A 72089-nucleotide genomic window follows, 5' to 3' on the forward strand; every position below is an offset into this window, starting at 1 on the left:
TTATTCAACAGTTTAGTGATCGAACTTAGCAAAAGGGCAAATAAGAGGATTTGCAAGTAAATTCATTACAATAGGAATCATTTTTCTATCTACTGCATTGCACGCATTAACACTGTTTAGTTTTTGAACTGATTCATATTCATCCTCTGAAATCTGATCTAATTTGGTCTTGCACACTTTGGCGATGTGGCCCACTCTTCCACATGCAAAGCATTTGGAATTATTAAATTTGCAGTCTTTTCTAAGGTGCTGCCCCCCCACATCCGTAACAATTGGACCCTTTCTTTTTTTCCGTCTGCATCGGTTTTTCGCCACTCGGGCTTTTCGAATTTGTATTTCTTTTTGTTTTAACTGGTGCGTATCCCAGTTTATACGTTGGCTCGCTTGTTTGTATCACCTCTGTGCACTTTAGGTCTGTTGTGGAGTTTTGTGTTAATTCGATTGTATGCGCAATTTCGTATGCTTCAGCAAAATTTTTTGGTTTCTTTGCAATAACTTCATTACAAATAACTCGTGATTCTACGCCATACAACAATTGCTCTAGTAGCATTCTATCTAAGAATTCTCCATACTCACAGTGTACAGCCGCTTCTCTTAACCGAAGTGCGAACTTGCAAATCGGCTCTCCCTTTTCTTGTTTGTTTTGCCGGAACTTGATACTTTCTGCATACTTATTCCTACAGCCACAAAATGGCGAATCAAGATATTTTTATTTCGCTGTAGTTGAGCGAGTCTGGTGTTTTTGGGCTAACAAGAATTTTTAGCGCTGTATTAAGCTCTGCCCCCATGTGTACACGTACGAACTTATGCTGTTCCGCTTCTGGAACCTTGCACAACTGTAATGCCCAATCTACACGTGTGAAATAATCCTGTACTGAGGATTTATCTTCTGATGTGTATTCCGTAATACTAAACGGTGGCGGTTTGGGTGACACCGAACGATTTACGTTTGTAATTGCCGCAGCATTCTGTGCAGCCTCCTCCACAGCTCCTCGGATTGCTCCTGCTAGCGCATCCAACACTGTTTTTAAATCCTCCGGTGTAAGGCTCATTTTTAAAATACACTTCTGACACCACTTTTATATATGAGTGTTTTTTTAAATAATGAAATAAGTTAATTGTTATATTTTAAAGTTAATGCGTCAAAGTATATCAATTGAAAGATAAAAAAGTAATAAAGAAGATAAAGAATGTTCTGGCAACACAGTTGCCAGATGTATATATAAATAACTTATTGTCGTGGCGCTGCCATCTCGTTTCATACATAACAGTTTGGTTAGCATTTCGTTTCTCTAATGGGGAATATTCTCCTCATTATGTAGATGGTGTTCTGGGGACATAAGACAACCCGTGGCGGTTCTGAGGGCGGTATTTTGGCAGGCCTTTAGCTTCTTACAGGGAGTAGTTTTTAGGCTTGGCGACCATGTCGGGGACGCGTAGCATGCAATCGGCTGGCCAATTGCTTTGTAAGTGGTAATGAGCATTTCTTTATCTTTACCCCAGGTACTCCCAGTAAGAGATTTGAGGATTTTATTGCGGCTCTAGATTTTCGGTACAATCGCGGCTGCATGCTCACCAAAATGTAGATTTTGGGGTATAAGACAGTCGGTAGCGTAGTGCCATTTACGTGGATGTTCAAAATGGTCGACATTTGGGACGTCCATGTTGTAAATAAGGTAGCCGATGATTTGGTAGGTGATAACGCCTAGTTTCGAGAGGTAAAGAGCTGGAAATCAGGGAGATAGCCGTTTATTTTCTTTGCAAAGCTCATCGATCTGGACCTGGGCCTGTGACACTAAATATTATTGAATTGCTAGTTGACGCCGTTGATGGTAGATATTAGTGGTATGCACAATACCGGCGTGAAAAAGAATATCAGCCATGATCATTCATTTCACTGGCCAACCAAAGCTACCACTAGGTGTTAATCCTGAGGCAGCCTAAGTTTGCTCTCAAGCCTTTTTCGTTTGCAGGAGTCATCTCCGTAACCATTATGAGGAAATACTGCACCTAAGAACTCAGCCGTATGAAGCCAAAAAACACAAGCAGGTCCTCAGTGAACTCCATAAACAGGCGTCGGACTTTTATGCCGGGAATTGCCCGGTGAATCCAGTACTCAAAGGACAGTACCCAAAACTTGCGGAAGAGGAACGCAGACTCCCCAGGGAAACACGAGACACATTAGCTCAACTGGATACTGTAACAGGTTAAACTCTTACCTATCCAGAATCAACCCCGACATACAAAATGTATGCCCCGCTTGCAATGTGTCCCGACATGACACCAATCATCTCTTTAATTGTAATGTAGAAACAACGCTTCTAACACCCCTCTCATTATGGTCCACCCCTGTTGAAACAGCAAGTTTCCTTGGACTCCCGTTAGAGGACATTGATGACAATTTGTGATCGGTCCCACCTATTGGATAGGTGTTGATGCACTGCTACAACAACAATGGAAATGGAGGCGGTCTCGCATTTATCACCCACCACTCAGTAATCTATTGATCCCGACGTCGGCCGTAGGGACAGTCTCCTGGAACGTCAAGGCATATCTGTCCGGTCAGGTGATGCAAACCTAGAAATCATCAACATCTACATCCCTCCTGCTCACTGGGAAAATCGCATTATCCTAGGCGATTTCAATGCCCACCACGATTTGTGCCATTCTGATCTACTGGCGGACAGCAGTGGGGAGGTCATCATTCATGCTAAACCATCTAAAGCAGTAGGCCCTGACGGCATAGCCATGCCAATGCTTAAAAAACTTGGCAAAGAGGGATTTGATTATCTAGCGCATGCCTTCAACCTGTCCCTGTCAACCTTCGTCATCCCCCAAAATGCAAAATGCCCAGGGTGTTTCCGCTACTAAAGTCTGGGAAGCTAGCTAACGTGGGATAATCTTATCGTCCGATATCTCTACTATCGCCAGCAGCTAAGAAACTTGAAGCCATTTTGCTTCCCTATTTCACTGTAAATTTGCGGCTTGCCAATCATCAATATGGCTTTCGAAAACTTCATAGCAAAACCACCGCGCTAAACGCCATCAACACGCAGATAAATTGCGGATTGAATCAAAAACTACACCACAGAACAGTACTCGTTGCGCTAGACTATCAAAGGTTTTTGATACTGTCAATCACGGCACGTTACTGCATGACTTGGACCAAAATTTTCTACCTGGTCGGCAAACATCGGTGCAAATCAGGAACATAACATCTAACCCAGAAGAATTAACCAAGTGGTACTACAGGGTGGTATCCTATCCCCGCTTTTGTTTAACTTCTACAAATCGAAGCTACCTTCGCCACCAGAAGCAGTCACTATTGTATCCTACGCCCATGAATGCACAACAACGGCCATAGGTTGTTGTATAACTGACTGTTGGGGTAAGGCGGAGGTGGCACTTGGTATGCTGGCAAGCCCCTGCTAGCTCGTCAGGACGGGTGAGTTTTTGCTCACTCGCCTTACCTACAGTTATACAAACAAAAAGAGGGGTTCATGCCTGAAATCTATGAAAAGAAAAGGAAAGCTGGAAGAAAAGGACTGTCCGTGTCAGGTGGAGTCATCCCTCCCCTTCTGCGTAAAACCTTGACGCAGCCTTGGGCGTTGCACTGACTCCGAAACTTTAGCAACGCCCCCTTAGCCTGACATTTGTCTGTTGTCCGTTATCGTTCCATGTTCCTATCCGGTTCTGTCTGTCCTAGTCGCCCCCACATTCACGCCCCCTCTAAAATGTACCAGTGCAACACCCACACCAATCAGTTGCTTAACTAGCCGGACATGGCTTTAATCTCTCACTCCATAGAAAAAAACCAAAAAGATGAATAAACAAGATGAAGAGAGTTTCGTTATAAAACTTCACAAGCTTAGTTTATTTTAGACAATAATATTATATAAAAAAAATGAAAAAGAAAAAAAAAACGTGATAAAGGGGGAATAAAAAAATCAAGGTATAATCTAACTTAAACACCTAAACTTAAATATACGAATTCAAAAAGGTAATATACGTTCAGGTGGTATAACTTCAACAAATCTTAACGCTCTAAAATTTGATAAAATCTCTTAATAACTAAACTAATAGGAACCCAAATAAAGCAATGATATCAAAAATTCAACAAAAGAAATTCAATGAAATCAAAAATAACTAAAGTGAACTTGGAAATTTTGATGCAAAAAAAAAAAAAAAATAGAACAAAATATGAGCAGCCATAAATTAATGTAACCGAACTTCAATGACGGAAGTTTATTACATATAAGTTCCAAGGGATGGGGAATAAAAAAAGGAAAGAAAAATAAAACGAAAAATAATAAAAATGTGCAAAGATAAAAAAGGGCTAAAGCGCAATGCAATATAAGATCAATTTATAAACTAAAATCCAAAAGTAAAATTTACTCGATTAAAAATAATAAAAAAAGCAAAAAAAATTTATGATAAATGATAAAACTGTGTTATATCGGACGACCCTCGTGCGCCGATAGCTTCTCTACCGCACTCAGCTTCCAATACTTTCAATGTTTATATACGTAGGCAAGTAATTTTTGTTTTGGTAAATATACCTTATCATCTAGTACTCACCGATCTTTCCAGACAGAGGCGCCTGCGTCGCGGAGAGAGGGTTGCTGAAAACAAAAAAACCTAACGCGCATACATATACATATTGTTACGGTCTGCTGCTACGGTCTACGGCTACGATCCACTTGGGAGCGTGTTCGCGCGAACACACCTAGTGATGTGGCGAAAGTTGCGTTAAAAAGTATCGAAAAACAAGGAAAAAGACAGACGGGCGATCACTAGCGAAAATCGCCATGAGTTTCCGGAAGATAAAAAGTGGAAGGGTGGAAAAATTTGGTGATCACAAAACATCCTCGCCGGCTGTGAACATACGCAGGTAATTGTCCAGAAACTAGGAAAGAGTCGATAGCGCAAAGCACCGAAACCGTTCTTTCCGACAAATCTCGTTTCTACGCGTCTATTTTGGGTGGTAATAAACCCTGCAGCGGTTGTGTTGTGTGGACACAAGGTCCAGTTGAAGTAGGTCGGCGTTCGCAGTCACACTTAGTGAGATAAACCTCTTCCTCTACGTTTACGAAGAACACTACCACCTGCGGGAAAGCGTCCGACACCACCTCCGCCTCCAGGGCCAGCAGTACGCTGCCGCGTAATACAATCAACGTCAAAGAGCCAAGTCATCCGGCTCGTACAGGGTAGCGCGAAGCTTTATCGCCACCCGGTTCACTCGGTTACCTCGACCCAAAGCGCCCACCACCACCAACGGCGCCTACTATTATCACGGGCATCACCATCAGTAGTTCCACCCCCAACCCTTCCATTAGCGCCAACCACGAGCGCAACAACCACCAGACGTACCGCCACCACCAGCTGCAACGCACACAGCGGGGCCGCGAACATAGGCCTGCGGCCACTAATGTTAACACCTACAACAGGCGGCACCACCGACAACAATACTAGCCGCATCTTTATCAGCTACGTCCATACCGGCTATAACAATAGTAGCGCAACCCTATCAGCTACGACCATAACGGCTACAACAATACTAGCCGCATCTTTATCAGCTACGTCCATACCGGCTATAACAATACTAGCGCAACCCTATCAGCTACGACCATAACGGCTACAACAATACTAGCCGCATCTTTATCAGCTACGACCATAACGGCTACAACAATACTAGCCACATCTTTATCAGCTACGACCATACGGGCTACAATATACCAGCTACAATGACAACCACAGGGCAGCGAACATAGGCCTGCGGCCAGGCCAATTGCACCCGAATACCAATTACAACGAATATCAGCGGTTAAAGCGGTGAGTTCGTTCCAATACTGAACTAAATATACGTATGTGTAGCCTCAACCTTGTTATTTAGCAAGCTGCATCCACTTGTAGTAAAGTTAACTTATTATACCATGCAAAAAAAAAAAAAGTAGACGTAACGTAAAGTGAAGTAAGGAGGTTTAATTAACTTAGAAGCATAAAAAAAAAAGAAAAAAACAAAACATATCTTAATGGTCATAGGTAGGCAATTTGTACTGCCCGTGAAACAAAAAAAAAGTTTCAGGTATTAAAAGTTGCTTTGCGTTACAGTAAAATTTTACTATTACTTTTTAATTAATACAATTGTTGCGGATATGTTTTTGGAATGAGCAAAAGGTATTGATATTGTTTCTGTAAGGAATAAAGTTTTATTGGTAATTCAAGTTCAATTGCATTATCAGTTAAAACGCATTAAATTTATATTAAGGGATGCAATTAACGTGTAATGCAAATTAACTTACATTATCAACAAAAAAAAATATATACTATTTCTATAATCTTTATCAGTAAACTGTTAAATTTAGTGATAATGTAAGTTACAGTACATGCAAATTTTTATTGCTTACTGCCATCTTACTAACTGCAGCATGCCCGTGTAAATTGTGAATAATTAATAAGGCATCTACTTTATTGTTTTTTTTCATTATCAACCTCAACTCAAGAAGTGAATGCATTGTCGAGTTGAACTTACAAATCATAAAATTTGCAGTGGAACTTAAATTGCTTCATTCTACATGAATATATGTCAAAAATAAATTTATACATATTAAAGTAATATTATTATATACATACATGAAACCTTTCAAATCTGAATTATTTTCTTTGTTCTTTCATTTTATTATTTTAATTTTATTTTTTTTGACTGAGTTGAACTAAACACAAAACAATACCAGCACTGACTGGTACATGCAAAACAGTTAAAACGATGTCGTTAGTTTTACTATAAATTTAAAAGTTCACGTTTTACCTGAACGTGTAAAACGATTTCGTTAATTTTACCATAAATTTAAAAGTTCACGTTCTACCTGAACAGGTAAATGATTTCGTTAATTTTTCTATGAATTTAAAAGTTCACGTTTTACTTGAACATGTAAATGATTTCGTTAATTTTTCTGTGAATTTAAAAGTTCACGTTTTACTTGAACCTGTGAAACAGTTTCTTCGAGGAGTATTTAGTCTTAGTTGCGTTTATAACAATTTTCTTAGTACATAGTACATATTAGTGTCATTATACTATGTGTTATACCGAATTGATGTTTTGTTAAACTCAAAATAAGTCTACTACAACAACATATTAATTTTGTAAGGGGGCCCCAATTATCGGAAGTTGTATCCAAACTGTACAGCCCTAAGATAGGTTTGTGAATGAAAAGAGAAAGGGCATTTAACCAAATTTCTACTTTGTATGTAATCTATCTACTATTCATAAGCACATTTATTTACAATTTTTTTTTGCACCAAGCGCTTATACCCCTTGTCAAAAAAAAAAGTGACATAAATATAGGTATAGCTTTAAATATTTCTTTCATAGCATACATACTTTAGTAATAATGATATCTGAATAAACTTGTAATTAGAATGGGAATGCTGGCGTCTACATTCTTTTAGAAGGCACTTAGGTAAAACAGGTAAGGGGCCACTGATAAATAGGTGCGTCGGTGGCCATGGATTTTGAGGGTGGGCAAAGCACCGGGCGTCGCAACACCACCCGCGGCGCCCCCTATATATATTCAGCCCTTTTCCCTTTCCTTTACTTTTCAGCTTTTTTTTTTGTTCTTTTGAATTTCAGCTTTAGTAACCGGCCGTGTCCGGTTCGGTAATTTTTTTTGCGTTTGATTTTTTTTTGAAGTTTAAATTTTTTGAATGTTAACGGTCTGTCCGTGACATCCGGTTCGGCCGGATGTTGTTTTATTTTGAATTATAAGCGTTTTGAGTCGTCTCTGCGCTTTTTGACAGTTGAGTTTTGATAGGCATGATAGGAACTTTTTTCTGTTTATGGCGCAGGAACAGTAAGGTTGGCAAGGACCCGCCCCAGCCGACAATGACTAGCCACTGTGCACCACCACATCATGCCGACCGCCTTCCTTACTGCTTCCATCGTAAATGCGTTTCCATAACAATATCTAAATGCTGGAAGTTGTTCCAATGCCCACTAGAAGATGGGAGAGCTAACCAAAACTAAATTGGAAGTTATTCGGACGCGCGGGTGCCGTCCGAATCAAAGGAAAATAATGTGCCCTAAATTATAAGAAAAAAATGACTGTCTTGCGGCAAAAAAAAAAAAAAATAAACAAATCAATGGGGCCAATAAAATGAAAACTAATAATTTAAGTTCAACAAAAATGAAATGGAAATAAAAACAAGGAAAACGCGAAATAAGACGAAGATAAAAGTGTTTAACCTTTTGCTGGTGAGGAAAACGAAGAGTGATGCAACGGAAAGGGGGGAGGTGATCAAGGGAAAAGATGAAAGGCAAAGGGAGGTGGAAAGATGAATACAAAAGGCTAGACAAGAATACAGCTAAAATAAAATTTAATGTTTAAAACGAAACAACCCGAATTTAGGAAACACAAAAAATTTCTATTAAGAAGAAAAGGGAATCGGGTGCGAAATAAAGAGGGACAAAAAAACTTACTTTGAGGTAAGATAACAAGAAGTGTTTACAAAAAAATTGTCTTTCCCAATTTTCATAAAAACAAATCTATGGAATAAAAAAATTAGTTAAATGAAGCTGAAGAAAACATACAAATAACTATGGCAAAAAAAATTCGAACAAAAAGCAAAAGCACGAAAATCGAGTTTGGGAAAATTATAGAAAGAAAAAGGAGCTAAGCGCAAAAAAAGCAAAAAAAAAAAAAAAATGGGAAGATTCCAACGAAAGGCAAGAGAGGGCATAGATCACCAAAATCGCGATGTAGATAATAAAACAAAGGAGCAAGAAAAAAATAATTGGAAAAATATGAGGAATTGAAAATAACAAAGGAAAAGGAGAAACTAATTTAATGAAAAGGGCGATGACTTAGTCTAAAATTAATGTTAGGGCAGATCGAAATTTAAAACGATTAAGAAAATAACTAACTTATAAACTAAGAAAATTAAAGAGTACTATCGAAGCAAGGAAAAACAAATGGCTAAAATTATTTAATTCAAATGAAAGGTAAAGATTGTAAGCAGCAGCGATGACTCCTTTCTTCTATCTCTTCTCGTTCTTCTCGGCTAGTTCTGGTGACTATTTACGTATGATGATATGTGATGGTTGCTGTGGCAGGAGCGTTCAGAGGTACTCTGGCTGACTTTGTACGTGGAGCCTAGCACCGAAGATTATGCTCCCCCTTTACTCCTCGTTGGTTTGCTACCCCAAAATATCTGAGTATATGCATTGTGCAAATTTATGTAGTGGCGTTTTTAAGGCCTTTGCGGTATGTCTGGTGGTTTCCTAGAAAGCAGCAGTTCTGGGTACTGTACTCGGGTTCCAACGGGGACCGGTATTCCTTACGGACCGTTACTGCGGTTCACCAAAAATATATATGCTTATGCACATTATATGAAAGCTGTTTTTTAAAACTTTTCAACGCTTTCTACATAAACGGGTAAAGATGTCCGCACTCACTTGGCTCAACTTTTGATTTTAATCATTGCCTCGCTTCGTCTCACTTAAAGACGAAGGACACTCATACATCCATCAGATTAGGCGGGACATGACAGATACACGCTTTCACGACACTAATTTCACCCACACTAACACACATAAGAGTAACTCCGTTGCTGTTAACGCACAGGGCTATCTCCTTACCTGTTCAATATTTCGTTAAGCTAACGCTTATTTATTTTATGGGCAGTACTCAGAATTATTTTGTCTGATGTCTACTAAAATCTATATCACAGTTTACTATCTAAAGGACTAGAATAGCATGCAGGTTAAACTTAAAGCTATATCACAGGTAAGTATCTAAGCCTAAATCACAGGTGAGAACCTATATCTATATCACAGTTTTGCAGGTTAATAAAAAGGGTGTCAATAAATAAATACGTAAATAAATTAGTCAATAGATAGGCAAATAAATGAATAAATAATTACAAAAAAAATAATTAAATGATTAATAAATAATAATATAATACAAAAAATATATAAATACAAATATAATTACAGGGGTAAAACTAGAGGGTATAAATAATTGTCAACATGTTTATGCACCGTCAAGACTTTACAACATAAAACATGCAACACTTCTACACAAACCACATGCAACACAGATTTAAGCAACAAAAATGTCTTTAGCGTGGTATACGCCGATTCTCTTGCCACTGGTATCACCGAGTTCGTACATTGAATTTCCAATAGCTTTCAGGACTACACGCTTAACTTGCTTTGGGGCAAGTTTAGCGTTGTAGTTTTCAATCTTCGAACTCTGCTTGAAATTTCGGCGGTATACCACTTGTCCGGTTTGGAATTTCACATATTTGCTACGGGTATTATAAAACTTTTTACCTCGCTCATGTGCTAGTTTCAGCTCCTTCATTATAGAGTCCCTAATGCTTTGTAGCCTATCTGCTCTAGCATTTATCTCTAAATACACGTCTTTAACTGCCCCCAATTTGCGGCATGTTTCATATGCTGCCGCATGTTGCATCATGGGCATGCCAAACGTGGCATAGTATGGGGAGCAGTTAATGGAAGAGTGTATCGCACTGCGAAGGGCAAAAGCAGCATTGCTGGTACACCTATCCCAGTTCTTTTGATTATCCTTGATGAAGGACCGCACTATTTGGAGCACAGAGCGGTTAACCCTCTCCGCTGCATTCCCTTGAGGGGAATAAAAAGCAGTTCTTATATGTTTAACTCCATACTTATCTAAAAGTTTAGCAAACATGTCGGAGACAAATTGTTTCCCATTATCGGAATGAACGTATTCCGGGACCCCAAAAATGTGAAATACTTCTTTTTACAAAAATTTACAAACATCTACAGACGTGGCTTTACGCATTGGTTTTAAAAAGACGAACACACAAACACATAGACATTACCATCACTAGTACGTGGGTATGGACCCATAAAGTCAATAAACAAACGTTGGAAAGGTCTTTCGGTTACGTGTTGCTTTCCCATGGGCGGTTTATGAAAAATGTTTTGAGTTTTATTTCCCTTGCATACTTCACTCTCTTTTAGGAAGGTTTGTACATCGGTTACTATACCAGGCCAATAGTACTTTAGCGTATTCGGGCTAAGGTTTTGTGGATGCCCCGGGTCCGGCCGAAGGTGAGCTGTGGGAGGATTCCACCAACCCTGCGCGCAACTCCGACGGTACCCAGAGTTTCCAGGCTTGGTCCTGCTGAAGATCGTCTCCCCGGTAAAACTGACTCCTTTTTATATAATTAACCGTCCGACAGGCATAGTTCTGGAAGTTTGTTCTGGTTTTCTGTCACGGTTTTTCTAAGTTCGTCATACTCTTCAGTTCTAAAGTAGTCCGAGTCCAAATCAACGTCCATTAGTCTGTCTGATAGCTGCATTTCCTCCATGTGCGCTCGCGATAGCGTATCGGGAACAACATTGAGTGCTCCTTTTCTGTGCTCGATTTGAAAGTCGTACGCCTGAAGTTTTAAACTCCACCGCGCGAGTCTTCCTGACAGGTCCTTTTGGTTCATCAACCAATTAAGACTTCCGTGGTCGGTTATGATGGTGAAGGGTAAACCTTCGACGTATGGCCTAAATCTTTTCACACTTATCACCGCAGCGTAGCACTCAAGCTCGGTGATAATATAATTACGCTGCGCTTTGTTTAGTTTGGCGGAGATGTATGCTATGGGTCGTTCGTTGTTCTCGTCGTCTAACTGAAATAGTACCCCGCCCACTTCGTCTGTCGAAGCATCGCACTGGATGTAAAAGCGTCTGTCGAAGTCAGGGTGTACCAGTACGGGAGCGGAAATCAAGCTCTCTTTTAGTCGCTCAAAGGACTTTCTTGCTTCTTCTGTCATCGTAAACCTTTTGATTTTTTCTTTTGTGAGACAGTCGTGCAGCGGCGCTGCAATGGTTGCGTAGTCTTGGATAACACGGCGGTACCAGCCTGACATCCCTAGGAACCGTCGGAGCTGTTTTGGCGTTTTTGGTTCGGGGAAATCCCTCACCGCCGCAACCTTGTTTGCATCGGTTCGGATGCATCCATCGCCCACTACATAACCTAGGTACCTAACTTCCCTGAAACAAAACTTGCTTTTCTCGACATTTATGGTAAGGTTGGCTTCACGTAAACACTTAGCGACCTTTTCCAACAAACGTAAATGAGACGAAAAATCTACAGAACAAACTAACAAATTGTCTAAATTCACAAAAACACAATCACGTAAAGAAGCGGGTATAACCTTGTCCATTAGTCTACACATTCTTTGTGCTGTATTACACAGTCCAAACGGCATGACTGTGTACTGCTAAAGGGGCCGCCCTGGTACTGTAAATGCAGTCTTCTCTCCAATGGTATTTGCCAAAAGGCATCTTTTAGGTCGATGGCCGAAATGAACCTGGTATTTTGGAGTCGGCTGAGAATCCCATCAATGTTCGGAAGGGGATAAGCGTCCTTTATAGTTCGCTCATTCACCTTCCTCGAATCGACACAGAGACGCTTCTTTTCACCCTTTATCACCAGCGATACGGGAGAGCTCCAACTGCTATTACTCTCCTCAATCACCCCTAGACCCAGCATGCGGTATAGCTCTGCAAAAACAAGTTTTTGTATGGCTGGTGATATCGGATAGTGACTCTGTTTCACGGGGAGATTCTCATCCGAGACCTCGATCACGTGTTCCTCCAAGTTGGTTTTTCCCAACCCCAATACAGCAAAGGATGGGAACTGCGCCTTGACCCTCTCTAAGGCAATACTTTGCTCTTTCGTGAGGACATGTTGCACGGCATCAAACGACAACTCGCCCTCAGCGGGTACCAATTCCGCAACGGCAGTGCGGGTTGAACGCACCATCTTTCCTCGACTAACAACATCCAGGTCGAAAGCCTGCCAAAAGTCCACCCCTAAATAAACTTCCTGTTGGAGGCCTGGCACGATTAGGAATTCCAAATTATTAACTTCTCCTCCCATAAGACAGACAGAGTGATAGCACCTACTACCGGGGTTTCACCGCCGTTTGCTGTACGAATATTTTGATTAACTTAATGATGCTATTCTCTCTGCCTTCTATCAAATTTCCAACATTTTTTCCTAAACAATTCGCGTTAGCCCCCGAATCTAACAAAGCTAGGACATCCTTGCCTCCAATCTTAGTTTTCGCAAAGAAGCGATTATCTGCCTTGAGGGTTACGATAGTTGACACAATCTTATGGTGGATTCTTTTCATCATTTTCCGCTTTTCGCGCATCTTCTTAATTTTATCGAAACTCCTCTTCTTTATAGAAATTTATTCAAAAAAAAAATACGATGCCTAGCTTCCTCATAATCTATTTTCCTTTGGTGTAGACTTTTTGGTTCGGCTTTCTTCCCTCCTGCTGTATTTTCACTATCCTTCACCCCGCTTTCCCTCTTTAGAATTTTGACGCTGGGTTGGTCTCCGGGTAGTCTGTCTCCTGGCGAGAGCTCCCGGCAATCTCCGCCAGTTGGGAGTTTCCCTTCTTAAACACACAAAAAGACGTATCCTTACCATACGCAAAACAGATCATATTATGGAACGGGGACTTACAATGGTTTTCTTTCTTTAGCTCGTACGGATTCTTTACAAAAAGTCGACAGGCATACCACACGCATAACACAACATTAAATGGTAAGGGAACGCACAAAAAGCATTGGCGGTGGGATTAGGGCTGAACGTTGCCTTCGGCTGTGCCGAATTTCCTTGGATTGTTGTAGTCGTTGGTTGCTGGAATGGCGTTCTACGCTGGAAATTATTGTCCGTGATCGCGTCTACGGGAGTCTGCTTTACTTCCTCATCCACATGTGCCGCTTCGGGATATACTAACTCACTAACGGCTTTGGCCCTACTTTTATTTTCTTTTATGAGCCGTTCCGCTCGCCTACACTCAGCCTTTAACCCAGCCAGCGTGTCGATTTTCGACGCAAACGTTAAATTTGCCAAGTAGGGCTTCAGGTTCCCCCTAATTATCCCTACCAGCTCCTTCTCTGGGATACTTTACCGGAGCCGGAACGTCAAATTATGGACCTCACCGTAGAAGTCGTCGAACCCTTCCAGTGGCTGTTGTTTGCGTTCCATTATCTCGCGGATTATCTCATAATCGGACTCTGCTGTCTTGAAGTGGGCTAGCAGCTCCGCCCTTAGCTCGGAGTACCCAAACTCTGGTTCATCCGAGTGGTCCTCTAAGACCTGCCAGTACCACTTCAAGGCAGAGCCCGTTACGAGACAGTGGAAGTCGGTGAAGAGCTGGAAGTGTGAAATATTATGTTGCTGTCGCAACTTCTCAATTCTAAACAGAAAGCTCTCCACCGTTATTCCTTTACTCGTACCGTCAAACTTCACGTGCCACTTGTCCAGGTCCAACTTCTTCCATTTCGGAGGGTCCTGGGTGTTGCTCGATGAACCTGAACCCCCCAACGTAGCATTTGAATCGACACGCTGGTTGGCTGCTTCTTCCCTACCTCTCTGGAGTCGATGACTGACCAGGCCGGCTACCTATCCCTTGCGCCGAGGTTTCCATCATTGCAAACCTCAGTCACCAAGTCTCTGCCTTGTCGCGGATATTGCGGACCTCGTCCATATACTGCATCATCACCTCATTTTGTTGCGCTATCATTGCCATCATATGGCTCAGCTGGTTTATGTTGATGGCCGTTGAAGTTGGTCTGCCTTGCCGCTGTTCCGCCACATCAGTACACTGGTCCTTTGATGGCTCCTTGCGTCTAGGGATAGCCCCGGGTCCTGATCCGCCAATTACTCCATCAGCTGCTCCCTCCTGCTCCGTGTCGGACATATTGAAAAGTTCGTCGATTTTCCTTGAAAAACTACCTTCCCCCCAGAAAATGAAAACGTTTCGGTTACTCTAAAACTAGACGGACTGACTGATTGGACTATCTGTTCCCCCGATGTCCTAAAAACCTGCGAAGCGTACCTGTTAATTAGGTCCGTTGGTAAGCACTCGGAATGAGGTATGCCCGTATCGATTTGGGTAAAAATGGATCCGATGACCTCGTTCCGCAACGCCCTGGTGATACTTCGAGTCACTATTCGATCCGTGTTCAACCCCAGTCCACCAACAACTTCTTCCTGTGCGTCCCCCTCTTCCATACAAGGAACTTTCGGGTAGATGAAAGGGTTTCGACCAACAATCCCAATCAAAAAGAAAAACAATTCCAAGGCACAAAGGGCTATTCCAAAATTCGGGCTTAAAAATAAAAAGATGTCAACTGTGTAACACTAGAACAACTTAACCTGCTAAATATAGGGGAATTCCAACAAAACCTTTCAAAAATTCAAAATATGGTTACTTTGTAACAAAAGAGAGCTCTAAAAAAGTATGTAAAACGAATTTCAACAAAATGCTTACCTGTCGTACTGAATTTAACTCAACAGTTTAAGCCCGAAGTCAAATTTAAAACAGGGCAAAAAAATCTAAAGATCGAATTATAAAATTATTACCGAACCGTCAAAAAAATGTAAGAGGAAAATTCTACTTAAAGTAAAATATTAAAGTAAGATTTAATAAGTTTAAAAATAGAATTAACAAAAAAATAAAGGCAATCCAACCAGGGTTAAGCTTAACTTCGACCGGGTAACCACCGACTTCAAAAATTTTCAGACTGTAGTTTTAAGCCAGCAAAAAAATAAGATTTGCAAAGGTATTACAAATCAAATAAAAACTTCAAAGATTAAGCTTAACAAGACAAAATTGATATAATAATATAAAATACAAAAAAATTAAAAAGGAAATGCACGTGTGGTAAAAATAAACGTGTAGTATATAAAAATATTAAAAATGGTAATCCTTTTATATGTATGTATGATTTTTATTTAAAAAAATTAAACTTAATTGTTTTTGTTTTGCTTTGTTGTTGCTTAAATGTTTGGTTATAGAAGTAATTATATATGTTATTGGTGTGTGTTGGTGTTGCACCTCGGCGAGGTTCTAGTGAATGTGAGTGAGTGGTCCGTTTGTCTAGTCTAGGTCCTAGTCAACTAAGTCTCCCAAATACGTCCGTTTATTCAGTGTGGCACTACAAGCCTACAAGCTCGGGCCTCAAGCTTGGTTGCCACACTGCTTCAAATCGCCTTCGTGTAGGCTGACTGCAATCCTCACGTGCACGCAGTGCTGGACTACGTACACGGTAGCTTAAAAAGTCACCTACACGCTACAACATCTACTTGTCAATATACTAGCCTTACCACCGAATACCACTTATGCAGCCGTTGCAGCTTACAAAAGGAACTTCTACGGCAAGACGAGTATCCCCCCTTGTGTTTGCTGAAATTGAAAGAAAGGTAAAAGTTATAAATGTAAACATCAGATATCGTTAAGAAACGAGTTATGGGAAAAAGGGTATAGGAAAGAAAGGAAAAGTTATGAAAAAAAAAGGAAAACATTTTCTTGGAAAAATAAAAAAAAAAAAATTTGAGGAATGCAAAAATAAAACAAAATAAAGATGGAACTGAAATTAAGAAAAACTTGAAATTGAAAATTGGGCTATTACGTTGGGCGCCATTGTTGTATAACTAACTGTAGGTAAGGCGAGTGAGCAAAAACTCACCCCTCCCGACGAGCTAGCAGGGGCTTGCCAGCATGCCAAATGCCACCTCCGCCTCACCCCAACAGTCAGTTATACAACAAGGTCCAGTCCCACACATCGACGAGCTTTATAATAAAATAACGAATATAAAAATATATAAAATAACAGCTATTTCCCTGGTATATACAGTTTTTTCGCCTCTTTAATTAGATGTCTGTTGGGATGGTCAGGTTTCTGGGTATTCAACAGAAACTGTTTGGTTAGCATTTCGTTTCTCTAATGGGGAATATTCTCGCCTCATTATGTATATGGTGATCTGGGGACATAAGACAACCCGTGGCGGTTCTGAGGGCGGTATTTTGGCAGGCCTGTAGCTTTTTACAGTGAGTAGTTTTTAGGCTTGGCGACCATGTCGGGGACGCGTAGCATGCAATCGGCTGGCCAATTGCTTTGTAAGTGGTAATGAGCGTTTCTTTATATTTACCCCAGGTACTGCCAGTAAGAGATTTGAAGATTTTATTGCGGCTCTGGATTTTCGGTACAATTGCGGCTGCATGCTCACCAAAATGTAGATCCTGCTTGAACGCCACACACAAGATTTTGGGGTGTAAGACAGTCGGTAGCGTAGTGCCATTTACGTGGATGTTCAAAATGGTCGACATTTGGGACGTCCATGTTGTAAATAAGGTAGCCGATGATTTAGTAGGTGATAACGCCTAGTTTCGGGAGGTAAAAAGCTGGAGATCAGGGAGATAGCCGTTTATTTTCTTTGCAAGCTCATCGATCTGGACCTGGGCCTCTGGCACTAAATATTATTGAATTGCTAGTTGACGCCGTTGATGGTAGATATTAGTGGTGTGCGCAATACCGGCGTGAAAAAGAATATCAGCCATGATAATTCATTTCACTGGCCAACCAAAGCTACCACTAGGTGTTAATCCTGAGGCAGCCTAACTTTGCTCTCAAGCCTTTTTTGTTTGCATTATACTCTATGCAAGTTCAGCGATCCAGAGTATTTCGGCCTCTGATTGATGAGCCAACACGACCAGGGGCTTAAGGAGTCATCTCCGTAAGTATTATGAGGAAATACGGAACCTAAGAACTCAGCCGTATGAAGCCAAAAAACACAAGCAGGTCCTCAGTGAACTCCATAGACAGGCGTCGGGATTTTATGCCGGGAATTGCCCGGTGAATCCAGTACTCAAAGGACAGTACCCAAAACTTGCGGAAGAGGAACGCAGACTCCCCAGGGAAACACGAGTCACATTAGCTCAACTGGCTACTGTAACAGGTTAAACTCTTACCTCTCCAGAATCAACCCCGACAAAATGTATGCCCCGCTTGCAATGTGTCGCAACATGACACCAACCATCTCTTTAATTGTAATGTAGAACCAACGCTTCTAACACCCCTCTCATTATGGTCCACCCCTGTTGAAAAAGCAAGTTTCATTGGACTCCCGTTAGAGGACATTGACGACAATTTGTGATCGGTCGCACCTATTAGATAGGGCGATGCACTGCTACAACAAAAACAACAACAGTTGAAATGGAGGCGGTCTCGCATTTATCACCCACCACTCAGTAATCTATTTGATCCCGACGTCGGCCGTAGGGACAGTCTCCTGGAACGTTAAGGCATATATGTCCGGTCAGGCGATGCAAACTTAGAAATCATCAACATCTAAATCCCTCCTGCTCACTGGGAAAATCGCATTATCCACGATTTGTGGCATTCTGATCTACTGGCGGACAGCAGTGGGGAGGTCATCATTCATGCTAAACCATCTAAAGCAGTAGGCCCAGACGGCATAGCCATGTCAATGCTTAAAAAACTTGGCAAAGAGGGATTTAATTATCTAGCGCATGCCTTCAACCTGTTCCTGTCCACCTTCGTCATCCGCCAAAATGCAAAATGCCCATGGTGTTTCCGCTACTAAAGTCTGGGAAGCTAGCTAACGTGGGATAATCTTATCGTCCGATATCTCTGCTATCGCCAGCAGCCAAGACACTTGAAGCCATTTTGCTTCCCTATTTCACTGTAAATTTGCGGCTTGCCAATCATCAATATGGCTTTCGAAAACTTCATAGCAAAACCACCGCGCTAAACGCCATCAACACGCAGATAAATTGCGGATTGAATCAAAAACTCCACCACAGAACAGTACTCGTTGCGCAAGACCTATCAAGAGTTTTTGATACTGTCAATCACGGCACGTTACTGCATGACTTGGACCCAAATTTTATACCTGGTCGGCAAACATCGGTGCAAATCAGGACCATAACATCTAAATCCAGAAGAATTAACCAAGTGGTACCACAGGGTGGTGTCCTATCCCCGCTTTTAACTTCTACATATCGAAGCTACCTTCGCCACCAGTAGCAGTCACTATTGTATCCTACGCCCATGACTGCACAACAACGGCCACAGGTCCAGTCCCACACATCGAAGAGCTTTATAATAAAATAACAGCTATTTCCCTGATCTCTACAGTTTTTTCGCCCCTTTAATCAGATGTCTGTTGGGATGGTCAGGTTTCTGGGTATTCAACAGAAACAGTTTGGTTGGCATTTCGTTTCTCTAATGGGGAATATTCTCGCCTCATTATGTAGATGGTGTTCTGGGGACAAAAGACAACCCGTGGCGGTTCTGAGGGCGGTATTTTGGCAGGCCTATAGCTTCTTACAGTGAGTAGTTTTTAGGCTTGGCGACCATGTCGGGGACGCTTAGCATGCAATTGGCTGGCCAATTGCTTTGTAAGTGGTAATTAGCGTTTCTTTATGTTGTTGTTGTTGTAGCGATTAGTTACTCCCCGAAGGCTTTGGGGAGTGTTATCGATGTGATGGTCCTTTGTCGGATACAGATCCGATACGCTCCGGTAACACAGCACCATTAAGGTGCTGGCCCGACCATCTCGGGAACGATTTATATGGCCACATTAAACCTTCAGGCCATCCCTCCCTCCCCACCCCCAAGTTCCATGAGGAGCTTGGGGTGGCCAGAGCCTCGTCTGTTAGTGAAACGGGATTCGCCGCTCGAAGGTGAGGTTGACAATTAGGTTGGAGAAGCTATATATTGCGCTACACAACCCCTTGAATCCCTAGCGTTTCTTTATCTTTACCCCAGGTACTGCCAGTAAGAGATTTGAGGATTTTATTGGGGCTCTGGATTTTCGGTACAATTGCGGCTGCATGCTTACCAAAATGTAGATCCTGCTCGAACGCCACACCCAAGATTTTGGGTTGTAAGACAGTCGGTAGCGTAGTGCAATTTACGTGGATGTTCAAAATGGTCGACATTTGGGACGTCCATGTTGAAAATAAGGTAGCCGATGATGAGTAGGTGATAACGCCTAGTTTCGAGAGGTAAAAAGCTGGAGATAAGGAGATAGCCGTTTATTTTCTTTGCAAAGCTCATCGATCTGAACCTGAACCTGTGGCACTAAATATTATTGAATTGCTAGTTGACGCCGTTGATGGTAGATATTAGTGGTGTGCACAATACCGGCGTGAAAAAGAATATCAGCTATGATCATTCATTTCACTGGCCAACCAAAGCTACCACTAGGTGTTAATCCTGAGGCAGCCTAACTTTGCTCTCAAGCCTTTTTTGTTTGCATTATACTCTATGCAAGTTCAGCGATCCAGAGTATTTCGGCATCTGATTGATGAGCCAACACCGCCCAGGGGCTTAAGGAGTCATCTCCGTAAGCATTATGAGGAAATACGGCACCTAAAAACTCAGCCGTATGAAGCCAAAAAACACAAGCAGGTCCTCAGTGAACACCATAAACAGGCGTCGGACTTTTGTGCCGGGAATTGCCCAGTGAATCCAGTACTCAAAGGACAGTACCCAAAACTTGCGGAAGAGGAAAGCAGACTCCCCAGGGAAACACGAGTCACACTAGCTCAACTGGATACTGTAACAGGTTAAGCTCTTACCTATCCAGAATCAACCCCGACATACAAAATGTATGCCCCGCTTGCAATGTGTCCCAACATGACACCAACCATCTCTTTAATTGTAATGTAGAACCAACGCTTCTAACACCCCTCTCATTATGGTCCACCCCTGTTGAAACAGCAAGTTTCCTTGGACTCCCGTTAGAGGACATTGATGACAATTTGTGATGTTGTTGTTGTTGTTGTAGCGATAAGGTTGCTCCCCGAAGGCTTTGGGGAGTGTTATCGATGTGATGGTCCTTTGCCGGATAAAGATCCGGTACGCTCCGGTACCACAGAACCATTAAGGTGCTAGCCCGACCATCTCGGGAACGATTTATGTGGCCGCATTAAACTTTCAGGCCATTCCCCCTCCCCACCACCAAGTTCCATGAGGAGCTTGTGGTCGCAGAGCCTCGTCTGTTAGTGAAACAGGATTCGCCGCGGATAGGTGAGGTTGACAATTGGGTTCGGAGGAGCTATATATTGCGCTGGCAACCTGAAGGGTTGCGATACACAACCCCTTGAATCTGGTATTTTAGTCGCCTCTTACGACAGGCATACCTACCGCGGGTATATTCTTATCCCCTAACCCGCTGGGGCGACAAATTTGTGATCGGTCGCACCTATTGGATAGAGCGATGCACTGCTACAACAAAAACAACAACAGTGGAAATGGAGGCGGTCTTGCATTTATCACCTACCACTCAGTAATCTATTTGATCCCGGCGTCGGCCGTAGGGACAGTCTCCTGGAACGTCAAGGCATATCTGTCCGGTCAGGCAATGCAAACCTAGAAATCATCAACATCTACATCCCTCCTGCTCACCGGGGAAAATCGCATTATCCTAGGCGATTTCAATGCCCACTACGATTTGTGGCATTCTGATCTACTGCCGGACAGCAGTGGGGACGTCATCATTCATGCTATACCATCTAAAGCAGTAGGCCCAGACGGCATAGCCATGCCAATGCTTAAAAAACTTGGCAAAGAGGGATTTAATTATCTAGCGCATGCCTTCAACCTGTCCCTGACCACCTTCGTCATCCCCCAAAATGCAAAATGCCCAGGGTGTTTCCGGTACTAAAGTCTGGGAAGCTAGCTAACGTGGGAGAATCTTATCGTCCGATATCTCTGCTATCGCCAGCAGCCAAGACACTTGAAGCCATTTTGCTTCCCTATTTCACTGTAAATTTGCGGCTTGCCAATCATCAATATGGCTTTCGAAAACTTCATAGCAAAACCACCGCGCTAAACGCCATCAACACGCAGATGATTGCGGATTGAATCAAAAACTCCACCACAGAACAGTACTCGTTGCGCTAGACTATCAAAAGTTTTTGATACTGTCAATCACGGCACGTTACTGCATGACTTGGACCCAAATTTTCTACCTGGTCGGCAAACATCGGTGCAAATCAGGAACATAACATCTAAACCCAGAAGAAATAACCAAGTGGTACCACAGGGTGGTGTCCTATCCCCGCTTTTGTTTAACTTCTACATATCGACGCTACCTTCGCCACCAGAAGCAGTCACTATTGTATCCTACGCCCCTGACTGCACAACAACGCCACAGGTCCAGCCCCACACATCGACGAGCTTTATAATAAAATGGCAGCTATTTCCCTGATCTCTACAGTTTTTTCGCCTCTTTAATCAGATGTCTGTTGGGATGGTCAGGTTTCTGGGTATTCAACAGAAACTGTTTGGTTAGCATTTCATTTGTCTAATGAGGAATATTTTCGCCTCATTATGTAGATGATGTTCTGGGGACATAACACAACCCGTGGCGAATCTGAGGGCGGTAAACTTCAAAAAAGGAAAGTGGGAAGAATATAAATCTGCAACAGACAGCAGCTTTGCTGCCCTCCCTATCCCGACTGATGCCCGCCAAGGGGAGCGTGCCTTCCGTAAGGTCATTGAATCCGCCTCGGCACATTTCATTCCCGCCGCGAGAATTCCCGAAATTCGGCCCCACTTCCCGGCGGAGGCCGCGAGCTTAGCGAGGGAACGCGACCTTATAAGACAGCTTGATCCAGGCGACCCCCAAATAAGGGATATAAACCAACGAATCAGATTGCTTGTGGACGAACACAAGCGGGCGAAATGGGAAGAGCACCTAAGAGGTTGTAACCTCTCTACCGGTGTAGGTAAACTTTGGTCCACCGTAAAGTCCCTATCGAATCCGACTAAGCACAAAGACAAAGTTTCCATCGCCTTTGGCGATAAGGTGCTGTCGGATGCGGAAAAATGCGCGAGCGCTTTCTGCCGACAATATATAATGCATCCTACGGTCGACAAAGATAGACGGAGAGCCAATAGGCACGCACATAAACACAAATTCAGCGCGTCACCAATCACCATCACCGCTAGAGGTTGAGGACGCCATTGGTCGCGCTAAACCATCCAAAGCAGTGGGCCCAGACGACATAGCCATGCCGATGCTTAAAAACCTAGGGAAAGAGGGTTTCAAATATTTAGCGCATGTCTTCAACCTGTCTCTCTCCACCTTTGCCATACCCGAGAAATGGAAAATGGCCAAGGTGGTCCCGCTACTAAAGCCTGGGAAACCAGCTAACGTAGGTGAGTCATATCGTCCGATATCTCTCCTATCGCCAGTGGCAAAGACGCTTGAAGCCATTTTGCTCCCTTATTTCCAAGCACATTTGCAGCTAGCCCCTCAGCATGGCTTCAGAAAACTCTATAGCACTACCTCCGCGCTAAATGTCATTAGCACCCAGATAAATTGCGGTTTGAATCAATACCCCCACCATAGAACAGTACTCGTAGCGCTAGACCTATCAAAAGCCTTTGATACGGTCAACCATGGCTCATTACTGCAAGACCTGGAAGGGTCTACCCTTCCCCCATGACTTAAAAGGTGGACCGCAAATTTTCTGGGTGGTCGGCAGGCATCGGTGCAATTCAGAAACGAAACATCAAAACCAAGGAGAATTAAACAAGGGGTGCCACAGGGTGCTGTCCTATCCCCACTTTTGTTTAATTTCTATATATCTAAGCTACCTTCACCACCGGAAGGAGTCACAATCGTTTCCTACGCCGATGACTGCACAATAATGCCACAGGCCCAGGCCCAGAGATCGATGAGCTATGCAATAAAATAAACGGCTATCTCCCTGATCTCTCCAGTTTTTTCGCCTCGCGAAACCTGGCATTGTCACCGACTAAATCTTCCGCGACCTTATTTACAACATGGACGCCCCAAATGTCGACCATATTGAACATCCACGTCGATGGCACTACGCTACCGACTGTCCTACACCCCAAAATCTTGGGTGTGACGTTTGATCAGGATCTACATTTTGGTGCGCACGCAACCGCAATTGTTCCGAGGATTCAGAGCCGTAATAAAATCCTCAAATCCCTTGCTGGCAGTACCTGGGGAAAAGATAAAGAAATGCTCATGACCACATACAAAGCAATTAGCCAGCCGATTACGTGCTACGCGTTACCCATATGGTCGCCAAGCCTAAAAACTACCCACTGGAAGAAACTACATGCCTGCCAAAATACTGCTCTCAGAATCGCCACGGGCTGTCTTCTTATGTCCCCAGAACACCATCTGCATAATGAGGCGAGAATACTCCCCATCAGGGAGAGAAATGAGATGCTGACCAAACAGTTTCTGTTGAATACCCAGAAACCTGGGCATCCCAACAGACATCTGATTGACGAACCAGCACCGCCTAGGGACCTAAGGAGTCATCTCCGTAAGCATTTTGAGGAAATACGGCACCTGAGAACCCAGCCGTATGAAGCCAAAAACAGAAGCAGGTCCTTGGTGAACTCCATAGACAGGCGTCGGATCTTTATGTCGGGAATTGCCCGGTGAATCCAGTACTTGAAGAAAAATATCCAGAACTCGCGGAAGAGGAACGCATACTCCCCAGGGAAACGCGTGTCACTCTTGCTCAACTTCGTTCTGGATACTGTAACAGGTTAAACTCTTACCTATCCAGAATCAACCCTGACATACAAAATGTATGCCCCGCTTGCAATGTGTCCCCACATGACACCAACCATCTCTTCAATTGTAATGTGGAACCAACGCCTCTAACACCCCTTTCCTTATGGTCTACCCCTGTTGAAACGGCAAGTTTCCTTGGACTCCCGTTAGAGGATATTGATGACAATTTGTGATCGGTCGCGGCTATTAGGTGGGGCGAGCATTGCTACAACAACAACAACAACAAATATGAGGGCGGTATTTTGGCAGGCCTGTAGCTTCTTACAGTGAGTAGTTTTAAGGCTTGGCGACCATGTCGGGGACGCGTAGCATGCAATCGGCTGGCCAATTGCTTTGTAAGTGGTAATGAGCGTTTCTTTATCTTTACCCCAGGTACTGCCAGTAAGAGATTTGAAGATTTTATTGCGGCTCTGGATTTTCTGCTGCATGCTCACTAAAGTGTAGATCCTGCTCGACCCCCACACACAAGATTTCGGGGTGGAAGACAGTCGGTAGCGTATTGCCATTTACGTGGACGTTCAAAATGGTCGACATTTGGGACGTCCATGTTGTAAATAAGGTAGCCGATGATTTAGTAGGTGATAACCGTTTATTTTCTTTGCAAAGCTCATCGAACTGGACGTGGTCCTGTGGCACTAAATATTATTGAATTGCAAGTTGACGCCGTTGATGGTAGATATTAGTGGTGTGCAACCAAAGCTACCACTAGGTGTTAATCCTGAGGCAGCCTAACTTTGCTATCAAGCCTGTTTTGTTTGCATTATACTCTATGCAAGTTCAGCGATTCAGAGTATTTCGGAATAGGTACGTGCCGTAGAAGGTATTGCATTTTTCGTATGGACATTTCACCCAAAAATGCATGAATTTGATAAGCAAACACAATTTTAAATTTATTAACGGTAACGTTTTAAACGTAACACCTCACATTTAAGAAACCCATGTCTTTTTCATTTGTTTTATATCAAAATTTGCATTCTATTATTAACGTATGCATATTCTCACACTAAAAATACGCATGAACTTCGAAAATAAAACAAAAAATATTGGAAATTGTAAAATACAGAGCAGTTTACTTCTTCTTCGACACGCCCACAGTGCGACCACGACGGCCGGTTGTTTTGGTGTGCTGACCACGCACACGTAGACCCCAGTAGTGACGAAGACCACGGTGCGAACGAATTTTCTTCAAACGTTCCAAATCTTCACGCAATTTGGAATCCAAATTGGCAGAAGTCAACTGTGTGTATTTACCATCAATGATATCTTTTTGTCTATTGAGGAACCAGTTGGGCACTTTGTATTGCAAAGGGTTTGAGATGATGGTGACAATTTTATCAACCTGTAGATACAAATATATTAAATTTATACAAAATCCTTGCTGTAATAATTTACCTCCTCCTCAGTGCATTCACCAGCGCGCTTGGTCAAATCGACATCGGCTTTCTTCAGTACAATGTTGGAGTAACGGCGACCGACACCCTTGATGGCGGTCATGGCAATACCAACTTTGCGTTTGCCATCGATGTTCGTACTCATAATACGAAGAATATGTTGAAACTTTTCTGGTATCACAAGCGACTACAAAATTAATAAAACAAAAGTGTTCAGATTAATATACAAGGACACATTTGCAAAAAAAATAATTTTAGATTTGTTGACTTTATATCGGCTCTTCTAGTTGGCAGAAAAAAATTCGCATATTTTCAACCACTTTCCCTAAGCATATTTATTAAAAATATTTTGCATATCTTATAGGAAATGGTACGTTGTTAATTGGCCTTCCATTTCAAGACAGTATTTTTAATTGTTCATGAAGATGTCTAAGAAATATTACGATTTTTTTACGTCCCGTACCATTTTGCACTTTGTCAAGCTATTAAGTTCAAGCGAAAAAGACTTCAGAGCGGAAGCAGAAGAAACGTCAAGCAAAGTAACGAGTACGTTTATTTTTGTGGTGAGTAAATTGGTGTTTGAAATGGTGACATTTCTGAGTTTGTTCAACAAAATAGTAGAGAAAAACTGTACGGATAGATGACGCCCAACACCAACAATTTTAATTTCAATTAAACAAGTAAGACCGTTCTTTTCATTTGAAAGTACCAGAGAATTTAAACACAATGACAGAGAATTTAAACACAAACCAAAGCAAAAAAGTACAAATGTACATACATATATACATATTCAATAATACTCCAATTAAACGCAGACATGTATAAAAAGCTTGGTCGCTTTGATGCTGTGGCAGTGTCTTAAGTTATTAATAAAACAACTTGTCGCTTTCCGCGTTATGAAGCGACCAAATCAATTATGGCAATCCGCGTATACGGCCATGGATATGTAAATATCAATGCTCGTAGCAATAAGCCGACGAAATACAATAGGCACGAGCCAAATTATGTGTCGTCGGTGGTTAAAAGTGTTGCCGTTTATACCTTTAATAACTCACAGCTAAAAGGGGAGTTTATTATAAAATTAAAATAAACGAATTTATTGCTCTTTTGCGAAATAATGTTACATTTCTTCGCAAAATTACTTTAATTTATTTCGCCGCTCCCATATATTAATTTCTATCTATGAAAACAATGTAAAATTCTTACTTTGTACTGACATGTGTTAAACAAGTCAGCATATACAGTATGACGTCATAGTGCGAATTCGGGCCAGAAACGGGTAAAACACCACTCTTATGTAGCAACTGCAACACAGTTGCTGCAAATTTGGCTGCGTGACTGCGCGAACAATTTTTCGGCAGAATATGATAGGGGGTTTCAAATAGCAAATAAAAATGTCCATAAGCTGTGACAACTCGGCAATTCAGGATATGAGAAAATTATTTGCAATAATTTATATGAACAATGGATGGAAATTTTTAGATTATATTGCTAATATGTTAGTGGACATTTACTAGGCAATATCTGTGCATGTTTATTTGCATTTTTTACTACCATATTAGTACTTTCATACAGGCTTATAAATAGTTTGGTATTATTTCAAAGGAAAAGTGCGGGGTTATGAAAGTAGTTATGCTCGTCATAATGAATACCCCCAATATGCATCGAAGTTGGAATTTATAAAATCGCAAAAATTTGTCTTTTGACGATTTTATCAAATGATGCCGGAAAGGTCCTCAAATGATCCCCTAATAGTTCCGAAATGACCGTGACGGGATCCCGAACGGATCCCGACAACTATCCAGAAATTATGCCGAAAGGGTCCGCAAATGATCCCGTATTAGTCGAGAAAAAGTCCGGAAATGACCCCGACGGGATCCCGGATGAACCCCAAAAACCATCCAGAAATGATGCCGGTAGGTATCCCAAATGATCCCGAAATAATCCCGAAATGACCTCGTCGGCATCCCGGACGGATACCGAAAATTATCCAGAAATGATGCCGGAAAGGTCCACAAATGATCCCCTAATAGTCCCGAAATTACCCTGATGGGATCCCGGACGGATCCCAAAACCATCCAGAAATTATGCCGGAAGAGCCCCCAAATGATCCCGAAAAAGTCCCCAAATGACCCCGACGATATCCCGGACGGATCCCGAAAACCATCCAGAAATGATGCCGGAAGAGCCCCCAAATGATCCCGAAAAAGTCCCCAAATGACCCCGACGAGATCCCGCACGACGGAACCCGAAAACCATCCAGAAGTGATGCCGGAAGAGCCCCAAATGATCCCGAAAAAGTCCCCAAATGACCCCGACATACTCCAAAAAAGGTTCCGAAATGGCTCCGAGGGAATCAACGACGGATCGCGAAAACCATACAGAAATGATTCCGGAAGGATCCCAAAACGATCCCGAAATAGTCCGGAAATGACCCAGATGGGATCCCGCACAGATCCAGAAATGATCCCGGAAGGGTCCCCAAATGATCGCGAAATAGTCCCGAAATGATTCCGGAATAGTCCCGAAAATGTTCCAAAATAACCCCGACGGGATCCCGGACGGATCCCGTAAACTATACAGAAATGATCCCGGAAGGGTCCCAAAATGATCCCGAAATAGTCCCGAAAAAGTCCCGAAATTACCCCGGCGTAATCCCGGACCGATCCCGAAAACCATCCAGAAATGATCCCGGAAGGGTCTCGATATGACCCTTACGGGATCACAAATAAGGTGAAGCTAATTATAAAACCATGTTAATAAGGCAGCAGGCGCATTGGAGCGAATAAAAAGTTAGATAGAAACATACAGGTAAAGCTAATAAAAGCGTGCTAATAAAAACAATTGATGGAGGGCGGATGGCGGGAGTAGAGGAGAGGACCACTGATCGTTCCTCCAAAATTGTCTAGATCTCGTTCTGTATGTACCAGATACCAAAAACTATTGATTTAGGAGAAAATTTAGATTGAGTTATAACAATTTATGAATTTTACACCAGAGGGGGAGATAAAGGGGGGCGGGCGGAGGGTGTCACTGCTTACTTTGTAAGCCCTCGACTTATTTGACCCCTTGAGTCTGTGATATTGGTGAAGGCCAGTATACGTAAAGTTATAATGTGTAAAAATTATGAAAATAATTTCTCGAAGGGTCGTGGGACCGCCACCCCTCTTTCCATGTTCGAAAAAAATTTCGCTAGTAGACTACTGTCTGTGTCCCAAATTTCATCAAAATCCGTGTAGCCATTCTGGCGTGATTCAGTCGCAAAGACGAAAAAATATAATAATTAAATTATAACTGTTCCTAGGGGGCGGGGACCACGCCCCTTTTGAAAAATATATAGCTAGTAGATCCTTCTAGACTATTGGCTATATGTGTGCAAAATTTCATCCAAATCGGTCCAGCCGTTCTTGCGTTATTGAGTCACAAAGACAAACGTCTGGACAAACATCCAAACATCCAAACATCCAAACATCTAAACATCCAAACATCTTAACATCCAAACTTTCCCATTTATAATATATATTAGATATAGATTAGATATATGTATACCAATCTAGGTTTGTTTATAGCCACTCACCATTTAGGTGATTAAATTTTCAATTTCCCTACATCTAATATCTAATATTATCTAATATATTTTATAAATGGGAAAGTTTGGATGTTAAGATGTTTGGATGTTTGGATGTTTAGATGTTTGGATGTTTGGATGTTTGGATGTTTGCATGTTTGTCCAGACGTTTGTCTTTGTGACTCAATAACGCAAGAACGGCAGGACCGATTTGGATGAAATTTTGCACACATATAGCCAATAGTCTAGAAGGATCTACTAGCTATATATTTTTCAAAAGGGGCGTGGTCCCCGCCCCCTAGGAACAGTTATAATTTAATTATTATATTTTTTCGTATTTGCGACTGAATCACGCCAGAATGGCTACACGGATTTTGATGAAATTTGGGACACAGACAGTAGTCTACTAGCGAAATTTTTTTCGAACATGGAAAGAGGGGTTGGGGTCCCACGACCCCTCGAGAAATTATTTTTCATAGTTTTTACACATTATAACTTTACGTAGACTGGCCTTCACCAATATCACAGACTCAAGGGGTCAAATAAGTCGAGGGCTTACAAAGTAAGCAGTGACACCCTCCGCCCGCCCCCCTTTATCTACCCCCTCTGGTGTAAAATCCATAAATTGTTATAACTCAATCTAAATTTTCTCCTAAATCAATAATTTTTGGTATCTGGTACATACAGAACGAGATCTAGACAATTTTGGAGGAACGATCAGTGGTCCTCTCCTCTACTCCCGCCATCCGCCCTCCATCAATTGTTTTTATTAGCACGCTTTTATTAGCTTTACCTGTATGTTTCTATGTAACTTTTTATTCGCTCCAATGCGCCTGCTGCCTTATTAACATGGTTTTATAATTAGCTTCACCTTATTTGTAATCCCGTAAGGGTCATATCGAGACCCTCCGGGATCATTTCTGGATGGTTTTCGGGATCGGTCCGGGATTACGCCGGGGTAATTTCGGGACTTTTTCGGGACTATTTCGGGATCATTTTGGGACCCTTCCGGGATCATTTCTGTATAGTTTTCGGGATCCGTCCGGGATCCCGTCGGGGTTATTTTGGGACATTTTCAGGACTATTCCGGAATCATTTCGGGACTATTTCGCGATCATTTGGGGACCCTTCCGGCATCATTTCTGGATGGTTTTCGGGATCCGTCCGGGATCCCGTCGGGGTACTTTCGGGATCATTTGCGTACCTTCGAGAGATAAATTCTTGATGGTTTCCGGGATCATTACGGGACTTTTTCGGGGTCAGTTTGGGTCCTTTCCGTAAGCATTCCTGGATGGTTTTAGGGATGCGTCCGGGATCCCGTCGGCGTCATTTTGGGACTTTTGCGGGATCATTTGGGGTCTCTTCCGGCATCATTTCTGGATGGTTTACGGGATCCGTCCGGGATCCCGTCGGCGTAATTTTGGGACTTTTGCGGGATCATTTATTTTATTTATTTATTTTATTTTATTTATTTATTTATTTATTTAAAATACACATATAAGACATAGTCTTTTACAGTGCCATATTTGCTATTATTCTTATTACTAGTACAAAGTAAGTTTAAAAGCTAGAAACAAAAATAGAAGTAACATTCAAACCATACAGCATATGTTCCATGGAGGTAAGTAAAAAAGAAAAAGAAAAAGTAAAATACAAAAGAATGTTCAAGAACAAAGGGTGCGATGTACAGCTAATTTGAAGCACTTAGGATTTGATTCTAATTTTACTTTATTAGGCAAAGCATTCCACAACTGCACAGCCCTAACGAAAAACATTCTCGATGTTACTGAATACTTAAAATGCGGTACAATTAGATTGCAAGTACGGGATGATTGTGCGAAAGTAAGTTTTACAAAAAGGCATTCCGGCGTACGAGAAAAGATAATCTTATGTATAAATATTAGTAAACGACGGTCAAAGAATGCTGATAAACTGCATTCAAGAATAGTTTTTGAGAAGTTCGAAATATGATCATATTTCCGTTTAAGATAGATATATCTGGCACAATTATTAATCAGTAGTTGATATTTGTTCATGGAAGCTTTATCCAGGCAACCATATATCAATTCATGGTAAGATATTATTGGTATTAATAGACTTTTGACAAGTTTAAGTTTTATATCTTCTCGAATAAAATAAGCCGTTTTCCATAAATGCCTTAACATATAATATAACCTACTAATTGAGGAATTCACATGATCAACACAAGTTAGGTGCTTATTTAAGATAAATCCAAGAGTTTTGACATTCTTCTCATATTTCACAACACTTCCATTTATAACTAGCGGAGAAATGCCATTCAGATTGTAGGAAAAATGTGAAATAGCGATCGCCTGTGTTTTGGATGCATTAAGGTGTAGCTTGTTCTTTTTAGACCATTGAAATATAGCTTCTAAATCTTCATTTAATCGGCAAACTAAATCCTCTATTAAGCCAAGAGGGGCAGAAAGGTATATCTGAGCATCATCCGCGTAGAGGTGAATGGATACTTTACGACAGCATTTTTCTATGTCATTAATGTACAAACTAAATAAAATTGGACCAAGAATAGAACCCTGTGGAACCCCCGATTTTACTGGTAATAACCTGGATCCACGATCCCCACATATTACCCGTTGGTACCTGTTTGTCAAATAGCTCTCAAGCAGCTTCACAGCATCGCTACTGAATCCAAAATATTTTTTTAGCTTATGCAGGAGAATTCTGTGGCAGACCGTGTCGAATGCCTTAGAGAAGTCCAATAACGTAAGAATTGTGAGTTCGCCATTGTCAAATTTTGGTCATTTGGGGTCTCTTCCGGCATCATTTCTGGATGGTTTACGGGATCCGTCCGGGATCCTGTCGCGGTCATTTTGGGACTTTTGCGGGATCATTTGGGGTCTCTTCCGGCATCATTTCTGGATGGTTTACGGGATCCGTCCGGGATCCTGTCGGGGTCATTTTGGGACTTTTGCGGGATCATTTGGGGTCTCTTCCGGCATCATTTCTGGATGGTTTACGGGATCCGTCCGGGACCCTGTCGGGGTCATTTTGGGACTTTAGCGGGATCATTTGGGGTCTCCTCCGGCATCATTTCTGGATGGTTTACGGGATCCGGTCCGGGATCCTGTCGGGGTCATTTTGGGACTTTTGCGGGATCATTTGGGGTCTCTTCCGGCATCATTTCTGATGCTTTACGGGATCCGTCCGGGATCCTGTCGCGGTCATTTTGGGACTTTTGCGGGATCATTTGGGGTCTCTTCCGGCATCATTTCTGGATGGTTTACGGGATCCGTCCAGGATCCTGTCGGGGTCATTTTGGGACTTTTGCGGGATCATTTGGGGTCGCTTCCAGCATCATTTCTGGATGGTTTTCGGGATCCGTCGGGGATCCTGTCGGGGTCATTTTGAGACTTTTGCGGGATCATTTGGGGTCTCCTCCGGCATCATTTCTGGATGGTTTACGGGATCCGTCCGGGATCCCGTCGGCGTCATTTTGGGACTTTTGCGGGATCATTTGGGGTCTCTTCCGGCATCATTTCTTGATGGTTTACGGGATCCGTCCGGGATCCTGTCGGGGTCATTTTGGGACTTTTGCGGGATCATTTGGGGTCTCTTCCAGCATCATTTCTGGATGGTTTTCGGGATCCGTCCGGGATCCTGTCGGGGTCATTTTGACACTTTTGCGGGATCATTTGGGGTCTCCTCCGGCATCATTTCTGGATGGTTTACGGGATCCGTCCGGGATCCTGTCGGGGTAATTTTGGGACTTTTGCGGGATCATTTGGGGTCTCTTCCGGCATCATTTCTGGATGGTTTACGGGATCCGTCCGGGATCCTGTCGCGGTCATTTTGGGACTTTTACGGGATCATTTGGGGTCTCTTCCGACATCATTTCTTGATGGTTTACGGGATCCGTCCGGGATCCTGTCGGGGTCATTTTGGGACTTTTGCGGGATCATTTGAGGTCTCTTCCGGCATCATTTCTGGATGGTTTACGGGATCCGTCCGGGATCCTGTCGGGGTCATTTTGGGACTTTTGCGGGATCATTTGGGGTCTCTTCCGGCATCATTTCTGGATGCTTTACGGGATCCGTCCGGGATCCTGTCGCGGTCATTTGGGGACTTTTGCGGGATCATTTGGGGTCTCTTCCGGCATCATTTCTGGATGGTTTACGGGATCCGTCCAGGATCCTGTCGGGGTCATTTTGGGACTTTTGCGGGATCATTTGGGGTCGCTTCCAGCATCATTTCTGGATGGTTTTCGGGATCCGTCGGGGATCCTGTCGGGGTCATTTTGAGACTTTTGCGGGATCATTTGGGGTCTCCTCCGGCATCATTTCTGGATGGTTTACGGGATCCGTCCGGGATCCTGTCGGGGTCATTTTGGGAATTTTGCGGGATCATTTGGGGTCTCTTCCGGCATCATTTCTGGATGGTTTACGGGATCCGTCCGGGATCCTGTCGGGGTCATTTTGGGACTTTTGCGGGATCATTTGGGGTCTCTTCCGGCATCATTTCTGGATGGTTTACGGGATCCGTCCGGGACCCTGTCGGGGTCATTTTGGGACTTTAGCGGGATCATTTGGGGTCTCCTCCGGCATCATTTCTGGATGGTTTACGGGATCCGTCCGGGATCCTGTCGGGGTCATTTTGGGACTTTTGCGGGATCATTTGGGGTCTCTCCCGGCATCATTTCTGGATGGTTTTCGGGATCCGTCCGGGATCCTGTCGGGGTCATTTTGGGACTTTTACGGGATCATTTGGGGTCTCTTCCGACATCATTTCTGAATGGTTTACGGGATCCGTCCGGGATCCTGTCGGGGTCATTTTGGGTATTTAGCGGGATCATTTGGGGTCTCCTCCGGCATCATTTCTGGATGGTTTTCGGGATCCGTCCGGGATCCCGTCGATGTCATTTCGGGACTATTTCGGCATCATTTGGGGTACCTTCCGGTATCAATTCTAGATGGTTTTCGGGATCCGTCCGGGATCCCGTCGGAGTCATTTCGGAATTTTTTCTCGACTAATACAGGATCATTTGGGGGACCTTATCGGCATCATTTCTGGATGGTTTTCGGAATCCGTCCGCGATCCCGTCAGGGTCATTTCGGGACTATTTCGGGATAATTTGGGGTACCTGCCGGCATCATTTCTGGATGGTTTTCGGTATCCGTCCGGGATCCCGTCGGTGTCATTTTCGGGACCATTTGGGGTCCATTCCGGCATCATTTCTGGATGGTTTTCGGGATACGTCCGGGATCCTGTCGGGGTCATTTTGGGACTTTTGCGGGATCATTTGGGGTCTCTTCCGGCATCATTTCTGGATGGTTTTTCGGGATCCGTCCGGGATCCTGTCGGGGTCATTTTGGGACTTTTTGCGGGATCATTTGGGGTCCTCTTCCGGCATCATTTCTGGATGGTTTACAGTATCCGTCCGGGATCCTGTCGGGGTCATTTTGAGACTTGCGGGATCATTTGGGGTCTCTTCCGGCATCATTTCTGTATGGTTTTCGGGATCCGTCCGGGATCCTGTCGGGGTCATTTTGAGACTTTTGCGGGATCATTTGGGGTCTCTTCCGGCATCATTTCTGGATGGTTTACGGGATCCGTCCGGGATCCTGTCGGGGTCATTTTGGGCCTTTTGCGGGATCATTTGGGTTCTCTTCCGGCATCATTTCTGGATGGTTTACGGGATCCCGTCCGGGATCCTGTCGGGGTCATTTTGGGACTTTTGCGGGATCATTTGGGGTCTCTCCCGGCATCATTTCTGAATGGTTTTCGGGATCCGTCCGGGATCCTGTCGGGGTCATTTTGGGACTTTTGCGGGATCATTTGGGGTCTCTTCCGGCATCATTTCTGGATGGTTTACGGGATCCGTCCGGGATCCTGTCGGGGTCATTTTGGACTTTTGCGGGGATCATTTGGGGTCTCTTCCGGCATCATTTCTGGATGGTTTTCGGGATCCGTCCGGGATCCTGTCGGGGTCATTTTGGGACTTTTGCGGGATCATTTGGGTTCTCTTCCGGCATCATTTCTGAATGGTTTTCGGGATCCGTCCGGGATCCTGTCGGGGTCATTTTGGGACTTTTGCGGGATCATTTGGGGTCTCTTCCGGCATCATTTCTGGGTGGTTTTCGGGATCCGTCCGGGATCCTGTCGGGGTCATTTTGGGACTTTTGCGGGATCATTTGGGTTCTCTTCCGGCATCATTTCTGGATGGTTTTCGGGATCCGTCCGGGATCCTGTCGGGGTCATTTTGGGACCTTTGCGGGATCATTTGGGGTCTCTTCCGGCATCATTTCTAGATGGTTTTCGGGATCCATCCGGGATCCCGTCGGAGTCATTTCGGATCTTTTTATCGACTAATACAGGATTATTTGGGGACCCTTTCGGCATCATTTCTGGATAGTTTTAGGGATCCGTTCGGGATCCTGTCGGGGTCATTTTGGGACTTTAGCGGGATCATTTGGGGTCTCCTACGGCATCATTTCTGGATGGTTTCCGGATCCGTTCGGGATTCCGTCGGCGTAATTTCGGGACTATTAGGGGGTTCTTTGGGGACCTTTCCGGCATCATTTCTGGATAGTTTTAGGGATCCGTGCGGGATCCCGACGGGGTCATATCGGGACCATTTGGGGTACCTACCGCCATCATTTCTGGTTGGTTTTCGGGATCCGTCCGGGATCCCGTCGGGATCATTTCGGGACTATTTCGGGATTATTTGGGTACCTACCTTCATCATTTCTGGATGAAGGGTCATTTCGGGACTATTTCGGGATCATTTGGGGTACCTAGATGGATAGTTTTCGGGATTCGTCCGGGATCCCGTCTGGATCATTTCGGGACTATTTTTCAGGACTATTTCATTTCGGGACTATTTCGGGATCATTTGGGTACCTACCTTCATCATTTCTGGATGAAGGGTCATTTCGGGACTATTTCGGGATCATTTGGGGTACCTAGATGGATAGTTTTCGGGATTCATCCGGGATTCCGTCTGGATCATTTCAGGACTTTTTCGGGATCATTTGGGGTATCTTCCGGCCACTTTTCTAGATGGTTTTCGGTATTCGTCCGGGATACCGTCAGGGTAATTTCGGGACTATTTGGGGATAACTTGGGAACCTTTCCGGCATCATTTCTGGATAGTTTCCGGGATCCTTCGGGGATCCCGTCAGGGTCATTTCGGAACCCGCGACTAATGCGGGATCATTTGGGGACCCTTTCGCCATCATTTCCGGATGGTTTTTCGTGAATCCGTCCGGGATACCGTCCAGGGTAATTTCGGGACTATTTGGGGATAACTTGGGAACCTTTCCGGCATCATTTCTGGATAGTTTCCGGGATCCGTCTGGAATCCTGTCAGGATCATTTCGGAACTATAAGGGATCATTTCATTTTTCATCTTTCTTTAAGGGGATCATATCACCTTCCAGTATCATTTCTGTATACTTTTGGGGATCCGTCCGGGATCCCGACGGGGTCATTTCTGGCCTATTTCGGGATCATTGTGGGGTACCAACCGGCATCATTTCTGGATGGTCCGGGTTCCGTCCGGGATCCCATCGGGGGAATTTCGGGAATTTTTCGGGATCATTTGGGGTCCCTTCCGGCATCATTTCTGGATCGTTTTCGGGATCCGTCCGAGATACCGTCGGGTTTATTTTTTTACTTTTTCGGGAAAATGTCAGGGAGTTTCGAGACTGTTCTTGGATCATTTGGGGATCCTTCAGGGATAATTTCTGGATGGTTTTCGGGATCCCGTCGGGGTAATTTCGGGACTTTTTCACGACTATTTCGGGGTCAGTTGCCCTTAAAGATCATTTCTGGGTGGTTTTCGGGATCCGTCCGGGATCCCGTCAGGGTTATTTGGCGCCTTTTCGGGACTATTTCGGGATCATTTTGGGACCCTTCCGGGATAATTTCTCTATGATTTTCGGGATCTGTTCGGGATCCCTTCGTAGTTTTTTCGCGACTTTATCTGGGATAAATTGCGGACCCTTTAGAGATCAATTCTGGATGGTTTTCGGTATCGGTCTGGGATCCCCTCAAGGTCATTTCGGGACTTTTTCGGGACTATTTCGGATTCATTTTGGGACCCCTCCGGCATAGTTTCTGGGTGATTTTCGGGATCTGTCCGGGATCCCGACGGAGTTTTTTCGGGACTTTCTCCGGACTATTTCTGGATTATTTGGGGACGTTTCAGAGCTCAGTTCTGGATGATTTTCGGGATCTGTCCGGGATCCCGTCAGAGTTATTTCGGGGTAATTTTGGGACCCTTCCAGGATAATTTCTTCATGATTTTCGGGATGGGTCTGAGTTTTTCGTGACTTTCGGGACTATTTCGGGATCATTTGCGGAACCTTCAGAGATCAATTCTGGATGGTTTTTGGACTTTTCCGGGATCATTTGGGGATCCCTCCAGAGTCATTTCTGGATGGTTTTCGGGATCCCGTCAGGATCATTTCGGTCCTTTTTCGTGACTACTATTTCGGAATCATTTTGGGACTCCTCCGGGATAATTTCTGGGCGATTTTCGGGATTTGTCCGGGATCCCGTCAGAGTTTTTTCGGGACTTTTTCGGACTATATCGGGATCATTTGCGGACCATTCAGGAATCAAATCTGGATGGTTTTCGGGATCCGTCCGGGATCCCGTCAGGGTCATTTCGGGACTTTTCGTGACTACTTCGGGATTATTTTGGGACCGTTCCGGCATCATTTCTGGATAGTTTTCGAGATTTGTCCAGGATCCCGTCGGCATCATTTCGTGACTATTTGGTGTCATTTAGGGACACTTCCGGGATCATTTTAGGTCTCTTCGAAACCGGTAATTCAGCACACATGGCCGTGGATTTACGGCAAATTATTCGTAATTAAAATTCGGTATGTTTTATCTTTAATATATCACAGCTTTTTCGTTCTATTTTTAAATGAATCCTGTAACGAACTATTACAACTATAATTAAAATTTTTGTAATATTTTAACCAACTAAATACCCGAAAAAGCAACACTGCTTTCATTTAAAAACTTCTTTTTGGTTTTAGCTAATTGTAGTTTCACTCCTTTGTTCTATGAGTAGTAATTCTTTCACCCCTGTCATATCAATTAATTTAACTTAGAAACAAAATGTATTTTTTTTAATTCGAAAAAAGTGTATTGTACTATTCATGTAAGCGTGCCCATCAGCTCAGTTAGTTCTTTTTTTTACTGTATTAAAAAATAAAATACATTGACAGAAAAAGTTTTTAAACAGACAACTTGATAAGCAGGCTAACGTGAATAGCACATATATTTTATTTTCTCCTTGCGGACGGGGCCGCGGGTAAAGGCTAGTATATTATAAATGGCAAAGTTTGGATGTGAAGATGTTTGGATGTTTGGATGTTTGGATGTTTGTCCAGACGTTTGTCTTTGTGACTCAATCACACAAGAACGGCTGGACCGATTTGGATGAAATTTTGCACACATATAGCCAATAGTCTAGAAGGATCTACTAACTATATATTTTTGAAAAGGGGCGTGGTCCCCGCCCCCTAGAGGAGAGGACCACTGATCGTTCCTCCAAAATTGTCTAGATCTCGTTCTGTATGTACCAGATACCAAAAACTATTGATTTAGGAGAAAATTTATATTGAGTTATAACAATTTATAGATTTTACACCAGAGGGGGAGATAAAGGAAGGGGGGCGGGCGGAGGGTGTCACTGCTTACTTTGTAAGCCCTCGACTTATTTGACCCCTTGAGTCTGTGATATTGGTGAAGGCCAGTATACGTAAAGTTATAATGTGTAAAAATTATTGAAAAATAATTTCTCGAAGGGGTCGTGGGACCCCCACCCCTCTTTCCATGTTCGAAAAAAATGTCGCTAGTATACTACTGTCTGTGTCCCAAATTTCATCAAAATCCGTGTAGCCATTCTGGCGTGATTCAGTCGCAAAGACGAAAAAATATAATAATTAAATTATAACTGTTCCTAGGGTTTTAACCACCGACGACACATAATTTGGCTCGTGCCTATTGTATTTCGTCGGCTAATTGCTACGAGCATTGATATTTATATATACATGGCCGTATACGCGGATTGCCATAATTGATTTGGTCGCTTCATAACGCGGAAAGCGACAAGTTGTTTTATTAATAACTTAAGACACTGCCACAGCATCAAAGCGACCAAGCTTTTTATACATGTCTGCCTTTAATTGGAGTATTATTGAATATGTATATATGTATGTACATTTGTACTTTTTTGCTTTGATTTGTATTTTCATACATATATATTCAATGATACAATGCTCAACATCTGATCAACAGGCACATGTCTTTTGTGTATTGTTGGTCTTATTTACATATTTAAGGGTTGATTTGAGGCAGGTCAAATGTATTTAAGTTTGACTTGGCTTATCAAACCTGCCTTTGAAAATATTCAAGTACATAGGTACTTACATCATTGTACTGAATAACACATATAAAATGCTTTAGGAAATTTCTTTATAGGTACCTCCCCTCCCTCCCATAGTCCAAATAATAACTAAATATTTTTTTATTTATTCAACTGTTATCAAATATTATCAATTTATTAATAATTCATACTTCATGGTTAATATGCATACATTTTATGCAAATTAACGTTTTATAAATATGCAATGGATTTCGTGTGCACAGAAATTTCAAGTGTGCAAATGCCGTCGGCAAAACACTATTTGCATGCATATTTTAATTTGCATACATTTTCCTAACATTTTAATTTATTAACAAAAAGGGATGGGATAATTCATAAGTGTATGATTAATTTACATACATTTCATGAAAGGGTATATTTTGGGTATATGAATAGGTTTTTGTTTGTAAAGAAATAAGCAAAATTTCTGCAATTTGCATCAACATAAAACAAGCAAATATATTGCTATTATTATATTAATTAAGTTCAAATTCATATTAAATCATAAAACAAGCAAATATATTGCTACAAGTAATAAAATTTAAATTTAATTAATCCTACTAAATACCTATATTCCCACAAAGAAATCATATTAAGAGAAAATCCAGAGAATTTATACACCAGCTGAAACTGTTGACAGAGAATTTTCTGCTGTTAACAGGTTAACATTGAAATTGGATTGTGTGTGGTGAAGTGCAAGACGTGTTCACATGCAAAAAAGTTGGAATCTAGCAAAAATGCCTTCTCATTGCGTTTAAATTCTCTGACAATGAGAAGGAGTCTTTAGTACATCCACTGGTTACGATCCATTTGCAAGTGAAACGTCTTGCACTTCACCACGTTTCGCCAAATTCATGGTAACTTAACATGGTGCAAGACGTAACAGAAGATTCTCTTAGCGATTTTCTCTGTTCATCTGTTACCCAAAAATTCTCTGATCAGAGCAAATATTATTGCAAATTTAAATTCTCTGATTTTTTGTAAATAATTTATTATGATTGGTATTGTTTCATTGTAAATTGACTTGCCGCATTAAGTAAGGTCTTAGGAGGCATTTATCCAAGAGTATATTTTTTAAATTTTTTTTTTTTATATTTGGTTCAGGTGTAATTAATTCATTTTTTCTTTTTTCAACTTGTGGTTCAAATGCCGCTCCTTGTTTTATTCTTTATATATATATTGTCCCTTCATACCCACCCATCAATCACAGGAAAGGTGCCCATTTTTCCCAAAACAGCCGATTTTGCCAGGCCATCAGAAAAAGGGAACAACATATTTGCTCGAATAATATTACCACATCTTCAACTAACTTTCGAATATCGAATTTCCATGTTGTCATCTTCCTCACCTGCAGACAATTCATGTTACCGTCTTACTCATTTGCATACAATCTGATACAATTTTATTCATATCGAATTTCCTCATTTCCATATTGTCTTGTCATCTTCCTCATCTGCATACAATTTTATTTTTCCCTCTTCCTCCCTAACGCACCATCCCTCTTATTTTTGAAATCATATGGTATATGGATGGTTAAGTGCCTTATGCTGCGCGCATAACTTTTATAAACTTTGAGTTCGACTACCGCGTCGACTCCATGATTTATTTATTTTTGTATTTTTTCTGCTTTGGTGGTTGAAAATCAATCAAAAATCAATAAAAAGTTTCTTTTTACAAGCTACAGAGGAAGGCAGAAAATTTTAAAAAGAGCCCGATTCACCAGGCCATCATAAAAATTTGTAGGGTTACTGGTTAATATAAATTGCATTTCGCATCTCTAATGAATGCTTCTAAGTAAAATGTACTATACAAACCATAGAGGATAATAGGGCTATCTCCTTTGTACAACATATTGTAACGAATTTGCTGCAATTCCTCTTATTTGCAATCTTCTGCCAACGTTCGTATCGCTAAATTGTTGAATAAATAAATCCAATATTGAATAATGGAAAAATAGCCTTTATTAAAGTACTTCACAATAACACTTATACTTTGCAACGAATAGCTTGCTTAATGACCAAACTGACTATACTGCTATTGCTCGCTAGATAGCGTCTTAATCGAAACTGACTATAGCGCCTCTACCGCTGATGCTTTTATACTCTATGATTTCCTCGTGGCATCTTCTAGGCGCTTCCAGAATTTTACTTAGTTAGTTATAAATTTCTCAGCTACAACTACAGATGTATAGTTTTTATAGCTTCTCTCATATCCCATGCGCTTGTATGTGTGAGCGACACTTCCCCAATCACAATTGCATATCTTTAGGATCATTTCAGATAGGTTATCTGCATGTGCTTGTGCGTTGCTTCTCAGCTGCGTATACATACTTATGTGTAGACATAATGATTGATTCGTTTATGTAGATACAAGTGACTGTCTGCTTTATTGTTGTTGTGACTTCATTTACGTAGCATCAGACTAGGGATATGAGTATCACTTAGTGTCACTCATGATCGTCACAATATAAATATGTTTCTAAGTTAGAAATTAAAATTAGTTATATATATCTCCCACGCATTCACTCATCATCACTTGATTGAAACTCATGCTTATAACAGCCTGTTAGGCTACCGAACCAAATAAGCTATTGTGGCACAGCTGTATAGGCAAGTGAATTGTTGTAGGATTTCGTGGGTTCGAAGCCCGCTCCAGTTAGTCCTTCTTTATTTTTTTTAGCTGAAATTATAAAAATGCTGATATTGCGCCAAAATTGCAAAATTTTTCCTATAAGCGCGTTTTCTTACAATGCAATATTATCAAAGCAAAACTTTTTGCAAGAATATAATAATAATGTGCTAAAACCATTTGACAAAATCAAAAGCTAACCAAATTCAAACAATTGTTGAATTACTTTCAATTGTTAGAAATTGTTCTCAAAGCTCAAAAGGGCATTTCAAGACCATCGTAAAGAAAACTAATGTTAATCCAAAATTTATTTATTTAGTAAAATAAAAAAAAAAATAAATAAATTTTGGAAAAGAACAAAAATTTATAAATGGAAAAAATTTAGTAAATAAAATTTGTTACTCACATTAATTTCCGGTTTCCGGTTCCTCCGTCCACTGGCCAGCTGTCGGGGATTCGTAGACCTTTACAAATTTCTGAAATTTTTACACAAACATGGGGAATCTTACAGTCCCTTTTCAAAAATTAATAAAAATGTTTCTTTTAGGTATGTAGATATGTATATCTACATATATACATATACTTTTATAGTTATTTATTTATTTTCTTAAACGCACTTTCCACTTTAATCATTGTAGTATTAGTACCAAATTACAATTTTCTTTTATATATGTATATGTAAGTATATATATATATATTTTTTTTCTTTCTTTTTAAAATAATTCTAATTTTAAATATTTATGTAATTATTTCCCTTCTGCATAATTTTTTTTTCTTCCAATTTTCAAATTTTAATTCATTTTCACTTAAATTTCCTAACCCCTTTTTTCTGCCTTACCAACACTATCACTTAATTAAATAAATTTATAATTTTCGGCTTGTCTCGTTTGAACTTTGCATATCCTTGCTGGTGCTGATCCTGGTCCGGCCTGATCTTTCGTCGAAATGGCATAATATGTAGATTTATTAATTTTCGATTTCCAACTTTCAAAAATTTTCTTAACTTTTCAGAATGGCGATTTTCTAAAACTTTTATTGTTCAACTGTGACATTTCTTTCTCTTCCCTCATTCAAATTTATTTAACCTCTTTGTGTCCTTTACGGATCTTGTTTAAGCCCAGTAACAGTATAAAATATATGTCTATCATCCGACGATATTTCGAATATCTTTGGTGAAAGAAGATTTATACCATCAATCACATAACGCAATTGGACTTAAAGTCCTGACACGTTTTCGTCAATTTGTGTTTAAAACCACTTGTAATATATAATCACCATTATTTGGGATTCGCTGCTTTTGCTATGGAGATTTTGCCTGCGAATTTATTGATTTCCATAACTATTTCTTCATTTCCGTGTACTTTTATAAATAGGAAATAGAATCCTTTTGGCAGGATTAATTACATATTATTTTTATACTGTCACTTCATTTTGTCCTTCATCGCCAATCTTTGAACCTTTTTACATGTCCTAACAGACTTCTGTCGCAATTAAAAGTGAGACTTCTATTTTTGGTATGCCACACACCACATCGTTTAAATTTATATATATGTATATATTTTTTTAACGTTCAAACTCTTGGCAAGTTATCACTATATTTTTATTTTTTTTTTCTGATCGTGCGACTCGCGACATTATAATCGAAATTTTTTTTTTTTTTGCTTTCGCGGCACAATTTTATATAATATATGTAGTTTATAATTTATATACATATTTTAAAGTTTATACGTCATTATTCAATAATTTCCAAGTCGTACTCGAAGTCCTGACCGTCTTGATCGCGAATTTGTCCGGAACTGCCTTCTTCTCATTTGTCTGCTTTAGTTGAAGCTGCTGTTTTCATTAGAATTGCATTGGTGGTCTTTTCGTTGTTTTCGAACTAATTTCTTATTACCATAAATTGCATTAGTGTTCACCTGATTATTGTTTTCGAACTAACTCATTCTCTATTCACTTGTTTTTGGGCCGAACATACTAGGGGGACTCATGAAAGCATATAAACTTATAAGGTGTAAAATTATATCCATTTACACACGCTGTTATATGAACACACCTAGTAATACTCTTGATAAACTTGATTGTTTATCAGCTGTATTATTGCCAAACAAATTTTTTTTTATTGTTATACAAATTAAAAATGCTAAGATTAAGTGAAAAATCAAAACTAAAACGCCTTTACTTGCTGATGTTGGAGATTTCTGATGAAAATACTGTAATGTCTGCAAGGTTGCATTCCTTTGAGTTTACCGCGTTTACACAATGAAATGTGTGCGTAAATTTATACAAATTGTGTAAATGATTTTTCATACAAAATTTGACAGCTCGTTTACGCACTAGATAAATTTATACGTTTACACACTTTATAAGGCATTTATACGGTTACATGAGTCCCCTACTGGGTCATTCCTCCTTTCGGTACCAAAAATCATACGATATCAGCCTATAGTTCGAATACACACCTAACCAAACACATGTCTTATTTCGTCTCATACTGTTCCTTCTTGGAAGTGCCAATATGTTTAGCAACAGGGCTTAATGTTGCTATGGCTGAAACGGCGTATGTCAGCAACATTGATGGCGCTGTTAACTCGTATTTGTGCATGTTTGTTTATGGGTGATGTTAACTCTCCCTCACAGTGGTCATAGTCGGAATTCGCCATTTTCAATACCAAGATAAATTGAGTTCATACAAGTACGTGAACTAAGTTTAGTGAAGATATATCGTTTTTTTGCTGAAGTTATCGTGTTAAAGGCCGAGCGGAAGGACAGAAGGTCGACTGTCTATAAAAACTGGGCGTGGCTTCAAACGATTTCGCCCATTTTCACAGAAAACTGTTATCGTCATAGAAGCTATGCCCTCACCAAATTTCACAAGGATTGGTAAATTTTTGTTCGACTTAAAAGTATTCTAGAAAAATTAAATGAAAATGGACGAAGCCACGCCCATTTTGGAATTTTCTTTTATATCTGTATTTTGTTGAACCATATCGTTACTGGAGTTGAATGTTGACATAATTTACTTATATACTGCAAAGATATTCAATTTTTTGTTAAAATTTTACTTTTTTTAAAGGGGGCGTTTTCGTCATCCGATTTTGCTAATTTTTATTTAGAACATATATAGTAATAGGAGTAACGTTCCTGCCAAATTTCATCATGATATCTTCAACGACTGCCAAATTACAGCTTGCAAAACTTTTAAATTACCTTCTTTCTTACCCATTGTCCAAAATTATACTAATATTCTATTCTGCGTCATAAGGTCAACCCACCTACCAAGTTTCATCGCTTTATCCGTCCTTGGTAATGAATTATCGCAGTTTTTCGGTTTTTCGAAATTTTCGATATCGAAAAAGTGGGCGTGGTTATAGTCCGATTTCGTTCATTTTAAATAGCAATCTGAGATGAGTGCCCAGAAACGTACATACCAAATTTCATCAAGATACCTCAAAATTTACTCAAGTTATCGTGTTAACGGACAGACGGACGGACGGACATGGCTAAATGAATTTCTTTTTTCGCCCAGATCATTTTGATATATAGAAGTCTATATCTATCTCGATTAGTTTATGCCGTTACAGGGTACCGTTATGCGAACAAAATTAATATACTCTGTGAGCTCTGCTCAGCTGAGTATAAAAATGAGCACACCCTCATATGCACATATGTATCTTAACTTATGCTATCATGTTGCGTATATCTAGATGTTGCTATGCATAATTTTTCCTTAGCAACATTTACAACATATGGAATTCCAAGAATGAAATTTTTGAGTATGCGCCATTCTATCACGAAGAATTGCCGGTATCAGAATGTGTGTTTCACGACCACTGTCTCAGCTGATTATTGACGAAAAACTAAAAAAAAAGTACAGCACGCTTTTCCTGGCAGATTCTCGCTGTTGGCGTCAGTTGCCGCGAAATCATTCATCAATAAAGTTCTATTAGAACGGTGGTGCGGGTTAAAACTAACGAATTGCTAACAAAACATTTTATGGCGCGTCTTTTTGGGTTGAAAGTAATAAAAACCAGTAACGATAAAACAAAATGCTTTCGATTTAAATACACTCGAGGTGCGTGCGAAATTTTAATGTTTCATAAAATTTAAGAAGTTGATAAATTTCCAAATTTGTGTAGTTGCAGTGAGTCGCTGCCTCATTTAAATTCCTAAACATAATTATTTTTGATCAAATAATACTTGTATAATATAAATATGTACCACGTTCCCAAGGTGTAAAAACTTGTTAAAATATAAAAAACGCGAACCAAATTGGCCTAGTATAATATAAAAAAATAACAGTAAAGTGAGTGTCAATTAAATTTTAAAATTCTAAACATTGCTAAGGTAGGTGAATACCATAAAAATTAAGTCTGAGACTAATTGTTTGCTAAAAAATGTTAGAAATATTTTCAATTTTCCCTACCTCTAAAATTTGTAACAAAAAACTCCTTAACCTTAAAAGCAGATTCCAAAAAACACTCTGCACACAGTGAAAACCCAGTAAGACTGCGTTTACACATGCCCTAATCTGCAATAAATCCACAATCATTCATCTATCCGTTCACGTATGTTAGCTTTTTGTGATATTTTGGTTAAAGTAGTTTATTTTATTGGTATATGGTTAATTTAATTAACAAAGGCTCTAACCAAACCTTTTTCGAAGCTAATTTTTCATAGATTTTGTGTGATATATAAAAATACACCCCAGTAAAAATTAAAAAGCCTAAGAAACTTAGTTATTTAATTAGCGATTATGAGTTAAGTATATAAATGAAGATAATCTCGCTGTAAGTAAATTAGGTCTTAGAATCAATAACAAAGGAGTTGTGCCACTTTTAAAAAGCGACCTTTGTTTCGTTCTATTATGATTGACTGTATGTGGAGGCTTTTAATGTATTTAAGTACTTCTTCGAGGCTTGTTGTTGCTTTTCATTGGAGTGTGGTTTGACGTGGTGGAACCCAATCCCTGCACACAATCCGCTAAGCGGGTATGAAAATATTATTTGTGCGTTTATATAGCAAGCCGCTTGATCCAAGACAGATCCCCGCTTGCAGCCGCACCTCGTGGTGGACAGACGCTGATCGTCGCTTTTGCCAAATTATGCGAAGCGCCGATTTTGTAAACATACAAATCTTGTTTTCTATATTAGACTAGAAGACCCGGCAGACGTTGTCCTGCCCTAAATTTGGCCTATCTGCATACATTTTAATAAGCTTTTTCCGTCTGACTCTGCTCTCCCCCTCTTCACTTTTTCCTAATCCTTTTATTCACTTCCTCCGTCTTTTTCGCTTCATCTATCTCCATCTTCGTCTCATTCTATATCTTTCTCAATCTTCCTCTCCTTCTCTCTTTTCTCCTCTCTCAATTCCTTATCATTATTCTGCATCCCTTATTGCCTGTCCCAGAGGGTGGTAGGTATTTTATTCCAGCCCCAGTCCCAGTCCAACTCCGAGACTCAGTTCCAGTTCCACTCCGAGCCTCAGTCCCAGTCCTAGTCCTAATCCCAGTCCCAGCCCCTTTCTGGATAATATATTACTCTGTACTAAAGTAGTCATCAATAGCTTTCATTTGATATCCATATTGTATAAACACTGTCTAGGCATTCACTGGCCCACGTTTTGGCCTATATGTCGAAACCCTAGTCACCCAGGGGTATGAAAATTACCCTATACTAAAGCACTCATCAATAGCTTTCATTTCATATCCATATTCTATAAACACACTCTAGGGGTACTCGGGTCCACGTTTCGGCCTATATCTCGAGACCCTGTACGTCGATCGCAACCTTTGTAGTAACCACCGCGTTAGGTTTACGCAACTTGTGTGAAAGTTTGAACAAAATCGACTGACACATCTCTTCAAACACCGGCGACCAACTAACACACATTTTAGCCTTTCTTTTTATATATATAGATTTTTATTTTTCACACTTTAATGTAATATTAAAATGAAATGCAGATTTTCGTTGCTTTTGAAATTCGGCTTAAAAATTGCACATGGAACAACTAAAGACTCTCCTGAATTAAAAAAAATGTAGTACCTCTAAATCGCGGGCCCCCTCAGGCGGAACGGACCTACATCCGCAAGGTACTGAGAAGCTTTTAATGATAGCAATACACTCGGAATGCTGAAATCAATCAAATGGGCGGCGAAGTCGCTCTCTAAGTTTAAATCGCCAGGCCCAGATGGTATATTCCCGGCCATGCTACAAGTTTCAAGTAGTGCGGCCATGGAATGGCTTGAAATAATATTGGGTGCATAATACTGAATCATGTACCGCACTCTTGGAGAATCGCTCGTGTAGATTTCCTACCAAAGGCGGGGAAGATCGGTCACATGTATCTCAAAGACCCATTAGCTTAACATCTTTTCTGCGAAAACCTTTGAGAGGCAGATAGATGTGTACATAAAGTCCAACGTGGATATGAAGCTGCTCTGCAAAACACAACATGTGTACACCAAAGGCAAGTCGGTAGAAACTGCACTGCATAGAGAAAGGAATATAAGGAGTATGCTCTGGGAGTCCTCTTAGACCTTGCCGGGGCTTTCAAAAATGTTTCTAAATGGGCGATCATGGATGGTTTAAATTACATTAAAGTATATCTAGCCTTAACCAGATGGATCGGCTGCGTGTTAAATTGCAGAAAGATAACATCACAAGGGGGATTGTACGAGGCGACGAAATCAGAGGACAGGGCCACGCCGCAGGGAGAGGTGCTATCACTTCTGCTGCGGACGCTTCATCAACCAACTGCTCAGGCAATTCGATGAGGGACCCGTAAAACTTACGGCTTACGCAGATGACGTTGCAATTGTCATAAGTGGGAAGTGCCTTCCAACGATTAGCTTTTTGATGGATGGATCTAATGTCGGGTTGAAACTTTGATCAAAATATCTAGGAATTATCCTAGACAATACGCGCTTTATGCATGTAAAATAATGCTGGGGTAAATAAGCAGATCCTACAAGCTGCCAGATCACTGTAGCGTTTTCCAAAAGGAAGTATTAGCCGTAACCAAAACAGTAGAAATACTGGAAGAGAAAATAAATAAAATAAATAAATGTAAGGCGCGATAACCTCCGAAGAGATCTAAGGCCGAGCTTCTCTCCTCTTCATTTTCCCTACAAATTGGCCGGACGGGACCTACATGTTTTAAGCCGACTCCGAACGGCATCTGCAAGGCAGATGGGTTTTCACTGAGAGCTTTTCATGGCAGAAATACACCCGGAGCGCTTGCCAAACACTGCCGAGGGGCGACCCCGCTTAGAAAAATTTTCTTCTAATTTAAAAACCTTATTTCTAAAATTTTGATGTTGCTTTGCCCGGGGTGCGAACCCAGAGCATATGGTGTGGTAGGCGGAGCACGCTACCATCACACCACGGTGGCCGCCGGAAGAGAATAGCTTCAGTTTAACCCGTGTTCACTTTTATATTGACAACCAAGCAGCAATTAAGGCAAATAATATCCCACAGCACAGCATCTCAAAGTTTTTTAGAATGTAAGCAATCCCTGGAATGAATCGGAATGGGGAAAGCGTACTTCTATCCAGGTCCCAGGGCATATGACAATATATGGGAAAGAAAAAACGGATGAATTAGCTAAAGAGGGCGAATCCCTTGAAGCTTGCTCCGTAGACGTCCCAGTCAGATTGGGCAAGATTAAGAGAAGGCGGCAGGTGCACATAATCGCCCAAGCGGGGAAGGCGTGGGTCCAAGCGCGGGGCGCTAAAGTATCGAAGATTATGTGTAGGTCTTACAACCTTAAACTTACAAAGTTGCTTCTATCATTAAAAAGAGAGGATTGTAAACTTATCACGGGTATTCTGACTGAACACTGCCTTCTGGTTTCACATGCCTTTAAATAAGGCTTGGTCAGTGATAGCAGATGTATAAAGTTCGGGTTGGAGGAGGAAAAGATCGAGCACATTTTGTGCTCGTTCCCTGCGCTTTCGAGACTAAGACCTAAGCTATTAGGAGTTATACAGCTGTCAGATCTAGAAGCAGCAAGTGGCATAGGTCCTAGAGGACTTCTAGCATTCGCCAAGAGGACGGAGTTATTTTATAACATAGGTCCTGGTTTTTGAAACGGGTTTTTAGTTTAGTCGTTAAATAAACTTCTGGTAATACTACGGACTCATTCCGTCTAGGTGGAGTCGTCATGGACCGGCCAGTTCAACCTAACCTAATCTTCCATATATTTGCTTTTATAAATTGTCACTCACGGCAATTAAAAATGCCAGCTTTATTGAATTCCATTACCTACCTAAACTCCCTTTTTACACATTATTTGTTCTTCATTAAAATTTGCATGTTTGTTGCTAAAGTGGAGCGTGAGGAAACTGTATTTAGTTCCAAATTGTCCTTGTACAATAATAAAAATTGTGGTGGTTCTCTGGTTATTGTCTCATCAATCTTGTACATTCGTAGGATTTGAGATGAGAGTAAAAACTGTAACATTACAACTGCAATTTAGAATTAAACGCAGCATCTACTCGTAAATGAAATTCTTTAAGGCAAAGGACATTGGATCATCAACATTTTACTTTTAGTGTGACCCGTTAAGTTTTGTCTTCTATGACTCTCACTGTACATTAGGGACGTAACAAAAGTGAGTTTATCAGAGCCTGAATCGGAGCCGAAACTGAAAATTGAGGAGGATGACGAATAAAATACATAAAACAAATAAAATAGTATTAAAACTCTCTTAAATTATTGGCAAAGGCTGTCATTATGAACTGCTTAGAACCCGGGTGGACGAAATACTCTTGCGCTAACTCTATATTTTTTTAACGGTTTTATTTAGCTTGACTTGACAGGCTGGCTGGCTGGCTGTGGGTGGCTGGTTGGCTGGTTGGCTGGCTGGCACGCGCGCAACGCTTTTATTTATTTGTCTGATCAACCCCCTAGATTGATGAGGAGCGTGATGACTTAGTACCTAGGACCTACCTAATTATTTTCTAGCTTTTAGTATTATTATTACTTCATGTAAGTATTGTTTTCAATAAAACCCTTTAACTTAAAAATTTTTTTTAATTACTTCATTTTTCATTAAACCTCTATCCTGATCGACTTCCGTTATGCATCAGATTACAAAGAGTTAGAACCGAAGTGGGAATTGGAAATTTTAAAGTACCGGAATCGGGAGATATCATGGTGACGTGTAATAGTGTCAATGGAACTAATGTCAATTGATATTAATTTGCTTTTGAAAGAGATCAATGTCAATGACATTAATTCCAAATCAGACAGAGAACTAATATCAAATGACTTAAGTTCAATTTTGGATTATTTAGCGCCGGCCAAGTAAAAAGGAGCTAGGAGAAATAAGACTGTGAACTGCGTTGTGGTTGTTAGACTCTCTAAATATACGAATAGAAAGTTTGGAATTAAAAATCGCGTGAAATTTTTCCAAATTTTCGTCTTCGGAATTTTCATTTTTAATAATTAATGCTATTAAAACTGAATATAAGCCGCGATAATCTAAGGAGAGATTTTAGACCGAGCTTCTCTTCCAATTTGGGTCGTGCCTCTATTAATTTTTCCTACAAATTGCCGGAACGGGATCTACATGTTTCACGTGTCGACTCCGAACGGCATCTGCAAGGCAGATGAGCTTTCACGGAGAAACTTTTCATGGCAGAAATACATTCGGAGCGTTTGCCAAATCACTGCCGAGGGCCAACCTCGCTTAAAAAATTTTTTTTCTAATTGAAAAAATTTGTTTCTAAAGTTTTGATGTTGCTTTGCCCGGGGCGGGATCCCAGGATCTTCGGAGTGGTAGGCGGAGCTCGCTACCACCACACCACGGCGGCGTAATAGACAACTTATATTTGGAATCAAAATTTGCGTGACTTTTATTCCAAAGTTTGGTAGTGGTGTCCATAAGAATTCTGTAAATAGTTCGTGTTTGCAAAGAGAATTAATGTCAATGGCGAGGACAAGTTTTTCAGGCGTTTGTTCTCTTTTGTAGTGGGAATTAATGTCAATGACGTTAATTCCAGCATGATTCTGACATTAATTCTCTTTCGGATTTCGAATTAATGTCATTGACAGTAGTTCTCTATTAAAAGCGAATTAATGTCAATTGGCTCTAGTTTTACACGTTATCAGAACCGAAGCTCGGCAACATCTCTACTGTAGAAACATACATAGATACCATACAAGAGCAGTAAATGCAGCTGTTTGCACATTTTTCGCTTCATGTTTGTCGTAACAAGAAAACGTAAATTGTTGACACGATATTCACATGTTTGTAAGAGTGAATAAAAGTACGAGTATGAACTATATGAACATAATATTATTAGACTTTAATTTACTCGAGGGATAGTTTAATATGGTGTCATCTGTGTAATTCAGAGGGTGTCTTAAGCCAGTGATGGGAAATGAAGTGTGTCTTGGACTCTATTTTCCTTACGTACGATGATAAATATAGAATTTTCTCACTCAATATCCATAATATTATATAATCGTTGCAGTTGTATTGTTTTTAAGTACAATAAGTATTGTATGAAAAGTGATCCGGAAAACCATGCTAAATGCTTTGTACTTTAGATACAATTTCGGAGGCATGTGCCTTAAAGGTAAAAGTACTTTCGAGCGTTACATCTACGATATTTGGGTTATTAACAGTTGATAGTGTAACGGCATCGACGCCATTGTCCAATGTTTACGTCATCTGTTCTTTGCACGTCTTAAACAGAGTGGCCATTAACTTGTCAGATTGCCCGAGGTGAAAAAACAAAATGATTGTGTCGATCACTATTTATTTTGGAAACTAAATCGTCTATTTAGGGGCCAGGACCTGTTGCCACTATCGTGCATTCTTCGGCATAGGAAATGTTAGTAGCTCGTTCTAGTGGCGAAGAAAGCTTTGATATGTGGGTTTACTTCATTATTTTATGTCGTATATTTGATTGTAACATGATGTAGGCAGGGTGCATTTATTTTGATGTTTACCGTTGGCCAAAAAGGCAAAACGTTCTGCAGAAAAAAATTTCGATTATGCAACAAGTAAGGAAGTCTAAATTCGGGCGAAACCGAACATTGCATACCCAGCTGTACACTTGAAATGCTGTTGTTGTTTTGTGTGCTTAATAGTGTTACGAGGCTGCGGAATAACACGTACACATATGGTTCTATTCTGAACTAATTTTTCTTCGAGTAATGACTCCCGAAACATAGAAAATTGCTTACTAATAAAAGGGGCGGTGCCAAGCCCATTTTTTAAAATTTGAAGTTTTTCCTATTTATTGTTATAAATCCACTTGGGAAATGAAATACCATTGATATAAAGCTCTTTTTTGCAAAGATAAAGCTTATTTTATTCGTCCACGACCCTTTTAAAAATCTTTTATATAAAAGTGGGCGTGGTCGTTAACCGATATCGTTAATGTTTATTCAAAACATTCCTTATAGTAAAGGCAACCTCTCTGCCGAATTTTGTTACGATAGGTTTAACGATTTGATTTATGATTAATAATATTTGCAAAATTGATTTTATCACAACTGGGCGCTGCCACGCCCGTTTTAAAAAATTTTTCCAAATTTTTATCAGAGTCTCAATATCAGTCCACACTTCAAATTTCAACATTCTAGGTGTATTATTTACTAAATAATCAGGTTTTTTGTGTTTTCCAAAATGTTATACATATAAAAAGTGGGCGTGGTTATCATCCGATTTCGCTCATTTTCAATACCAATCTATTCTGGGTCCAGAAAAGCTCGTGTACCAAATTTGGTGAAGATATCTCAATATTTCCTCAAGTTGTCGTGTTAACGGACAGACGGACGGACATGGCTCAATCAAATATTTTTTTTTCGATATTGATGATTTTGATATATGAAGTATATACCTATCTCGATTCCTTTATACCTGTACAATCAACCGTTATCTAATCAAAGTTATAATAGCCTGTGTACAAGTACAGCTGGGTATATAAAGAAAGTCGAAGACAAAAATTACAAAGCGTCTGCCCAACAAGATGGGCCAATGTCATGAAGCCGTATCCACTTACATTGAACTTCAGCCAGCAATATTCGAAGCCTTTGAAGAGATAGCAGAAGGGAAAAACGACAAAGCTTCAGCACAAGGTTCTTAGTTTCAAGCTGCTATTTCTAGCGTGCAATTCCAAACGTTGCTGTTATTGTTGTAGCGATAAGAACACTCCTCGAAGGCCTTGGGTTATCGATGTTGATGGTCCTTTGCCGGATGCAGATCCGGTACGTTCCGGTAACAAGCACAATAAAGGTACCAGCCCGACCATCTCGGGAAACGATTTGTTATGACCACATGAAATGTTCTAGGCCATACAGCCCTCCCACCCCTTGATCCATCAGGAGTTCGGGGTAGCCAGAGCTTCGGCTGTTAATGAAAAAGGATTCGCCACTGGTAGGTGAGGTTGACAATTGGGCTACATAATACGCTTCAGAAGAAACCGCGCATCAGTAAACATCAATTAAATAGATGCAACATTGATACCGAGAGCGTCGAAGATTATTATAGAATCGCATTCTATATTCCATTCCTTTCTTTCATTTCATTCATAACTCATATCAAGAGCCGTTACGAAAATTTCGGTGATGAAAAATGAATACATCGCTGAAAAATTCAATAAACTGCATGAATTTTATGAAAGTGTTGTGAATTGTTCCAAAACCGAGTTTGCAATGTAAGTCAAAATGTGGAGAAGGCGAGTCGATGGTCAGAATTTTAAAAACGTGTTTGATGCACTTGAGGTGGGAGCAATTTTGATGATTACCTACAAAATTTGTATGCTATATTTCTTATTTATCTTATTTTTTCAGGTGGTGAATCCAAATGCTTTCGAACATGTAAATAAGATATTGCGCATATTAGCCGTTCTACCAGTTTCGACAGCAACACCAGAATGCACATTTTCTGCCCTCAAAAGATTAAAATCATACTTGCGGAGTACAATCAGTCAAAAACCTTTGAATGGACTTGCTTCATTGAATATCGATATTGATACACCACTTTCGGTAAACGAAGTACTAGAAGAGTTTTCAAAAAACCTAGGCGATTGTTGGGAAATATTTATGGGAAAAATTTGTTTCTTTATGCTGTATGTGTTTAAAGCTTGAATATACAGCCATATTTTACTGAACGATTTTGGCATAAAAAAGGTACGAAAAATACCTCACATCTACACCATCTTCTTCAATTTTGTATTTATCAAGCTTGAGATGCCCATTTTACAAGCTGAAGCAAATTTAAAGTATGTTTCGTACATTTTTTACAACATGAAAATTGGTTAGTAGCCAAAATCGGTCAGTGCTCATATTCTTAATAAAAGTGCATATGTTAATTTATTTAAGTTTTACCGGTAACACCATCATTTTAACTTTGGTACTTTCTATCAACATCTACACGGGGGAGGGTTTGAACCCGAGCTCTCCTCGCATTGCTTAAATATCACCATTTAAAACTCAAATTTTAAATTAACTTTGAGTAGTTTCATAAGTTTATCGAATACTCGATAAATTTACTAATTTTTAAATCGAAGCTGCACATATAAAAAACCTGACCACGAAGAGAAAGCGAGAGGCGATGCTGCATTAAATATAGTAATAGGTACATATGAGGATTTCTTTTGAAACGTATAGAAAGTTGTTAGAGTGGCAGCAAAGCTTAAAGACCATTGAAGCAAGCATCGCTTCACGCCTTGCTTGCTTTAAAGCAGGCACTGTGAATAAGCCGTGAAATTATATTAAATGGGTAAATACTTTACAAGGAGATCTGGGACGATCTTCTTTTTCAGTTTGGTTAGTGTTGCTTTAAAAATTCTTCTATAAATTGACGGGAAATTAATGATTTTATTCCGTACGGCATCTCCGAGGTTGTTGAAAATTAAACGAGAGACTTTTCATGGCAGAGGTATTGTCGGAGTGTTCCATTTAGAAAAACTTCTTTCCAAAACATTATGGTTTCAACTCCAGGGGCTGAAGTTCAGGACCTTCGGTATGGTGCCGGCGTACTACCATCGACTATACGACGACAACAGAAAAAGCACTGGAAAGGCTAAGAAAAAAAAAAAAAAATAATGAAATGTTATATTCTCATATGCTAGTTCAATCATTTAGGCAAGGTCTCCTTTTCGCCGTATGTGCTATGCTTTAATCATACAAACAAACAACTTAAATCTTAGAATTTGAAATGAATACGACATTCTTCTGAATTGCCCAAATAATTTTATTGAGCTTTTTCAGCCGTTTTTTTTTTTCTTTACCAATAAATTAGGTATAGAAATTTTGTGTAGCCAATTTTGGCCGATTTTTTTGACAATCTAGATGATTTGTCAAAAAAGTTTCGGCAATACTGTTTGTGACTTTACAAACCGCTTAATCCACGAATTCCGTTTGCAAGTTGAGTCCCCCCATTTTATTTCGATATCAATAGATGTCCCAAGGAGTTATTTATCGATACGTGAATCGAAAAAAATGTCCCTCCCACAAATTGCCATTCTCGGAGCAGCTCCTTGCAGCTGGACTTCTCCATACCCTCCTTCTCCGGGAATGTATTGAACCAAAAAAACCCCGGTCCCAGGCTGTGGTTCTGCTGCGTATGAAGGAAAAGGATTTATCTTAGACAGCCATACTCTTGCCAATGTGTCACATGTAAAAGGTGGTTACATCGTTCAGGTTGTTTAGGGTTAGAACCCAATGTTCGTCGCCCCCGAAATTTATTCAAAACCTTTGTGGCTCCCTGCTGTTCACGTTCATGCAGTTCATGCCTTGGCCGATGCCACCTTCAAAGATGCTCTGGGCTTAGAAATGCCAACCGTCCGACTGGTGCATTCGATGCACGAGCTGCCAAAACACAAATACTAACTCATCGACACCAGGTACCCCAGCAGGACGGTGCTCGTGGCACTTGACCTGTCAAAAGCGTTTGACACAGTCAACCACGGTACGCTACTCCAAGATATAGAAGGCTCACATCTTCCCCCTTGTCTAAAAAGATGGACCGCAAATTATCTGAATGGTCGGCAAGCGTCGGTTCCATTTAGGAACGAAATCTCTAAACCTAGGAAAATTAAACGGGGGTATCACAGTGTGGTGTCCTATACCCGATTCTGTTAATTTCTACATATCAAAACAATTATCTACATGTAAAACTAACAAGGGTCTTGTGCTTCGAAAAGATGGATAGAGCCCTAAATTGTGGTTTGCCAAAAGATCTAAGTGGCGTTTATTTGTTCTTCACTGAAATCAAAGAGCACATACTTATCATTTTGGAAATCTTGAAAAAACAAGTATTCGGACCCGGGTATCATTTTGCATTAATGGGCAATTATGCGTATGTTAAACTGAGTATAAGTACAAATTTTTTGAGCTTTAAACTTTCAATATGAAAGTTCGGTTTCGGGAGGGATTTGTCGAACCTCAAACAAAAAAACCGAATATCCCGTTCATGTTTGAATTCGAAAAAAAATCGATTTTCGGTCTGGCACTACTATATCCCCACATTCTTTAGTAGGACGGCTGAGCAGGTTAAGGGGCTTAGAATATACCCGCGGTAGGTATGCCTGTCGTGAGGGGTTGTGTATCGCAACACATAGCTTCTCGAACCCAATTGTCAACCTCACCTACTCGCGGCGAATCATGTTTAATTAACAGGCGAGGCTTTGGCGACCCCAAGTTCCTCATGGAACTAGGATATGGAGAGGGCGGGATGGCCTTGAAGGTTTAATGTGGTCATATAAATCGTTCCCGAGATGGTTGGGCTAGTACCTTAATGGTGCCATGTTACCTGAACGTACTGGATCTGTGTCCAGCAAAGGACGATCAACATCGATAACATTCCCAATGCCTTGAGGTAGTGTCTCTATCGTTAATACAACAACAACAAAAACAACACCTAACCGTGAATTTATTCCTTTACGTATTTAACCGCACTAATTAATTTCATTTTTCATTGTAAAAAAGGACATTGAAATTGCATTATATACAGGCACACCTACATATTTGTTTTATTTAATAAGTTTTCGGGAAATAGAGCAAAATTATCAATGCAATTATTTTTTCCAAGAACTTTTGAATACATTTTTAATTACCATGCTGTATGAACATATTGAAAGTACAAGGAATACTTAACTACGTACTTGTTTTCTACTTTCTTTGGCAAACACCTTACGAATCAAAGCAGAGAGCGGGTAGAAGCAACTCACAATTGAATGAAATTAATAAAGCACTCTTGCTTTGATATATGAAGCGCATTTTACGTACATATTGCTATTTGGTTGCTTAAGGAAAGAGAAACCATGATAAAAACACTTAGGAGGTATAACCGTTCTCTTTGAAAAAATTTTTTTTTTAGGTTTTTGCGCAATATAATATCTAACAAGTAAGACAAGTTATACCTTTTATGAATAGAGCTGAGCAATAATCTAATCACATTTGTAGTATCCGAATAATCGGTTGTATAATATATGTAATATATTGTTACGAATCATGGGAATTTCTGATTACACTGGTCGACGGCCAAAATTTACCAGAGACGCCGTTATGAAGTTTCTTATGTAAAACCACCCCCTGATTTCGAAAATCGAGTTCATTTTTGATTCTATGGTACCATTTTTGAGATATTTCTAATTTACCGTTATTCAAAAAAACCTAAAAGATGGCTCCCATTAATTACGTATATCTCACGAACGGTTCAAGCAATTGCTTATTATTATATTAGCTTATCATTTCAGATTTTTGTTTTTTTTATGAAAAAATATAAAAAAATTACTCTTTGCGAGGGCAGCATTCCAAAACCACAACTTTTTTTCCAGATATTTTTTCTTTACGCAAAGCTCTGTTTAATTAGAAAAAAGATAAGCTATCACCGAAAAAAATCGATGCAAAACTACGTAAGTTATAAGCGAGTTAATACCCAGGTTGCGCAATTTCAACGTATACCTCAAAACGTATGTATGGTATAAAGAAGAGTGAAATATCTAGCAATGCTCTGTTTCTATTTAGTTAAAAGTTCAATTTATGAATGAAATTACCAATATTTTTAACTTTTTTTTAAATTTGTTTATGTTTATACTATATTCTAACAATCTTTATTTTAATTTGATTTTACTATGTAGTCGAAACAATTATGTGTTCTACTTTGACGCTTATTCAGTTTAGGATCGGTTTCTCTTATGAGAAACCAGCAGTAATCACCCATCATTGCGACGTCGCAGAATCCTTGATATCGATTCTCAATTAATTTCATTTGCTGATGAAACCTTTCGCCATGTTCGTCACTTTCGTCTCCATGATTTGCCGGAAAAAAGCTCAAATGTGAGTGCAGAAAGTAAATTTTTAAGGACATATTTACGCCTGGAAAGAAAATATTAGTTAGGTAAAAAAGTAATATAATTTTGGGAAATTAATTTTTATAAGCCTTTAATATTTACCCATTTTCGCATAATTATTGATTAAGTCGTTGATTATATGCTCGTAGTTAGGGCTTTTGTGTCTACCGAGAAAAGAAGCAACGACCTTTTCAAAGGATTCCCACGCTGCTGCCTCAACTGATGAGAGTTGAATTGATTATTGTTGATCAACTTTTTTATTTGTGGTCCAACAAAAATACCTTCCTTTATCTTGGCTTGAGAAATATCTGGAAAAATTGTTTTCAAATAGCCGAATGCTTCGCCTTCTTTGTCCAAAGCCTTAACAAAGTTTTTAATGAGACCGAGCTTGATGTGTAAGGGTGGAAGTATGATTTTCTCTTTCTTGACAAGAGGGGTGTATTTGATGTTATCCACACCAACGGTAAACTCGACTTTTTTCGGCCAATCCTTTCTGACGTAGTGGTCCTTATGAGCTCGGCTATCCCACTTACAGAGGTAGCAGCAGTGGTTGGTGTAGCCACTTTGTAGACCGCATAGCATTGTGACGACTTTGAGATCAGAACATATTTTCCAATCATGATCTTCATATTTGATAAATTTCCTCGTAGGTTTCCTTTGTATTTAATGCATGTGCGATCGGGATAGAAAGCTTTTTGTTACCAATATGCATTAATACAGCACTCAAACTCAGTTTATTGCTGTGTATGAACAATCGCCACTCTTTTGAATCATATGTTTGACCAAACTCTTTGAATATACCAGGAATGTCGTTGCAGTAGCATATACTGATTTTCTTGGTATAGTGTTTGGAAAATGGTTCGTGACGAGTTCTACAATATATCACCTTAACATCGAATGACACAAATATAAAATGTTGCATACGAGAAGTGTGGATCTCGGCCTTTTCCTTGGATAGTTCCAAATCTCTTATCCAATCATTAAGTTGTGTTTGTGACAGAACGTTTCTCTCGTTTCCCATGCAAAATTCCCCGCACTCAGATATTATTGTTGACAATGGAACTGGATCCGCAAATGCCGTTGAATGTAGTACTGGTAATGTCACTGTAGGTACGCTGGCATAGGTTACTATTCTTGATCTTCCAACGCCAAGTACTTTTGTTTGACAAATATGACACTCTATTGAATGGCAAGTAGGTTCTCTCCATAACATTGGTGTATCAAATTTTATTTGTTGTCCTGATTCCGACTGAATCAATTCTACTCGACACGATGTACACAAAGTGTTCGGTGTCCATGATTTTTCAGCATTTTTAGGCTCAATGCCAAAATACTTGGAGTATAAAGTTTTCATATGATCTGAGAACACTCGTCGTCGCCTTATGATAGTATATTGGCCACACATGAAACAGAACATATCTGGATCGTTATTACACTCAAATTCTCGCGTCGTTTTACTTATTTTATTTTTTTTAATAAATCACGGTTTTGAAATTTGACTTATGAACTGAACTATCTCCGGCGAGCCTTGCAGATGTTATGAAGTTTCAAGGTACATTAACTCATATTTATACTCGGAACAAGAATAAAATTGAAAAAATCAAATCTTACCTAGACAGAAAGGTTCCTTTATATACGAAGCCGGGAAAAGAATATACTACCTGCTTTAGATGTAGGCTTTAAAAATTTTCTGTGTCTTATAATTTTGAAAATCTACCTGCATACTTACCCATAAGTGACGGAAATACATGTTTATAACTACATGCCTACAGCAGGTTTCGAACCCAACCACTCTTTGTTTCGATGCAACCACTCTACCTACTATAAAACAACTCGAGTATTAAAAGTACTATTTGATTTATTTAAAGAAAAAGTATTATCATTATTATGGTGTTATTCGTTTATCCGGATAATATCCCATTTGCACTTTATACCTTTAATATATGTATATATACATACATTGAAGTTGCGCAACCTGGGTATTTTTATTTGATCGCTTATAACTTACGTAGTTTTGCATCGATTTTCTTCGGTCATAGCTTCGGTTATAGCTGTATGATGCATTTATAGCAAATTTTATCGTCTTTCCGATTCTGCAAACTTTTTTGCAATTGCTTGACCCGTTCGTAATTAAAGGGAGCCATCTTTTTGGTTTTTTCGAATAACGGTAAATTACAAATATCTCAAAAACGGTACCATAGAATCAAAAATTAACTCAATTTTCAAAATCAGGGGGTGATTTTACATACGAATTTCATAACGGCGTTTCTGGTAAAGAGAAAAAGTTGAAATTCGTGGTCCAGTGTTATTATGCACCTTCTGTTAATGTTCGAATCGCTGAATGGCAAAATGGTGTTTATTTACAACTCTACTTCAAAATTATAATTATTGCGTACTTCACTGATAGCGTGTTTAAATCTAATGGTGTTTTCTTTTCCACACGAAAATGTCGCCCTCACGCCAGCCCTTCAAAAAGTTGTGTTCTGTTGTAAAATTAGCTTAGCCTCAATTGAGAGCATCATTATCTTTTCTCAACAACCTACCCTTAAAAATGGCCAAAAATGCAACATTACTTGCCCTCGCTGCCATTGACCGTGCAGAAAACAGCCCTGTCAATTAGCTGATGAATCACACGAAGGTGAAGCGAATGCTCTGTATGTACGTATGTCTCGCATCATGCCTGACTCAAAAGCAATTTGCGATCACAGTTGACAGTGAACAACCACACGAACTGCATTTTTCTGAAAAATGGTTACAATTTTTGTTGTTCTCAAGTCATGCAGGGTGGCATTGAACATCTTAAGTGGCTACAATTTCACAGGGCGAAGTGACCATAACTGATTGATTATTCCTAAGCTTGCGCTGCTTTTATACCCTCTGTTGCCTCGTTCGCATATTTCTCCTAAGGTGTAGACTTTTCACGAACAGCTGCTTATTTATTTGTCCTGCATGTACCTGATGTGTATACAGGAGTAATCAATTACGCTCTTAGCTGCTGCCTACATAAATGTATCCATACATTCCCATGGGAAATATTCTCTTTGCTGTAAGCTTCGCTGTTTACATGTATGCGTGGCTGCTTGATTTTATGTTTACATGTACATAAGTTTTGCTGCTTGCTTTATTGTTGTTGTGCATTTATTTAGTAGCAGCATAGTGATGAACCGAAATGCTAATATAGAGAAATAATAGATCAATAAACCTCACACAAAGTTTCACGTTTTGTGTTGTCTAAATGACATAGCCATGATCAAGAATCTATTATCTTAACAATCGGTTGTAAGGGATATATACCATACATACGAACCATCTCTACGATTTTTTATACAACAATATATGCCGAATATGTAAACTTTTGGTGAAATTTGAAGCTTCTAGCTTTATAAATTGGGGCGGAATATACAAAAAGCTGTAATTATTTGGAGCTTTTCAGCCGATAAAATAAAGACAAAACACAAGGTTTCTCTTTTCCTCCTACGCGTTTCGATGAAATTTTTTCATGTTCATCAGGGAGACTGTATATTTATCATAAAATATGATATAAAACAAAACAAACATTAACGCATTAGTTAGAATAACACAATTTACATCACTTTGTTGTTAACATAATACTTACATTCAATTTATAACATCGAAACTTTCAACATCTAACACATAAATAAACAAAGCTTTACATTTAATTTACTGCCTTCATTCATGTTTCCTGTTTCGTCCATTGGCTGATAATGCCGTCATATAAGCGCAGTTTATATTGTTGACGTCTTCTTTGAAATTCATTGCAGTATTGATTTTTTGTTGTATTCGTAGAGCTTCCAGCGTCATTCGTGCTCGTTCTTTCCCCTCAACGTCTAATATTTTCGCGTTTGCGAAGTCCGCTGTGTGTCCTTTGTTGGTCAAATGTTCGCATAGTGCTGTTGTTGTTTTTCTATTTTTGGCGTCTAGTCTATGTTCGTTTATTCGTACACTTAGCGAACGCTTCGTCGTTCCAATGTATATTTGATTGCAAGTTTTTCCTGCGCTTCCATTACATTTTATTTCGTATACCACATTATGTTGTTGTTCTTTGTCGATTTTGTCTTTGTTTGTGTAAAGATTGTGTTCAAAGTTCGATTTGGTTTATGCGCACATTTTATATTGTTGTTGCGTGTGATGCTATGCAATGTTTTGTTGTCCGTTAATCCTGGTATGTAATTGACGCCTGCATAAATTTGCTTTTCTTTTACATTATTTTGTTCAGTGATGTTTTGCGCGCAGTTGGTTTGACTAATTGTTGTTGTTATCCATGCGTCTATTAATGCATTAGGGTAGCCATTCTTATATAAAATATTTTTAATTTTTTTTAAATTTGTGGTCATGAACTCCTGTTCACTTACATTGTAGATTTTCTTAATAAAGCTTATGGCCGTGTTCTTTTTTTGCATCCATGGGTGATTTGAATGGTAGTTTATTATTCTAGATGATGATGCAGCTTTAGCATACCAGTTAGGGTTTGGTTCGATTTTATAACTTCGATATCTAAGAAGGGCAACTTGTTGTTTTTCTCTTTCTCTACTGTAAATTTTATTTTGGTATGTTGGTTATTTAGTGTTTTAAGTATTTCTACCACGTCCTTAGTTTTAATTATAGCGAATAAATCATCTACATATTTGTTTATGTATTTGATATATATGTCCTTTAATTTAAGGTCAGCAATGCTGTCGTCAATTATTTTGTCTAAGACTATATCAGCTACAGTGGGCGATAGAGGATTCCCCATAGGCATTGCATACACCTGTTGGTAGAACGTACCATCATAGGTGAAATAGTTGTTATCCCTCAAGCAGAATTCGAGACAGGCTTGAAATTGTTTCTTCGATAATGTTGTGTGCATTTCTAGGTTACTCCACTGTTTCATGATCGTATTTATCACTAGATGAATTGGCATATTAGTAAAGAGGAATACCACGTCGAAGGATACTAGGATTTCATCTTCGGCAATTGTGATATCATTTAAGTTGCGCTTCAGTTGAAAAGATTTTTTATATTGAGACTATCCGAGATAATATGTTTCAGTGTTTTCCCTTTGTATTTTGATAATTTTAAACATGGCACACTTACTGATGATGATATAGGTCTAAGTGGGATGTTATTTTTGTGTACTTTTGGTAAGCCGTATAGTCTTGGGGCTGTGGCCGCAGTACAAGTTAATTGCTTTTTTAAATACAGACTAATATTCTTTTGCTTGTATATCTCGTTTATAATATTATTGTTTTCCTTAATAATTGTTGCGTTGGATCCGTCCGCATTGTTTTGTATGTTTGTCTGTCTTGCAAGAATTGTTCCATTTTGTTTTTGTAATCCACCTTGTACATCATGATCGTTTTAATACCTTTATCCGCGTTTGTAATGATAGCTATGTATTTGTGCTTCTTTATGAACTGTCTAGTGTCATCAAAAATTTTCAGTATCATTTTTATTTATTTAAAACTTATTTGTACAAGTAAGACACTGTCTTTTAGGTAGTACATCAATCACATCAAAAAAAATTGAAGTTACATATAAATAAACTTAATAAAGAATGAGTACAAAATTTTGATTAAAAATAATAAAAAGCTTATACGTATTTAATTAATAATAGTGTGATAGAAACAATTCCAGACCAATATTTGAAGAATGAAGGTTTGGGATATGTAAATTAGGGTAAGTTAAGAGTTTAGGAAATATAATACTTGTTTCAAACATCCTGCCTTACGAATTGTCTTGGAAGGAAGTGAGTTCCATAGACGGATTGTACTGACAAAGAACATTCTAGAGGATGTGGAGTATTTAAAAGCCGGTATCAACAGATTCAATGTTCGAGTGGAGTGACTCAAGGTTAGCTTATTAAATAGGTAATGGGGATATTGAGAATGCAGAAGTTTGTGCAAGAAACATAGATTTCTCATTTTTAAGAAATTGCAGACGTCACTCCCGAGTATTTGCACGGCACACGAAGATATGTGATCGTACTTTCTTTTAGAAAAAACAAATCGGGCGGCATTATTTATGGCCAGCTGAAGTTTGTTAAGCGATACCGAATCAAGGTTACCATATATAAGTTCACTGTAAGAAACTTGAGGTACTATAAGAGTTTTTACCAGCTTCAGTTTAGTGTCTCGCGGTAGTAAGTAGGCAGTTCTGTAAAGATGGCGAAGGGTGTTATAGATTTTACCCACCACAAAGCTGATATGGTTAGCACTAGTAAGACTAGAATTATTTATTTTCTTTCGGGTTATTGCGTATCTTGTTTTTAAATGTATTAATTTTTGTTGCCACATTGCATCTAAGTGCATCTTTTTCTCTGTCATCTCCTATTGCTTGAATACCTTGTTCCAGGTCTGCAATCAAGTGAATAGGAGAAAATGTTTTCTTTGATATTGGCAGTGCAAACGTTTTCCCCCAACGCAACAATTATTAAGGAAACACAATAATATTATAAACTAGATATACAAACAAAAGAATATTAGTCTGTATTTAAAAAAGCAATTAACTTGTACTGCAGCCACAGCCCCAAGACTATACGGCTTACCAAAAATACACAAAGATAACAACATCCCACTTAGGCCTATATCATCATCAGTAAGTGTGCCATGTTTCAAATTATCAAAATACATAGGAAAACACTGAAACATATTATCTCGGATAGTCTCAATATAAAAAACTCTTTTCAACTGAAGCGCAACTTAAATGATATCACAATTTCCGAAGATGAAATCCTAGTGTCCTTCGACGTGGTATCCCTCTTTACTAATATACCAATTCATCTAGCGATAAATACGATCATGAAACAGTGGGGTAACCTAGAAATGCACACAACATTATCGAAGAAACAATTTCAAGCCAGTCTCGAATTATGCTTGAGGGATAACAACTATCTCACCTATGATGGTACGTTCTACCAACAGGTGTATGGCATGCCTATGGGGAATCCTCTATCGCCCACTGTAGCTGATATAGTCTTAGACAAAATAATTGACGACAGCATTGCTGAGCTCAAATTAAAGGACATATATATCAAATACATAAACAAATATGTAGATGATATATTCGCTATAATTAAAAGTAAGGACGTGGAAGAAATACTTAAAACACTAAATAACCAACATACCAAAATAAAATTTACAGTAGAGAAAGAGAAAAATAACAAGTTGCCCTTCTTAGATATCGAAGTTATAAAATCGAAACAAACCCTAAAAACTAATTGGTATGCTAAAGCCGTATCATCATCTAGAATAATAAACGATCATTCAAATCACCCATGGATACAAAAAAAAGAACACGGCCATAAGCTTTATAAAGAAAATCTACAATTTAAGTGAACAGGAGTTCATGACCACAAATTTAAAAAAAATTAAAAATATTTTATATAAGAATGGCTATCCTAATACATTAATAGACGCATGCATAACAACAACAATTAGTCAAACCAACTGCGGGCAAAGCATCACTGAACAAAAGAATGTAAAAGAAAAGCAAATATATGCAGGCGTCAATTACATACCAGGATTAACGGACAACAAAACATTACATAGCATCACACGCAACAACAATATAAAATTTGTGCATAAACCAAATCGAACTTTGAACACAATCTTTACACAAACAAAAGACAAAATCGACAAAGAACAACAACATAATGTGGTATACGAAATAAAATGTAATGGGAGCGCAGGAGAAACTTGCAATCAAATATACATTGGAACGACGAAGCGATCGCTAAGTGTACGAATAAACGAACATAGACTAAACGCCAAAAATAGAAAAACAACAGCACTATGCGAACATTTGACCAACAAAGGACACACAGCGGACTTCGAAAACGCGAAAACATTAGACGATGAGGGGAAAGAACGAACACGAATGACACTGGAAGTTCTACGAATACAACAAAAAATCAATACTGCAATGAATTTCAAAGAAGACGTCAACAATATAAACTGCGCTTATATGACGGCATTATCATCCAATGGACGAAGCAGGAAACATGAATGGAGCCAGTAAATTAAATGTAAAGTTTTGTTTATTTATGTGTTAGATGTTGAAAGTTTCAATGTTATAAATTGAATGTAAGTATTATGTTAACAGCAGAGTGATGTAAGTTGTGTAATTCTAACTAATGTGTTAATGTTTGTTTTGTTTTATATCATATTTTATGATAAACATACATTCTCCCTGATGAAGATGAAAAAATTTCATCGAAACGCGTAGGAGGAAAAGAGAGACCTTGTGTTTTGTCTTTATTTTATCGGCCGAAAAGCTTCAAATAATTACAATTGTAACAAAAAATTGGCCCAAAATAAACATAATACAAAAAGCTTTTGAACCGAGCAATCGGTTGAAAAATTGCAAAACCACCCACATAGCACAATGTGACAAATTTGAGATTTCTTAGCACTGAATCCAGTGCATCCAGTCCCATTAAAAAAAAAAATTTTATAACCTTGATATTTGAATGTAATTTTTTTTAAATGGAATTTGGACTCCAAAATTGCATGTAAGCCCTTTCACTTAACCCAACGGGGGGAAACAGGAGCATTTTTAAATATATATAATCTTAATGTTCTAACATATTTAGAAAAATGATTAGTTTAATCTATAATGAAAAAAAAAAACTAAAGAAAAAAGGGTGTAAAATAAGTTTCTCAGCTCTCCTGTAAAATTCAAATGCCGTCAGAAAGACGGTTTTGCAGTTGGTCGATAGATGGTTTTGCAAAGGCATCGACGATATGCTATTTAAACGATATTTCTGCGATTTTTCTAGAAAACAGTTGAGTCCAATATGGTCGTCATTTGTCCATGTTGTAAATAAGGTGGCCGATAATTTGGTCGGTGACAATATCAGGTTTCGCGAGGCGAAAAAACTGGAGAGATCAGGGAGATAGCTGTTTATTTTTATTACATAGCTCATTGGTGGGTGGACCGGGGTCTGAGGCCATTATCGTGCATTTATCAGCGTAGGATACAATGGTAACTCTTTCCGGTGGCGAAGGGAGCTTCGATATGTACAAGTTAAACAAAAGCGGGGATAGGACGCCACCCTGTGGTACCCCTTGTTTAATTCTTATGGGTTTAGATGTTACGTTTCTGAATTGCACCGTTGCTTGCCCACCAGACAGATAATTTGCGGTCCACCTTGAGGCTTGGAGGAAGGGAAGACCCTTTCAAGTCTTGCAATAACGTGGTAGACTGTTTCAAAAGCGTTTGATGGTAGACTGTGTCACTGCGGTGGCAGTGCTATGTTGTTTTCGAAAGCCATGCTGATGATTGGCAAGAGGCAAGTTGGCAGCGAAACAGGGAAGCAGAATGGCTTCGAGTGTCTTGGATACTGACGATAGGTGAGATATCGGACAACGAGATTATCCTACGTAAGCTGGTTTCCCAGGCTTTTGTAGCGGTACCACCCTGGCCTTTTTACATTTTTGGGGATGACGAAGGTGGACAAGGACAGGTTGAATACATGCGTTAGGTATTTAACTCCATCTTTGCCAATTTTTTTTAAGCATCGTCATGACTATGCCGTCTGGGCATACTGCCTTAGTTGGTTTAGCATGAACGATGGCATCTTCACACTCTTTGGCGGTGATGGTAATTGGAGACGCGATTTATTTATGCTTGGGTACTCCTCCCATTTCGCCGGCTTGTGTTTATTCACAAGCTGTGTGATGCGGTGGCTTATGTCCCTTATTTGGGGGGTCGCCTGGTTGTGCTGTCTCGTTCTCTCGTTAGAATTTCGGCCTCTGCTGGAAAGTGTTGCCGGATTTTCGGGATTCCTCCGGTGGGAATAAAATTATGCGACGGGAACCTCCCAGAGGGTTAGGGGTCAGAATATACCCGCGGTAGGTATGCCTGTCGTAAGATAGATGTCGCAAACATATACATTCTGTGCTGGCAAACGGTGCACAAGGTGGTAGGGACTAACAGCCCTATTTTGTGCACTTGACAAATTCACCATCTTGCTTATTTGTCAAGTTTGAGAATTTATCAAGGAATTGCTATTCTATGTAAAAACTAAAAAGCTTTTTCGCTGACAAATTGTCAATAAGTCAAACGCTTTTGATAATTTAATTTATATGGATAAATTTAAATTAGAATTTTGTCATTGTGAGAGAAAATGGAAGAACATTTATTACTTTTGCTATTATTGTGGGAAGATCCTTCTGGGGTTTGTGGGGGTAATTTCGGGATGGTATTTGAGACTCCCTCGGGGTCCTCCCCGGAGGCATTTAGAGGTCGTTCTGGAATGTTTTTGGGGACTCTTTCGGTGTCATTTGGGGGACATTCCGTGATGGTTTTGGGGACTCTGAACTTTACGTGGGATGAAAATGGAATTGTAAAACTGTGTCGAAAAAATCAAATAAAATACCTTCATATAAAGTCATCACCAGGGAATCAACATGATAATGGAAAATCGCGCTTTAATAATAAAGTTGAAATTAGATATGCATACATATGTTGATATATATCCATAGATGTGACGTCTTTGATAGCAGCAGCTTGACTCTGTGCGAAAGGCAATCAACATATATATAAAATAAATATGTGAAGTAATAAAAAGTTGCGTAAAGTACATACGTAAAGTTTTCACAATTTAAATTTTCTTTAAAAGTATCGATTAAAAAGTAAAGCGAAATTTATGACTGGGTTACATAGTATTTTAATTTACATCAGTTTGTGGGACTCAGTCACACCATCCCGGAGACTTTTGAATCCTTCTGATCATACGTTCTTTTCGAAATTATTGTAACTGGTTCAAAAAACTTAATTTCGTATAGGCAGTGAAATTTTACACAGACAATCTTGAAATGGAATCGGCTAAGCCTAATTCTCACAATTGAAATTCATTGATGCTCAAGGTGCTGTCAAATTTTCTATTTCAGTACGCAGCTCCAAAGAAATTTCTACTACTATTTTCTTAGAATTTTTTAAGAACAAATTCACGCGACAACTCTGGCTTTACTAAAAAATAACTGATTGTGCATTTTTTACTAAATAAGTTGTTTTTGTAAAGGCAAACAAACAAGTAAAGTTAAACATTTACTAAAATTAATTTACAAACATACATTCAATATTATGTGTGTATTGCGCGTGAATCACCATGAGTCGTTAAACGTCAGAATTTCTTAGGTGCTCCCACCTCCATGCAAAAGAAATAGATAAAAATATTTTTTTTGGCGCTTACTTAAGAGATGTGTAGGACCCTTAGTTCCAATAGAGAAAATACAGTTTGAGGAAAATGCAAGTATTTTTCATACCCCTATGCGGTTTTGTACTGATAATTTTATAGTCGAAAAATGTTTGATTGTCGAGAGAAGAATTTGCTTTTGAACTGTCTACACACTCCAAGTACCCCATGTTGGTAAAGGCCATTTTACACGAGTCGATAGCGATAACATCGAAAGCACTCTTCTTCAAGTGGACCAGTTTGATTTCAAAATGCTAAAGGCACATGTAATATACGCTAAACCGTATTTACATTGCAATAAGTTTATACATAATTACTAGCAGACCCGGCAGACGTTGTTCTGCCTTAAATTTGGCCTATCTGCATACATTTTAATAAGCTTTTTCCGCCTAACTCTGCCCTCCCCCCACCCCTCTTCACTTTTTCCTGATCCTTTTAATCACTCCTCCCTCCGTCTTTTTCGCTTCATCTATCTCCATATTCGTCTCATTCTATTTCTTTCTTAGTCTCCTTCTCTCTTTTCTCTTCTCTCACGTTCTTCTCATTCTTCTTCATCCCTTATTGCCTGTCCCAGAGGGTGGTATGTATTTTGTTCCAGTCCCAGTCCCAGTTCCACTCCGAGTCTCAGTCCCAGTCCTAGTCCTAAACTCAGTTCCAGTCCTTCTCTGGTCTACTTACCGGAAAAAAGGATCGTAAATACTAATATAGGCAAATTTATATACTAAATTTCAGGTAAATCGAATAGGACGTATGTAAATAGGTATGTGGGTATTATTAATTCATGTCTCTATTTCGGCTTCGCATGTATATTTATCAGCTTTGCCAGGTTTTGGTGGTTAACCAAATATTTAAATATTTATTTTTTAATTTTGAATTTAGAAAATATTTAACTTTATTTTTTTAACAGATGTTTTTTTGATACTTCCAATATTTTCATTTTGAAATATTATACAAAATAAAATGATTTAAAAATAATTTATAAAAACAAAGTATATATAACTAAAGTAGATAACCTTATATTTACTCCCCCTCCAGTGAAACGAAAATTTTATTTTTTAAATATTAATTTACAGTGTATATTACTTACTGTAACAATTTTGTGTTGTAGTTTGAGAAAC

At 39.8% G+C, this 72089-nt stretch overlaps 1 protein-coding gene across 1 annotated transcript; it reads right to left on the reverse strand.

Annotated features, from left to right (window-relative positions):
* Positions 1–25390: 25390 nt before the first annotated feature.
* Positions 25391–26451, reverse strand: RpS18 (ribosomal protein S18). Its single transcript, XM_067777627.1, has 3 exons — positions 26302–26451; positions 25840–26025; positions 25391–25786 (listed from the first exon to the last, which is right to left on the reverse strand). Exons 1-3 carry the CDS (start codon positions 26302–26304, stop codon positions 25517–25519), a joined length of 459 nt encoding a protein of 152 aa, XP_067633728.1. The 5' UTR covers positions 26305–26451; the 3' UTR covers positions 25391–25516.
* Between the last annotated feature and the right edge of the window lie 45638 nt (positions 26452–72089).

This window comes from Eurosta solidaginis, chromosome 3 (assembly GCF_040869045.1).
Source record: "Eurosta solidaginis isolate ZX-2024a chromosome 3, ASM4086904v1, whole genome shotgun sequence".
In the NCBI taxonomy this organism is placed as follows: Eukaryota; Metazoa; Arthropoda; class Insecta; order Diptera; family Tephritidae; genus Eurosta; species Eurosta solidaginis.

Bases quoted from the DNA above. Each gene is read 5' to 3' on its own strand.
- RpS18 (XM_067777627.1), bottom strand. The intron at 25,787-25,839 runs GTAAATTATTAC...TTGTATCTACAG, and splicing joins GTGAATGCACTGAGGAGGAG to GTTGATAAAATTGTCACCAT.